Source organism: Lathyrus oleraceus, chromosome 6 (genome assembly GCF_024323335.1).
Source record: "Lathyrus oleraceus cultivar Zhongwan6 chromosome 6, CAAS_Psat_ZW6_1.0, whole genome shotgun sequence".
Classification (NCBI taxonomy): domain Eukaryota; kingdom Viridiplantae; phylum Streptophyta; class Magnoliopsida; order Fabales; family Fabaceae; genus Lathyrus; species Lathyrus oleraceus.
The window spans coordinates 252,493,741-252,565,829 of NC_066584.1; the positions used below are offsets into that span (position 1 = coordinate 252,493,741).

Sequence of the window (72,089 nt, forward strand, 5' to 3'; positions counted from 1 at the left end):
TATCTTCATTTCCCTCCATTTTCCATGTTATTTCAATTATTTTGTTCACTTTGTAAAATTCATAAAAAATACAAAAATTGTCCAAATGAGTCCCAATTTTTTTTCATAGTTTTGTATTGATGTCTACTTTTTTATGGCGCTGAATTCATGAATTTTTGATGCCTGGATTTTTATGTGGAAAATTTTGAATTGATGTTGTGCCAAATTGACCTAGTGCATTCAATGTATTGTGAAATCCTCATTTTTGAGCCATTTGATCCACTCTTTTGCATACATGACATTCATACATGACATGAATTATTGGTCACTGGTTTGGATTTTTTCTCACATGTTATCATCATTTTTGACATATAGAGAAAAGTGTGACAATTTGTGTCACATTTTTGACATTGAATTGGTGCATTTTTGTTCACATAGCATTTGCATCACTCTGGACTTGATTTTTTGCATGTTGAACATTCATGGAATGAGAAATTTATACAAAAAATCTCAAAGTCATTTCATGCATTTCTGATTTGGTATGAATTTTCTAAGTTGGAAGCTCATTTTGTGCATATTTTTTAGGCTTTTTTGAAGCATTTGAATGATATTTGGAGTATGGTGGATCTTTGGCCATGGTGATTGGTGTTTAGGGGTTCATATGGTTCTGTTTGGGGCTTGTGATTTGATTCATCTCATGCCATTGGTTGTTTATGCTTTATTGTGTTGATTGGATGTACATAAGCTAACTTTGTTGTTTTGTTTCAGGATTGGATACTTAACATTGGTAATTGGGTTTGTTCTCACTTTGTGAGATGCAAATACATTGAGTACTGACCTCCAAGAAGAGGCATGTGTTATATTTGATAAGACCTCCAAGAGAAGAGGCAATTGACGGATAAAATGGATTAGTAGCCAATCCCCCGTTACTCAGTGTGTCGTTCTTTATGCTCGCACTACGTGCTGATGCTTCTAAACATGTGCCCCAGATCTTTGTCCAAAGTCTATCAAGTGGAAAAGGATCCCACTTTCTGGATCCCCACGCTTTCTTTGTCATGAGCTCACCCTGGCCAGGGTTAAGAGCACGAGGTCTCATCCTCATTACCGATTTGATCAGTTTCACCCTAACGTTCAATGTTAGTGGTTAAGAGCTACAGATTACCCTTTACAGTTTGGCTTGTTTGTCGAGGTTGACATGACCCCTCTTGACTAAAGCCCACCCATTGTTTGAGCCTCTTGTATGGATATAGTGTGTGATGTTTGTTTACTTGTGAGTTAAGTTCTTATTAGAGACCTCAATTTAGGGATGTTGATTGCATGACAACTATTAGGCTCGAGTCTTAATCTCCCTATTAGTTTGTTGTGTCCCTGGTCTCTGGTTAGGAGAGTGTTTTACCCCATGGAACTTTTGATGTGTGTGCTCTTGAACTAGGAGTTTCCATTTGAGCTTAATTGGAGGATCATTACCATGTTCATCCAAGTGGAAGATACAAGATACATTGAGGATCTCTTATGAGACTTGTTTGATTGCTTATACTTTGTGCTTGCTTATTCCAAAGGATGGGGGCTACTTGGATCATCAATATGATCTCAAGAGAGGAACTCCTAGTGTGGTTTCATTTCTTATCCCTCATCTTTTTGTTTTCCTTAGGACTTAGCCCTTCTTCTTCATCTCTCCACTCTAACCCAAGCCAAAACCCTTTTTGTGCAAACATTTAACCTTTGTTTTCAACATTAGAAACCTAAGCCTTATGCTTTTGATTTTCAAACTTTCTTTTCATAACACTCATTTTGAATTGAATCTTTAAGTCAACTTTGACTACTTTTGTATATACTTGTAATTGGTAAATATAACCCATTCAAATTTCCATTTTGTGGTTCCAATGGCCACTTTCTTAATCAAAATTTTCCATAACCTTTAGCTATTAGGTTTGAGTTATCCTTGTGGTAGATGTAATACTCACCTATATCCTTAGTGATGGACAATGAGTCTTCCATGCTTATTATAGGGTTAACCCCTCACTAGCATGTTGAAGCTATCCTCACATGGTGGATTTGTGGTTTGGTTGAGTTTTCTCCCTTTGATAACAAAAGACCTTAAGGCTTTTGGACCAATCAATTCACCAATTTGTTTTGATATTTTTACCCCGAACTACGAGGTTTTGATCCTAATCTTTTTATAAGATGGTACGTAGGCAATGGGTTTATCCATCCAAACACAAAATGTAAATAACTTGTACATTCTCTTCTCATCTCTTCAATCATGTTTGCATAAATAAAATTTTCACAAGACAAACTACCTTACAACAAGTATGAAAAGGGCTCCCTAGGAGTACCTAGGATGTTTTGGGTGCCTAACACCTTCCCATTGCATAACCAACCCCCTTACCCAGATCTCTGTTTCTTTTATTAGTTTTGTTGAAACTATTAGGTTTTTGTTCGCTTTCTAACCATTCCTTTGGATAAATAGAAGTGTGGTGGAGACTCGACTTGTACGGTTTACCTTGGATTTAGTCAATATCTCTAATGGTAACGAATACCCCGCTACAGAAAAGTGGCGACTCTGCTTGGGATTTGCCTAGTGGGTTTTGCCAACTTTTCATGCTTGTTGTATTGTATTGTTTTGTGACATATTTTTATGCAATTTGGGATTACTGTATTGTATGTAATGATTGATTTGCTTGATATTAATTCCTTGTATGCTTGGTGATCTTTGTGAGATGAGTTCTATACCCAGACTCGAGTGCACTTAGGATAGGAGAATGGCGTAGTCTTGTTGACTTGTGTGGAGTTATTCCTTAGCAAGTTGACTTGCAAGTCCATTCACTTGGTGGAGGTCATGTTGGGATCAATAATGTCACACAAGTAAGTTGTGGTTAGACATTACTCTTTCCAATATGGACCTTAGAAGCCAAGGACCTTAGTTTACCAAGCCCATCTTGGCCTATTCTTAGGATGTAGTGCGAAAGTCGTTCAAGTGTAAGATTTGATACGATTGTTACGCGATACTACGCTCATAAGAGTCTCTCTTGAGAATATTTTTGGAATATGAGTAGTCGTTTCTCCGATAATATCCGAAAGATGGGATGATGACTATGGGAACCTCTTGTAGAACATGTCTGGCAGGTTTAAACCCTAGTACATTCCCTTTGGGTGGTTCTTAACCTAAACCCCATGCTCGTGACTTGCAACAAACCCTTGATTCATGGTTGATCCGTTCATGTATCCTTAATATCAATGGAACTTGGGTGTTGATAAGGTGTAAACCATAATCCACCAAAATGGATGATTGATATTAAGGATGATATGATTCATCCCATGACCTTTATTTGGTGTGCTTTGGTTGATCCTTGAGTGTGATTGTTGCATTCATGCATTCATGCACTCATTTGCATCCATATCATCAATAATAAAAGAAATTTTCAAGGAGCTTAAGGGGTTTATTTGCAAAATTTTCAGATATGGAAAGACAAAGAAGGAATACAAAGAAGTACAACTTCAGACAGCCAGATTTGAAAGAGTTAAGGAATCTGACATCCTATGTACTAGATCCCTTGGGTTTTAAGGCTCGCTTTGGGAAGCTTCTTCCTCTTCTGACTACTCAGGTGGATGAAGGGTTGATGGGCGTATTGGTGCAGTTTTATGATCCCTTGTACCGTTGCTTCACGTTTCAGGACTTCCAGCTTTTGCCTACCCTTGAGGAGTATGCTTATCTCGTGGGTATACCTATTCTAGACCAGTTATCATTCAATGGCTTGGAGAGTATTCCTACTTCTCAAGAGATAGTCGACATGTTGCACATAGATGAATCTCTGGTTGGTGCTCATATGACTACCAAAGGTGGAATTCAAGGTCTCCCTTCTGAGTTCCTCATTGCTCAAGCTACTGTTTATGGGAAGGCCATGAGTGAGGATGCCTTTGAAGCCATATTTATACTTCTCATCTATGGGCTAGTATTATTCCCCAACATCGACAAGTTTGTGGATGTGAACGCTATTAGGATCTTCTCCGCTCTTAATCCCGTTCCGACTCTGTTGGGTGATACCTATTTCTCTTTGCATATGAGGAATGCAAAGGGTGGTGGTGCCATTGTATGCTGTTTGCCTCTGTTGTATAAGTGGTTTATTTCTCACTTACCTCAGACAGTCGCTTTCAAGGAGAACAAGGGATGTCTACGGTGGTCCACGAGACTTATGTCTCTCACTAATGATGATAGCTCTTGGTATAACCGTGTATATGATGGTGTGCAGATTATTGACTCTTGTGATGAATTCTCCAATGTACCTCTTCTTGGTACATGTGGTGGGATTAACTACAACCCTGTTTTAGCACGTCGTCAGCTTGGGTTCCCCCTAAAGGATAAACCTAATAACGTTCTGTTAGAGGGTGTGTTCTTTCAGGAGGGTAAAGATCCCCAAGGCTTGAAGGGCAGAATGGTTCACGCTTGGCGCAAGGTTCATAAGAAAGGAAGGAAGGAGTTGGGTCCTAAGAATTGTGTTGCTTTGGAGCCTTACACTGCTTGGGTAAGGAAAAGAGCATCTGAGTATCTCATGCCTTACGAATATCCGAGACCTACACCTTTGGTTATGGCTGGACCTTCAACCCTCCCTAACCAAGGAGTAAAGGAGTTGAGAGACGAAGACCTATCACGTGCCTGGATCCGTGAAAGGGAAGAGTTGCTTCAGCAGATTAAGGAGAAAGATGCTTTGATAGAGTTCCTCGAGCATCAGGTTATTGATGATCCTAATGATGCATGGACTTCTCTATTTCCTCAGTCTTCCCGGTTTTGGAAGAGGAAGTACGATCGACTCGCCAAGGAAAAGGCAGATATGGAGGCAGCTTACGAGAAGGAGGTGAAGAGACTTCACGCATCCTATCTTCCTGTGTCCCGAGCTTTAGATGATTGTTCCTAGGGATCCATAGGATGATTATTTTCCTTTTCTCTTGTATATGATTGACAAATGCTGTATTTCTTTTCCCTGATATTATTTGATGAGATATTTCCATATGTGATACACAGTTAATATTGTCAAAATTTGCAAATAAAACCCTAGAGTTCCTTTGAAATAAAAACAAATCATATGCACAAGCATTGCATGCATCATATGCATAAGCAGGTTTTGGTTCCCGACTTCTGGTCTTGTGGTCTAACTCTGTGTTCTTCATTTATTTTGAAGACAAGCTGACTCACCGGTACTACACTAGAGCCAACTCTTCAAGACTGATGGATCATCTAGAGCAAGAGAATCGTGAACTCAAAGAAGAAGTCGCCAGACTGAGTGCTTTGATGGAATCATTCCTGGCTGCCCAGAGCCAGTCTTCTCCAACACCTTCAACTCTTCCCTAGAGGACAGTCATCTCTGAGATTGTTTCCTCAACTGTGCCTGCAGCCAGTGCATATTTTGCTCCAGCCTCTATGCCAACCGGATTCCCGTGGGGGATGCCTCCCAATTTCATGCCTGAGGGCCCTGCTCCAACTTTTGCTTCTATGCCGGCATCTAGCCCGGTCCTTGCTGTTCCTCCTCCTGTCGTGCATACCATGCCTAGGATAGACGACACCATCTATCATTCTGAGCCGTCTAAGGGCCCAGATGTCCATGAGAAGATGGACGCTATGAATGATCAATTTATTGGGCTTCGCAAGGAATTGAAGACTCTTAGAGGAAGGGGTCTCTTTGGCAAGTCTGCGGCCGAATTATGCTTGGTTCCCAATGTGAAGATCCCTGTGAAATTCAAGGTCCCTGACTTTGAAAAATACAAGGGGAACACCTGTCCTCTCAGCCACCTGGTCATGTATGCCAGGAAGATGTCAACTCAGACTGATAATGACCAATTGCTCATCCACTACTTTCAGGACAGTCTATCCGGTGCCGCTCTGCGCTGGTATATGGGGCTGGACAGTGCGAACATCCGATCCTTCAACGACCTTGGTGAGGCCTTCGTCAAGCAGTACAAGTATAATATGGATATGGCTCCTGATAGGGATCAGCTAAGGGCCATGTCCCAGAAGGACAAGGAAACATTCAAAAAGTACGCCCAGAGGTGGCGAGAGTTGGCAGCACAGATCGTGCCTCCGCTAGAAGAGAAGGAAATGACCAAGATTTTTCTGAAGACCTTGAGTTCATTCTATTACGAGCGGATGATCGCTAGCGCTCCTTCTGACTTCACCGAGATGGTGAATATGGGGATGCGGTTAGAAGAAGGGGTCAGAGAAGGACGTCTAACCCGAGAAGAAGGCTCTTCTGCCAAACGTTATGGGGCGTTTGCAAAGAAGAAAGATGGAGAGGCACATGCTGTGACATCCCATGTGAAACCTAGAAGACCCTCTGTGAGGAGGAAGACTGTGCGTCCCGCCGGTAACCAGCACCAGGTGGCTCACATAGCACCTATTATCAGAGACAATCAACAGTATCAACAACATAGCAACAATCAACAATCACCTCAGCAATATCAATAACAACAACACTGTCCGCAACAGCAGGCCTATTAACCTCGAAACAGTAATCAAACCAGCACGAGTTACTGTTGGTGTAAGCCCTAGAGGCCAATACTTTTTGGTACTTGTATCGAATTATTTATTAATAATAAAAGACATTTTCTTTATTATGGTTGATTAATAAAGTCCCTAGAATAGATAGTCCGTTTAATGTATTAAGTGTGACTTAATCATGAGAACACATTAAACATAAGGACACTATTCTTAAAGTATCCGTAGTCGAGCTTTAGTGTGAAGTGGGATAACATTAAAGCATTAAGACTATTATGTTTGTAGACTGATGATCACATCTCATGGATCATGGATAAAGAGTTATCAAGTCTTAAACATAGGTATGAATATTAGGAGTAATATTTATACCGGATTGACCCGCTATGAGAATACTATATAGAAAGGTATGCAAAATGTCATAAGTTATTCTCATGGTGATAATGGTGTATACCACTCTTCGACCTGAAACCACTATGGACCCTAGATGTGGAGTCGAGTGCTTTATTGCTGATCCAACGTTGTCCGTAACTGGATAACCATAAAGACAGTTGATGGGTACTCCACGAAGCATGCTGAGGGACATGAGTGACCTAGATGGAATTTGCCCATCCTGCATAACAGGATAAATGTCTATGGGCCCAATATTGAACTGGACAAGGATGACACGGTCTATGCCTTGTGTTCAATATAGACATAAGGGCAAAAGGGTAATTATACACATAAGTATTATCACAGAAGGAATTGTCAGATCACATGACATTTTCGTGTCTTGGGTAGCAGTGATGTGTTGCTAGATACCGCTCACTGTTTATTATGTTAAATGCGTGATTTAATATAATTGCCAACGTCACGAAAACCTACAGGGTCACACACAAAGGACGGATTGATGAGAAATAGAGTAACTAAGGAATATCGTAAGGTACGGTGCCCTTAAGTGAATTATAGAACATCGTAAGGTACGGTGTACTTGAGTAGAATACGAAATATGGTAAGGTACCATGAGCTTAAGTGATTTTGGGCATATTATAAGATATGGGTCAAAATACAGTTAAGTGGGCTTTTAGCTTGAAGCCCACACAAGTGGTTCTATAAATAGAACCCTTGTGCAGAAGCATTAATGGCGGTTGCATTATTTTCGTTTTCTCACTCTCTCTCTCTCACTCAAAACCTTCATTTGTACCAGCTAGCACTGTGATTGAAGGAATCCGTTCGTGTGGATTGAGTAGAGACGTTGTCATCATTCAACGTTCGTGATCGCTCCGTGGATCTGCATCAAAGATTTTGATCGTCACAAGAGATCTGCACCAAAGGTTTCAATCGTCATAAGAGGTAAATATTCTATCACTGATCATGACCATTCGTAAGGATCTCTAAAGGAGAAAATTTTAATTTCCGCTGCGTTTTGGACCGCAATTATCCTTCAGTTACGAGAGGAAAAAGGTCACTTTTGATCCGATTCCGATGACATACGCAGAACTATATCCCTCTTTGATAGAAAGGAAGTTGATTACTCCGAGAGACCCACCAGCTATATCTGCTAACCCTCAGTGGTGGTATAAGCCTGAATTGTATTGTGTATACCACTCTGGTGCTCCCGACCACGACGTGGAGAATTGGTATCCTCTGAAGACCAAGGTTCAAGACCTTGTGAGATATGGCATCCTGTGTTTTGAGGACGTAGGTCCTAATGTGAAGAAGAACCCATTGCCCGAGCATGGGAAATCTATCAACATGGTCCAGGGCTGCCCTGGCAAGTACAAAGTCAAATATGTCAGTCATATTCGACAATCGTTGGTTGAAATGCATCATTTTCTATGCGAGTATAGTCACTATGAACACGATCATGATAGATGCCGAGTCTGCTCTGTTAACCGATTAGGTTGTCGCCAGGTGCGCAAAGATCTTCAGGAAATGCTGGACGAAGGAGTTATCGAGATCCTTCAGAATAGGAATGTTGACGAAGATGAGCCAGAGGTCAACGTAATTTCCCCAGTATTCCGGATGCCCGAGTCTGTTATCTTAAGTATGATGGTAGCAAGCAGAAGGTCTCTCCTACCCTGATCATTAAGCCTGCCGGTCCAGTACCGTATTCTTCTGAAAAGGCAATTCCCTTTCGTTACAACGTTGTTGCTGTAGAAGATGGGAAAGAGATGACTTTGCCATCCTCCTCTGTTGTGAATATTGTTGACGTAAGTGGTTTGACCCGCAGCGGTCGTGTGTTTTCAGCACCACCAAAGCCCCAGGCTAAGGCTGATTTTGTTGAACACCCGATTGGGAATGCTGTAAGCACCCCGAATCCGGCACCTGCTGTTAAGCCCTCCTCTGTACTAAAAACTCCTACTTCTGTTGGCCCTAGCGGAAATGTGAAAGAAGACTGTGATGAGATGCTGAGGCTCATCAAGAAGAGTGAGTACAATGTTGTAGACCAACTTCTACAAACGCCATCCAAGATATCTGTGTTATCATTACTCCTGAATTCAGAACCACATAGGGAGGCTCTGCAGAAAGTTTTGGATGTGGCATATGTAAATCATGATGTCACAATAGAACAGTTTGATAGAATTGTTGCAAACATTACTGCTTATAACAATTTGAGTTTCTATGACTCTGATCTCCCTGAGGAGGGAAGAGACCACAACTTGGCTTTACACATATCCATGAATTGTAGAGACGACGCCATGTCCAATGTGCTGGTGGACACTGGGTCATCCCTGAATGTATTGCCAAAAACCACTCTCTCAAAACTGTCTTATCAAGGGCCTCCCATGAGGCAGAGTGGGGTAGTTGTGAAAGCTTTCGATGGGTCTCAAAAGATTGTGATTGGGGAAGTTGATCTCCCTATCAAGATTGGACCAAGTGATTTCCAAATTACCTTCCAGGTTATGGACATTCACCCATCGTACAACTGTCTCCTAGGCAGATCATGGATTCACGAGGCGGGCGCCGTGACATCCACTCTACACCAGAAGCTGAAATTTGTGAAGAATAAGAAACTGGTAGTGGTAGGGGGAGAAAAGGCTCTCATGGTTAGCCACTTGTTTTCCTTCTCGTACATAGATGCTGAGGATGAAGTTGGAACTCCTTTCCAAGCTTTATCTATAGCTGAGCCTATTGAGAAGAGAACTCCTTCATTTACTTCCTATAGAGATGCGAAATGGGCCATTGAGTGTGGTGCAATTGCTGGTCTAGGAAAAATGATTGAGCTGGAAGACAATAAGTCTCGGGCTGGCATAGGCTTTTCTTCTGGGGTTTTCAATGAGAAAGGGTTGTTCAAGAGTGGAGGTTTTATCCACACTGGTCAGGAGGAAGAAGCTGTTGCTGTTTTGGAAGAAGATACAGAGGATTCTGACAATTTCATCATCCCTGGAGGGGTCTGCAACAACTGGGTCGCTGTGGATATTCCTACAGTTATCCACAAGTCAACGTAATGATCACTTTGTTTAAACAACCCTTCTCCCGTGCCAAAAGGAGAAGTGATGACATTGTTGGCAACATAAATACAATGATATTTTCATTCAATAAATTCATGTTAAATGTTTGTTTTTCCAATTATTTTCCCTTTTCGTTTTTGCATGAAATTGGTGATCACATAAAACCCTAAAAATAGAATAAAATCAATCTTTTCATCTGCATAATGATTTGCCTTGTTTGATTTCTAAAAGCTTTTCATATCCAAAATCATTATGCAGGTTGATCAAACCCATTGAACATAATGATCTGACACCATCTCCCAATTTTGAGTTCCCTGTATTTGAGGCAGAGGAAGATGATGTTGAAGAGATTCCTGACGAGATTACCCTTCTACTTGAGCATGAAGAGAAGATCATTCAGCCGCATCTTGAGAATCTGGAAACAGTCAACTTGGGGTCTGAGGATTGTGTGCGAGAAGTGAAGATTGGGGCACTCCTGGAAGAATCTGTTAAGGAGGGGTTGATTGAATTGCTACGAGAATATGTCGATGTCTTTGCTTGGTCGTATGAAGACATGTCGGGTCTAGATACAGATATTGTGCAACATTTCCTACCCTTGAAGCCTGAGTGCGTGCCTGTGAAGCAGAAGCTCAGAAGAACTCATCCTGATATGGTAGTGAAGATCAAAGAAGAAGTTCAGAAGCAAATTGATGCGGGGTTTCTGGTGACTTCTACATATCCTCAATGGGTGGCCAATATTGTGCCCGTGCCTAAGAAAGACGGAAAAGTCCGGATGTGTGTGGATTATAGAGATTTGAATAAAGCTAATCCGAAAGATGATTTCCCCTTACCGCATATTGATATATTGGTAGATAATACAGCTAAATTCAAAGTCTTCTCATTTATGGATGGATTTTCCGGATATAATCAGATTAAGATGGCACCCGAGGATATGGAGAAGACAACATTCATCACACCTTGGGGAACATTCTGTTATCGAGTGATGCCCTTCGGTTTGAAGAACGCCGGAGCCACGTATCAACGAGCTATGACCACCTTGTTCCATGATATGATGCACAAGGAGATTGAGGTATATGTTGATGATATGATTGCTAAGTCGAGAACGGAAGTGGAACATGTAGAGCACTTGTTGAAGCTTTTTCAGCGTTTGAGGAAGTACAAGCTTCGTCTGAATCCCAACAAGTGTACATTTGGAGTCCGTTCTAGCAAGTTATTGGGCTTTATTGTCAGCGAAAGAGGTATTGAGGTTGATCCTGCAAAGGTCAAAGTAATACAAGAGATGCCTGCGCCCAAAACTGAGAAGCAAGTCCAAGGTTTTCTTGGCCGCTTGAATTACATTTCTAGATTCATATCCCACATGACTGCCACATGTGCGCCGATATTCAAGCTCCTCCGGAAAGATCAGTCCCATGATTGGACCAAGGATTGCCAAAAAGCCTTCGATAGTATCAAAGAGTATCTGTCTGAACCTCCAATCCTGTCTCCGCCTGTAGAAGGAAGACCATTGATCATGTATTTGACTGTTCTTGAAGATTCAATGGGTTGTGTCCTTGGTCAGCAAGACGAATCCGGGAAGAAAGAATATGCCATCTACTACCCGAGCAAGAAGTTCACCGATTATGAGTCTCGATACTCAATGCTTGAGAAGACATGATGTGCCTTAGCTTGGGCTGCTAAGCACCTACGCCAGTATATGATAAATCATATAACTTGGTTGACATCCAGAATGGATCCAATCAAGTACATATTTGAGAAGCCTGCTTTAACTGGGAGGATTGCCCGTTGGCAGATGTTGTTGTCTGAGTATGATATTGAGTATCGAGCTCAGAAGACGATAAAAGGTAGTATCTTGGCTGACCACTTGGCACATCAGCCTATTGAGGATTATCAGTCAGTTCAGTATGATTTCCCAAATGAGGAGATTCTGTATTTAAAGATGAAAGATTGTGATGAACCTACACTCGACGAAGGGCCAGAGCCTGGTTCCAGATGGAGTATGGTATTTGATGGCGCTGTAAATCAGTATGGAAATGGTATTGGGGCAGTAATTTTTACTCCTCAGGGCACACATATTCCTTTTACAGCAAGCCTAACTTTCAAATGCACGAATAATATGGCTGAGTACGAGGCCTGTATTATGGGATTGGAAGAATGCATTGATCTAAGGATCAAGCATCTTGATGTTTATGGTGATTCGGCCCTCGTTGTCAATCAGATCAAGGGTGAATGGGAGATGAATCAGCCTGGTCTTATTCCATATAGGGATTACGCGAGGAGGATTTCAACGTTCTTTACTGAGGTTGACTTTCACCATATTCCTTGAGATGAGAATCAGATGGCAGACGCTCTTGCTACGCTTGCTTTGATGATTGTGGTTAAACTGTGGAATGAAGTTCCTAATATCACCGTGATGCGCTTGGATAGACCAGCTCATGTATTTGCAGTTGAAGAAGTGAAGGATGATAAACCATGGTATTATGACATCAAGTGCTTCCTTCAGAACCAGGTTTATCCGCCTAGGGCATCTGTGAAAGATAGGAAGACTTTGAGAAGATTGTCAGGCAGTTTCTACCTCAATGGCGAAGTGCTTTATAAGAGAAATTTTGACATGGTTCTGCTCATATGCGTGGATAGACATGAAGCAGACCTGTTGATGACTGAGGTCCATGAAGGTTCATTTGGTACCCATTCCAATGGACATGCCATGGCTAGAAAGATGTTGAGAGCATGCTACTATTGGCTGACAATGGAGTCTGACTGCTGCAAATATGTAAAGAAATGCCATAAGTGTCAGATTTATGCGGATAAGATTCATATTCCCCCGACACTTCTGAATGTAATTTCATCACCATGGTCTTTCTCTATGTGGGGAATTGACATGATTGGCATGATTGAGCCGAAAGCGTCCAATGGACACAGGTTTATTCTCGTAGCAATTGATTACTTCACTAAGTGGGTTGAAGCGGCATCATATGCAAATGTGACCAGGCAGGTGGTCGTGAAGTTTATCAAGAATCAACTCATATGTCGTTATGGTGTGCCAGATAAGATCATTACTGATAATGGATCTAACTTGAATAACAAGATGATGAAAGAGTTGTGTAGTGAATTCAAGATTTCATACCATAATTCTTCTCCTTATAGACCCAAGATGAATGGGGCTGTTGAAGCTGCTAATAAGAATATCAAGAAGATTATCCAGAAGATGGTTGTCACGTATAAAGATTGGCATGAGATACTGCCATTTGCTTTACATGGATATCGTACATCTGTCCGCACTTCAACAGGGGCAACCCCTTTCTCTCTTGTTTATGGCATGGAGGCTGTACTCCCAGTAGAGGTGGAGATCCCATCAATGAGAGTCTTGATGGAGGCCAAGTTGACTGATGCTGAATGGGTTCAGAGTCGCTATGACCAGCTGAATTTGATTGAAGAGAAGAGATTGACTGCCATGTGTCATGGTCAGTTGTATCAGCAGTGAATGAAGAAGGCTTTTGATAAGAAGGTCAAGCCTCGCGTGTTCCGAGAGGGTGACCTCGTGCTCAAGAAGGTCTTGTCTTTCGCGCCCGATTCCAGGGGCAAGTGGAATCCAAACTATAAAGGTCCATATGTTGTTAAGAGAGCCTTTTCAGGCGGTGCTTTGATACTTACAACTATGAATGGGGAGGATTTCACTCATCCTGTGAATTCAGATGCAGTTAAGAAATACTTCGCCTAAAAATAAAAACAGAATAGCTCGCTAAGTTGAAAACCCAAAAGGGCGGCTTAGGCAAAAATGAGCGTCTCGGTGGATTGAAAACCCGAAAGGGCGATGGAGGAAAAAGTTAGAGACATAAAAATGAATATATGCATCCCGCTAGATTGAGTACCTCATCCTGGGGCAATCTGGGCAAAAATTAGGGGTTTGACAAGTAACTGCATCCTGACAAGACTGTGTTCTACAACTGTCATCCATCAGAGATTCTTGTTCATTCGTCGTCAACCAAAGCTTCGAATACATCGAATTCAGAATTGGTGGAGAAATGGTCATTATGTTCAATGTAGCCCTTTTCCAATATATATCACCAATTTCAAACTTGTAAAAAATATATGGGGTCTTGCCATTTGCAGGCTACCATTCCATCAAACGAATTTGAGCCTTTTATCCAATTATTTGCACTCTTATTTGCTTCTATTTCAACAAATGTTTTGCATTTTTTAATTGAGAAAATATCATTGTTTTAAATAAATGAATTTTTCATAACTTGTTTTTTAAACAAAGTGAACATTCACAATGACAAAAGGATACTTAGGAGATCCTCAGTGCTCTCCCAAGGGTGGTATGATCCCCAACAGGGTAATACATTTGTTCATATCCCTGGCATGACTGTATCTTCTTCCTCCGGAGCCCCTTTTATGGTTCATCCCCGAGTGGTATGCTTGTTGAGATATTCATCACTCTCCCCTTCAGCGGAAGAGCGATCTTTTCTCCTCAGCAGGTGTGATCTCCTTGGTGAGTTTGGTACTTGGTGTCGGATCACCAGATTCCTCTTATATCCCTCAGATGGATTCCCCAGTAGAGTTGCTTTTGTGGCAGTTTCTGCTTGTGCAATGAACTTTTTTCCCCATCCGGATTGACTGATGATTCATCCCCCAGAGATTTTGTGATTTCCTGGTATCTCTGATTCCCCGGCAGATTGGATACTCTCCATTGGAATTTTGGGTTTCCTCCCTTGAGATGTAGTACCGGACGGCTGTGTGCCTTTTCCTTTGGAGCTATTTGTGTTAGAATGTATGTTTGTCAGCATTCATCATACATAAATCACGCATATGTGCATATAACCTTCAAACATTTGGATATTCATATTGCATTTTTTGCCATATATCTATTGTTTGTTATCCTCTGCTAGTTAGTAATACATTTCCCAAGCAGATGTCGGTGTCTGATCCCTCAATATAGAGTCAGCCCCTTTAAGCAGAAAGTGTTTATCTTTCCTTCCATATTCCCCATTGAGTTATATCCTCGTGGACGACGGTTGTTTCTGCTTCCTCCCAACACATATATTGGGATGGGTTCCCCTATTGAGTTATATCCTCATTAGGATGAGTCTCGATTCAATTTGCCTTTTTGGTTTGATCCTAAATTGGCCTCTTGTGACTGTCTCTGGTGTTTCCCTGTGGTAAATGATAATTGCTCAATAATCAATAATTATTCACCTTATCCTCAGTGGAGTTTGTGGTTTTCTACCCTTATACAGGTAGTTGTAAACCCTATTTTCCCCCCTTTGCAGAGTTAACCATTGTTGTTCATCCTAGTTGATGACGGTTACTCTTCCGTGGTTTTCTACCCAATATCCGGTAGATGTAATCCCCTCTTTGACGGTTATCATTATCCAATATTCGGTATTGATATTCCCTCCTTCTTTTGGATAATTGCTCTGATTAAGCAATTTTATCCCCAGCGGGTCCTCTTTCATTTACCGTTTGCCGGTGATGTTTGTTGCTCCCCTTGTTTGGTCATCATTATATACCTAGTTTTGGTATCCCGATGCCTTTCTCTGTCGGTCGATTTATCCTTTATTAACCCAGTAACCGGTTGTGGATAATCTTCCATGCGAGTATATTATCTACGTTCCGACGGTAATAGATAATATATCTCATGCACTCTTTGGTCGAAGCCTTTTGTTCTTCCCCAGTCGAGTAAGATTCGTATCCCTGTTTTGGAATCGAATGTCCATCCCATAATCGAGTTTGCGTTCTGCCCTCTTTTTGGATGATGAGTGTTTTGGGAATATTCCCCAATTCATGCTTTGGTTGGTCACCTATTATATGCCCAGTAACCGGTATCCCTAGTGTTCCTTCCTTCTGCTCCCTATTATGACTTTGGTCCCCTGTGGAGTCAGATTTTCCTGAGTTGAGATATACCTTTTAGGTCTTCCTCAGATGATTTGGTTGATTGATATCTCTCACCCTTATACCGGTCTTAGATATTCATTCTTCCCGAGCTTGTTGTTCTCTTACCCTTATATCGGTGATCAGATCACATGTCTCATTGAGCTTGTTACCCAGTAACCGGTAACACCTCATCCCGCTGCTTCCCTAGGAGAGTCTTTTTAAGACATCCCCAGCGAGGTATCTGATGTGGATCGCCTTTTGCTGTGTTGGCATATTCCCTAACACATGCACCTTCGAGTCAGCTCGATGTCCTTCCATTAGGTTTACTCCCTTTGTGATTCTGTTCCCCAAGTTTCAAGTCGTGACCTGCTCACGCATTTTTTTTTATTCTTCTTCTTATCCCTATGAGGGTCCCCAGAGTCTCTATCCCTAGTGAGTGTATTACTCCTATGGATTGTCAATTTCTCCGTATGTCTTTTCTTCTTTGTGGACACATATCCCCACAAAGTTTGTTTGTTTTGCATACATATATTTGCATTATGAGGTCTCTTAGGGACCAAAATTTGTCTCTTTGTTATTATTTAAGCCCATTCTACCTCGTCGAGACGAAGATTTTAACCTTCACTTCTCCGGCTAGAATGACCTTAAATAGGGGCATCTGTAAGACCCCAACTTTGTCCCTAAGATCCCTCATGGCATCATAACATTGCATTGCATAGCCTCAAGGATCATTGAGCATCTTGGCTCCCTTTCCCTTTAGGTAGGGATCTCTTGTGAGTGGTTTGAGATCACCAAGCATGCTTGAATTGTATATCATTGCTTTTCTTGTTTTATTTACTAACCAAAAGCACAAAAATATGTCACTAACATCTTTTGTTTGTAGCTTAAACAATCACCAGGTCAAGAGCTTCAAGAAGATCCTTTGTGCAAGAGATGAGGTATTTTCTTGGGATGAGGATCACATGATTATTATAAGGAGATTACATGAGCTAGGGTTTCATTTTGAAGCAATTTCACCAAGTGGTAGAGGCTCAAGTTAATCAAGACATTTCAAGGTCATCTGAGGACCAAAAGTCAATTGTGCAGTCAACTGAGGGCTATGAGGTGGGGAAATGAGTTGAGACACCTCAATCATGTTCAAATGGGGTCTATTCATAATTCTAAACATCCATCTTGAAGATTCAAAGGTCATGGCAAAAGTTACTAAAAATGGAAAATGACCTATAATTCAAAGTTTCTAAATTTGGCAAGTTTTGGTCCACTTTCAACTTAATTTGTCAATGTCAAAGAAGTTTCAAATGGATTTTTGGTGAACATGAAAGTTGTAGATTTTTGTTTCCCCTTTCCAAAAAGTCCTAATTCATGTCCATATGATGAATGGTTGAGAAGTGATGGTCATTTGATCACAAAGTGTGCATGGAAATTCAAAATGGCATAACTTTTGATGTAATGCTTCAAATTGGTTCATTCTTTTTGCAAAGTGCTTCTCATGTTCAAGGCATCTCAAAGTAACATCATTTGGCTCAATTGTGCAAAGGAATCATGGTCAAATGTTCATTATTTCACACATGTTCATTTTGAAGTAAATCTTCACCATTCATTTTTGGCTTAAGATGCAAGCAAATTGATCTTCAAATCCTAGCCCTTGGTTGTTCATGAGTGAATTGAAGCCCTAGCATGGAGATGAACACGTGTATTATGGGCATGTGAGCTCATTTTGCATTTTTGCAAGTTGCATCATATCTCACTAATCATGATTAGTAAATGGAAAAGAGGATTAGCATTGTCATTAGCAAGGAGTATAAGTACCAAAACCCTAATCATAACTGCCATAACAAACAATTTCAGATCAAAATTCAAGAACTCTCTCAAATTTTCTCTCTCTTCGAATTTCCATTTTCTCCATACAAACCTCAAAGATCCTTGCATATTCTTGATCCTCATGCTTCACTGAGCAAGAATCATCCACTGTTTGGAGCAATTCAGCCAGAATTCGAGCAGATCAAGAGCATTCTCATGGCAATGGAATTTGGAAATTGAAGCATATTCAAGAGGTTTCAACCGTTTCTTTTTGCACAAAGCTTCAAAGGGAGTTCAAGGAGGTTGATCTGGAGTAGTAGAGCTTGAGAGAACGCGTGCACAGAAAGCTTCAAGTTCAAGGTGACTCAATTTTCGATCTCTCCTTTTGCTGTGTTTATGTTATAGAACTGTAGAGATTGATGAGTAGATCACGAATATATGATTAGATTTGAGTTTGAGTGAGAATTGAGGATGTAACTGTGACTGGAAGTTTGGATCTAGAAACTTTCTCTCTTCGATTTGAAAAACCTAGGAGGAATTAGGAGAAACTAAGTGGAGATTTGGAACCAGCGTGGAAAACCGAGTGGAATGATGTAAGCCTGGGGAAATTCTGGAAAATTTTGTGGAGGCGCCACCGTAGGGCTCGCCGGAGAAGACGACCGGAGCGGAGCTCCGGCGTCTGCGTGTTGTTAGGGTTTTGATGATGTGGAGGCCATGTGTTCCATTGCGTGGACGTTTGATTGGATAGGATGCTTTTGACCATGGCCACGCGTGCTTTGACCAATGACTGGGATGCTGAGTCGTTTAATGAAACGGCGTGTTTCACTGTTTGAATGTGAGCCATTTATCTAAGGAGCGCGTCATATCAGATGGTTGTGGTTTTTTCTGGATTTTATTCAAATATCTTCATTTCCCTCCATTTTCCATGTTATTTCAATTATTTTATTCACTTTGTAAAACTCATAAAAAATACAAAAATTGTCCAAATGAGTCCCAATTTTTTTTCATAGTTTTGTATTGATGTCTACTTTTTTATGGTGCTGAATTCATGAAATTTTTGTGCCTGGATATTTATGTGAAATTTTTTGAATTGATGTTGTGCCAAATTGACCTAGTGCATTCAATGTATTGTGAAATCCTCATTTTTGAGCCATTTGATCCACTCTTTTGCATACATGACATTCATACATGACATGAATTATTGGTCACTGGTTTGGATTTTTTCTCACATGTTATCATCATTTTTGACACATAGAGAAAAGTGTGACAATTTGTGTCACATTTTTGACATTGAATTGGTGCATTTTTGTTCACATAGCATTTGCATCATTCTGGACTTGATTTTTTGCATGTTGAACATTCATGGCATGAGAAACTTATACAAAATATCTCAAAGTCATTGCATGCATTTCTGATTTGGTATGAATTTTCTAAGTTGGAAGCTCATTTTGTGCATATTTTTTAGGCTTTTTTGAAGCATTTGAATGATATTTGGAGTATGGTGGATCTTTGGCCATGGTGATTGGTGTTTAGGGGTTCATATGGTTCTGTTTGGGGCTTGTGATTTGATTCATCTTATGCCATTGGTTGTTTATGCTTTGTTGTGTTGATTGGATGTACATAAGCTAACTTTGTTGTTTTGTTTCAGGATTGGATACTTAGCATTGGTAATTGGGTTTGTTCTCACTTTGTGAGATGCAAATACATTGAGTACTGACCTGTTATTGTTTTGTAGGGTTTTAATCGATGTGGTGAGCTCATGAGCTCATTTGAATGCAAGGGAACTTATGCACTGAATTGTGTAACTGTTAGAGGGTTTCACTGCTTGTTTTCTGGTTTTATGACTGAAGTACTGACTGTTTAGTCTTTGTACAGGTACCTTAGTTGCTTGCTTGCTTTAGCTCTTGCTTAAGCTTTGTATTATGGTTGACACACCACTCAGGTAGTTAGCTTCTTACTTCATGTAGTCTGAAGTCCTGTCACCTTTTTGGCAGGCATTTTGCTGGCAAGTCCTCCTTCAGAGGCTCTGTTTGTGTTTGTTTAAAATTATGCTCAAAGACCTCCAAGAAGAGGCATGTGTTATATTTGATAAGACCTCCAAGAGAAGAGGCAATTGACGGATAAAAGGGATTAGTAGCCAATCCCCCGTTACTCAGTGTGTCGTTCTTTATGCTCGCACTTCGTGCTGATGCTTCTGAACATGTGCCCCAGATCTTTGCCAAGAGTCTGTCAAGTGGAAAAGGATCCCACTTTCTGGATCCCCATGCTTTCTTTGTCATGAGCTCACCCTGGCCAGGGTTAAGAGCACGAGGTCTCATCCTCATTACCGATTTGATCAGCTTCACCCTAACGTTCAATGTTAGTGGTTAAGAGCTACAGATTACCCTTTACAGTTTGGCTTGTTTGTCGAGGTTGACATGACCACTCTTGACTAAAGCCCACCCATTGTTTGAGCCTCTTGTATGGATATAGTGTGTGATGTTTGTTTACTTGTGAGTTAAGTTCTTGTTAGAGACCTCAATTTAGGGATGTTGATTGCATGACAACTATTAGGCTCGAGTCTTAATCTCCCTATTAGTTTGTTGTTTCCCTGGTCTCTGGTTAGGAGAGTGTTTTACCCCATGGAACTTTTGATGTGTGTTCTCTTGAACTAGGAGTTTCCATTTGAGCTTAATTGGAGGATCATTACCATGTTCATCCAAGTGGAAGATACAAGATACATTGAGGATCTCTTATGAGACTTGTTTGATTGCTTATACTTTGTGCTTGCTTATTCCAAAGGATGGGAGCTACTTGGATCATCAATATGATCTCAAGAGAGGAACTCCTAGTGTGGTTTCATTTCTTATCCCTCATCTTTTTGTTTTCCTTAGGACTTAGCCCTTCTTCTTCATCTCTCCACTCTAACCCAAGCCAAAACCCTTTTTGTGCAAACATTTAACCTTTGTTTTCAACATTAGAAACCTAAGCCTTATGCTTTTGATTTTCAAACTTTCTTTTCATAATACTCATTTTGAATTGAATCTTTAAGTCAACTTTGACTACTTTTGTATATACTTCTAATTGGTAAATATAACCCATTCAAATTTCCCTTTTGTGGTTCCAATGACCACTTTCTTAATCAAAATTTTCCATAACCTTTAGCTATTAGGTTTGAGTTATCCTTGTGGTAGATGTAATACTCACCTATATCCTTAGTGATGGACAATGAGTCTTCCATGCTTATTATAGGGTTAACCCCTCACTAGCATGTTGAAGCTATCCTCACATGGTGGATTTGTGGTTTGGTTGAGTTTTCACCCTTTGATAACAAAAGACCTTAAGGCTTTTGGACCAATCAATTCACCAATTTGTTTTGAGATTTTTACCCCGAACTACGATGTTTTGATCCTAATCTTTTTATAAGATGGTATGTAGGCAATGGGTTTATCCATCCAAACACAAAATGTAAATAACTTGTACATTCTCTTCTCATCTCTTCAATCATGTTTGCACAAATAAAATTTTCAAGAGACAAACTACCTTACAACAAGTATTAAAAAGGCTCCCTAGGAGTACCTAGGATGTTTTGGGTGCCTAACACCTTCCCATTGCATAACCAACCCCCTTACCCAGATCTCTGTTTCTTTTATTAGTTTTGTTAAAACTATTAGGTTTTTGTTCGCTTTCTAACCATTCCTTTGGATAAATAGAAGTGCGGTGGCGACTCGACTTGTATGGTTTACCTTGGATTTAGTCAATATCTCTAATGGTAACGAATACCCCGCTACAGATTGTGCTACTGAATTGCTAAGTCTTAAATTGAATTTCTTGTATCCAACGACATTGATTAAAGTTTGAGAATCTTCAACTGGTGCATAAAAATGTTGCCTTTCAAGTTGAAGAACCATGGAAAATATTCTATTCATTTCAGGTAGAGCATCCATGAGCAAGATTTGAGATTTCACCACTACAAAATTCTCATTTAACCCAGTGAGGAATCTTTTGACATTAAGCATCTTGTGATTCTTCATGGCTTTTCTCATGGCCTCGTAAGAACACCGATTTCTCCACGTGCACGTTCAAATTGGCATGTAAATCTCCAACTCTTCCCAAAGAACTTTCAAAGTGGAATAAAATTCAGTAACAGGCTTTGAGTCTTGCTTAAGAGAATAAACTTCTTGTTGCAATTCTACAATATGAACTAAATAACCTTGAGAAAGTGTCTTTTTGAGATCATTCCAGACATCAATGGTGTTTTCCATGAACACTATCAATTGAGCTATCGATTCAGAAATTGAGTTAAGTAACCAAGAATGAACAAGCATTTTGCACATGATCCATGCATAAAATGAAGGATCAAAATCATCAGTTGGGACTTGAATGGAGCCATCAACAAAATCGAGCTTCATCTTTCCACCAAGATCTCGTCACATGGATCTCACCCGAGAATGATAGTTGTAGCCTTCAAGAATAGGTGTAACTTTTATACATGAAGGTAAATCACTAGGATGAACATAGTAAGGGTTATTAGGATCAGAAGATGGTTCTGGTGGTGTAACTCGCGGTTGAGCCATAATGGAAAAACAGAAAGAACGAAGGAAGCAATAGGTTAATGGAAAAGGTAGATCGATGAAGGAGTTGGTACCATCTTAAGAATACAAAACTTCCATGAAAGAAACTTAAACGAGCATGATGAATGAAGAAAACTCCATGAGTGGAGAATGAAGTAAGAAGAAAAAGATGATGTAGTGAAGCATGCAATATTGTTATTGAACTTAGAAGCAACCAAGAGCGCAAACAAGTATATATAAAGAGGTAACTTGTAACTGAAAAAACAGTTTCCCTAACTACTCAATAACCACCCTAACAACTTTCTATATCCAGAAACCAATATAACAAACTTATGAAAAAAGATAAAAAAAGGAAAACTTCTATCACAAGCTAAACTATTAATATATTGATCTATTATCAATAATGATCAATATTTTAACATTTTGGACCTTAATTTTATATTATCATTTAAAAGAACTAGACAATTAACTAAAACATTCATGTTCACATATTTGCCATATGATGTGTACATTCACTAAGAGTTTTACATACATTATTATTTATCTTCATACCATTTTGCTGAGGGATGTATTTAGAGTTCAACTGAATATGTGTGAGACATCTCTCTCTCTCTCTCTCTCCCCCCCCCCCCCCCCCCCCCCCCCCGCTTTTTTAATTTCGTAGAAATTTCATGTTAGGTGTTATTTATGGCTTTCATAGAATCGTATGATGTTAGGTTCCTCCTTGGGTGAGATTAGGTTTTGTTAGAATCAATAATTCCAATTTTTCTTGTTAAAGATTAAGTTGGAATTTGTTATTGAAGAATCCTCACTGTATTAAAATTGTACAAATACACATCTAGTATACACACAACATTGCTTTGTATATTTTGGAAAATTCTAAGATTCGATCTTGATTTCTTTGTGTGTTGTTTAAGGCGTTATGTGCAAATTCCAATTGGTAAGAATAACCTCTTTATACGCCAAAATTTTCTTAAATTGCGCAAATCATTTCGTTTTTCAAACTCTAGCAAAAACTTTTTCAAAACTATCTAAAACTTAGTTTTTTAAGTGGGAGGTGTAAGACCCCAATTTTTACCCTAAGATCCTTCATGCTATCTCATCATATGCATTAGCTTTAGAATCACACATTGGCATCCTCCTCGCCCCTCATTCATTGGGTTTGCATTGGGAGAGATCACCAAACATATTTGATTGTATCGTACTTTGTTTTTCTTTGTTTACTAACCAAAATACCAAAATATGTCTAAGTATAGTTTTGTTTCTTTTGTAGGTAATGTGTGCATCCACCAATGCCTCATCAAGCTCATATATAGGGTTTGAGACCCTCAATGCAAGGATATCAATCAAGAGATGGTTCACATGATTCTAGACATCATATATGGGTCCCCATGTTCTTCATGCCAAATCCAAATGAGATCAAATTTGTGACTAAATTAAATAGGTTTTAAAGAGATAAAACTTTTATGAAGGAACTCTTTCTATTTGAATCCCATAGAAAAAGTTATTCAAGGTGGAAGAAGTGAACATTTGACTTAGAGAAATTTCAATTATGTTTGATTTCCCAAACTTCCACCTCAAAATTCATCATGATCAATGCTTTAAATGAAAAAGTGTTCAACACGAAAGTTGTTCCCCTTGATCTCACCTTTCTAAAAAGTCCAAAATCACTTCATTTGGACAAGGATTGAGTGACTTGCACATGGATTTTCTTCAAGGTTCCATTTGGATGAATCTCATTACCTTTTCCTAATTCCAATTGCATGACTTCATGGCACACTTTCAGCATTGCTCATGATCAATTTTGGACCTTTTGACATCACTTCATGGGCCTATCACACGCCCACGCATCAATGCAAGTGAGAATTGCTATTTTTGGCATTTTGATGGAAGTGTGTGGAAATCAATTGCCTAGCCTATAAATACATTGCCTCATGCTCAGAATTATGGACACCTTGCCCAAGCTTTAATCTTACAACCCTACCCTTCACCATTAGAGGGTAAACATGAAGGTTTTCAATTCAAAATCTAGTTTCAATTTCAATTTTGTTTTAAAGTTGAAACTCCAAGAATCCAAGCCATTCTTTGATCCAATTCACTTCCTGCAAGCTTCTGAAGTCAATCCAAGGACAATTGGAAGCAAGATTCAAGCTCCTCGAAGGTGATTTTTCATAAAATTTATCTCTTTGATTCTCTCTCAATTATTCACCATTCTCTTTGATTTTTGGTTGGCTGAAGTCCTACCAATGTAGGCAACAAGATTGAGTTGTTTTGAGGTCAAATCGAAGCAATTCAGTTGATGATCCTCAAAATTCAAATCCCTGTATCTTTTAATATACTTGGAATTGGAGAAAATTGAGGCCAGATTCGAGCCCCTGAGCATTTTCTCTTTGAAATAGTGTCCTTGTTTTTCATTTTCCATTAAGTTGAAGGTGGACCAGTCCGGCGAGGTCCACCGGAGAAGATGACCGGAGCCCTAGCTCCAGTGGTGTGTTAGCGTGTCCAGAACCATTTGATCATCATGTCATGTTTTAATCTCAGTCTTTCCTTTTGATTACCAAGTGTGTGGCGCAATTGACTGAGGTGATTGTGGAACACGCGCGCTTGCCCATCAGTTCTGCCACCTCAATTGACAAAGAAATAGTGTATTTGGCTCAAAAATAACTGATATATCACATGGAGTGAGTGATTGTAGATTATGAATGTATCATGGAGATGAATGGAGTGAAGTGACCAAAGTCACAGAATCGAAGGTTTGGTAACAAGTAACCCAAGAAGTATGATTTGAAACCAAAGGTCAGATATACATTGGAATCCATAAGAGAAATGGAATTTGTACCATATAGGGAAGGTGGAACGAACCACAAGTGAGGGCCTACAGCGCAGTGTCACTATATGGTTGAGCCAAAAAAGAAGGAATTAAATGTCTGGGGACAATCCAAACAACTCTAGGTACAAATGCGGATTCTTCACTATATGGTCCTAAAAGGGTATATATGGAATCCCAAAGAAAGTGTATTTCGGTTTCAAGGAAACAATGCGTCACTAGGTGAACGGTTTATGATTGAAGGTAGATAATGGATCATGAAAGGTATGAATGGTGCCACAAGGCGGGAGAGAGAATAATAAATAAGTATGCTCGCGAAGGATTCAGACCCTCGTGCTTACTATTCTCATCGTGCAATGAGAAAATCAGAGCAATTGTAGTTCAGCCCATGACGGCTGAAAGAAAAGGGAATGAGATTGATTTTCCAGGGTTTAATACCCTTCAAGGTTGAAAAGGAATGCCAAGGTTCATGACCTTCAAGGTAAGGTATAACTATAAAATTCTATAACTGATGATGTCAAAGAATTGAATTGCCAAGGTTTAACACCTTACATGGCGAAGAGAATCAAGTGCCAGCGTCTATGACTCTCAGGGATGAGAATTGAATCAAATAACCATGGTTTAACACCACAAAAGGTAAAAGAGATAGATATGCCAGAGTCCATGACTCTCAAGAAGAAGACGAAATCGAATATCCAAGGTTTAAAACCTCTCAAGGAAAAGAAAGTCAGATACCAAAGTCTATGAATCTCAAGGCAAAGATCAAAATTGAATAGCCAAGGTTTAACACCTTACAGGGAAAAGAAAGGTTAGATGCCAGAGTCTATAACTCTCAAGGCAAAGATCAAAATCGAATAGCCAAGGTTTAACACCTCACAAGGCAAAGAATGGTGTCAAGGTTTAACACCTTACAAGGCAAAGAATTGGATTAGAAGAGGGTGTACAACCACAAGTTGATGATAGCCAAAGATGTTCCACTTTTTGGGGTGTTGAAAGATTGATCGATAAATAGGGTAGATTGATAAATAAGGTAGCTCGCGAAGAATCTGAATTCTCTTACCTACGTATCCTTATAGTGCAATAAAAAATCAGAGCTTTCGTAGTTCAGCCTGCTAGGGCTGAAAACAAGGTGATTAAGGAGGCAAAAGAATGATTGAATGATTAAATGGAATGATTAGAATGGAGAATAAATCAATAAGATACTTGACAGTCGACTAATAGGAATCACACTAAAGTCTATGAATTAGGGTGAATGTCCTAAATAGATGGGGCTTGTGCCCCATACGCAGAGTCACTCTAGACAAAGATAGGAGAAACTCTGTCTCATCATTCCTTACTACTTAAGGCTCGTGGCACGTGATACTTCTCTTAACTGACAAGTTGTTGGAGAAGGGTCTTCATCGTTGCTCTTTGTGTTGATGTTGTCTTGCGTGAAGAAGACTTGGTAGTTTATTCGATTCGTATTGCACTCAAGTCTATGAATAAGGGAGAACGCTTTGAATAGCTGGGGCCTACGCCCTGTACGCAAAGTCGCTCTAGACAAGGATAGGAGAAACTCCGTCTCATCATTCCTTATTACTTAAGACTCGTTTCATACAATTTGAATCTTATTTACCAAGTGTTGACCTTTGTTATGCTTGAGAATGTAGCCCACTTTGCTAGCTATACTCGATTGATGTTGACTTGAAGTCTTAACCTTACATTTGAACCTTGAGATTTTGAGCTCCTGAGATTAAGCATATCCACAATAGCTTGAGCGTAATGAACTTGCCATATCAAGTGATCAAGGGTCTTTTGATCACTTGAATTGGGGCTTACAACATGATTACAAAGGATTTGGTTGACCAAAGTGTCCTTTGATCAATGCTAATCGGTGGGAAAATAATAATCGAAACATATACAATAGTATTATTAAATTAATTAAATAACATTAGATAATTCTAATTAAAGGCCTAAACTAGGGGAGCATGTATTAAAATCAATATTTTTCTACCTAGGGGCAAAACGATCATATCCAAAAAATAGATTAGTTAAAAAAATATTGATTAAAATTTTAATTCAAAATTAACTATCCTAAAGTCGTGAGTTGAAAACAAATTAATCTAAAAGAATAGTCTAATATAAAATCTATTTACGCACCATTAATCAATCAAAACTTAATCAAAATTAATTAGAACTTAATCCTAATTATATTATGTATGCTAAAAATAAAAATTAAGTCTTCTAATGGCCTAATAAATTAAGACCTAAATTTCTAATTATCCTAAAAAACACTTTAATTAAATTAATTTTAATTATTCTAATCAAAACGTTAACTGATAATTAACAGCAAGAATAGGCCCATGCAGAATCTAGGCCTAGGAATATGTAGTAGGCAGCAAAAAATGATAATTTCGCATGGGCCCGGGAATCCTGGCCCATAACGAAATCCATGCCAGCAGAGAGGGGTGAAAACCGCGAATGGGTGTGTAAGAGAAAAAAGGAACAAGAAGAAATACATTAGGGCTTTAAGCCCAAACTGAATAATTCAAGGATCCAACATCTTAATGGAGCGATCCAGTATCCTAATGGAGCAATTCACCCTTTTGAACAACACCAAAATTGTGTCGCTGAATCTCCTATCTTCAACCCTAACATTCATACAGATAACTAACATTCATACAGATAAGTATGCTCTCGCGTGCAATCACATTCGACGAATCTTTCTCATCGTCCTCACTCCTCACCATTTCTCCATACGAGCGGCCATGATTCCGGCTCAGTCATCTGGATATACTCGACTTCCTCTTCATCCTCGTTGATCCCAAGCTTTCAACATCAACACCGATAATTAAATCGCAGCAACAAGGAGCGTCTGATTCACGTCTTCCTATGGTCCTACGGATTGCGTTGCAGATCGCGAAACAGAACTGAAATCGGGACAAAAGTAAAACGGAGCAAGGGAATAACTCGAAGTGATTTCGACGCGGTTGCTCCATCGATGATGATAAACCGAAAAGCATGGGCTTGAATTAGGTGATAACTCCTCTTCTTTTCATTGCGCCTAAACTCCGCCGCTAAATCCAAATCGGAGCTCGAATGCACTCAGCGACGCGTATGGATTCCGAAATCATTCGCTCCTCATCACAGCTCCACGGTTCGGCCACGATTTGCAAAGCTCTGAGGTTCGGTTTGATAGCAAACAGGTATGAGTCTCTACTTCTCACCGATTCAGATCTTTCCCTTCTTATTCTTCTTCGCATCACCTTCCTCTTCTTTCTATGATATTGTACCCGTTATTGTTGGTTCGAAGCGTGAGCGCAGAGAGGGATTGTTGAGAGAAAATTGAAGCCACCATGACCCTGCAGCGAAACGTAGTTATATATGACTCACAATTCTGTTATGAAATGCAACTCATATTGCAATGAAATTCATTTGAAATTCATAAATTAGTTAGAAAATGAAATGTTTTATTAGCATGTTAGTTGTGAAATTTAAGTTAGTTGGTGAGTTTTTATTCTCCGTCCTGCATTTATGTGTTATAGTTGATTGCTTATTTTGCTCTGGTTTGAAAAAATGCAGGTGGTCGATTTCTGTTGTTAAACCTGCGTTGGCGTTTCGTGCTGCTATGCGTTTCATGCTTTGGAGTTCTCCATTTGGCATTCCCACTTATGTTGTACTGCAGATTATTTTGGCCTGCAACTTAGTTAAACCACCTGCATTTTGTCGCTGCATTCTGTGTCTTGCCATTTCGTTAGGACGTTGCACTGCCAGACATGTGATGTGCTAACTTGTGAAACATGGATATGGATACTGGTTGTAGGTTAAGGGTGAATGGATGCTTAAAATGGATATTGGTTATTAGCATGGTAATTGGTTATTTACATGATAATTGGTTATTTACATGGTAAATGGATTTGGATATAGGTTATTAAAATGGACATTGGGTTACTAAATGGATATGGTGATTGAATATCTAAAATAATTCCTAAAACTAATATAAAAATAAACATTTTAAAAATCCAATAAAAAAACTCCATAAAAATCAAATTGAAAGTTCAATTAGAATCAAATTAATTTAAAAATTATAATTAATTTGATATTAGGTCACTTAAAAAAATCTAAAGTTCACTAGTTTAAAATTAGCACCAATTTGAGATTTAAAATCAATTTAAAGAATCTAAAATTTATTAAAATCAATTATTTTAAAGTTCGAATCATTGAAATCAGTTTAGAAATCAATTTAAAAATTAAATTAAAGTTCCATAATTAATTTGGAATTAGACTTGATTTGAAATTAATTAATTAAACTCGAATTAAAAATTTAAAAGTCAATTAACTTAAATTAGAATGAATTTCGAAATTAAAAGTACCATGATCGAAAAGGCATAGATAATGACCAATGTTTACCAAAATCGAGAGAATGTGGATTTGGGAATGGGTGGTTGACTTTGGTCAACTAGTTGACTAGAAAGTCAACGATTGACCTCAGACGTGAATTAGAGTTTACATTAAAATGAAAACATGATGCATAGTGGATGAATGTTGGTGAATCTTAAGTCATGGGTCGGATGAAAGGTGAAAAGGGGAGGGCAAATTTTGGGGTACGACAACATCCCCCAAGGGAATCCAGCAGGCATATCAGGAATGGGTTGGCTGACAGCAGCAATAGGAACAATTGATGAAACAATCTCAGAAATGACAGTCCTCTGAGGACGAGGAGTTGTGGGAGACGGTGATGACAAATTTTGAGCAGCAATCACGGATTCCATCAGTGTCGTAAGTCTGGCGATCTCATCCTTCAACTCTCTGTTCTCTTGCTCTAGATGCTCCATTCTCTTTGGTTGATTATCATGAGTATTGTAGCGGTGAGTCATCTTGGTTGATGCATAGAAGAAGAACCAATAAGTCATCTGGCGGAAGAAAACCTGTTATGCAAATGATGCATGAAATACAATGCTTTTTTTATTGTTTTTAATTTCAAGGAATATATGAAGTCTCATTTGCAAATATATACATTCAAATAATAACAATTAATAATAATAATTCGATTGACCATAAAATCTCTTTTTACTCATAAAAATTGAAAGGATTACACTGAGTATGATTTCAAAAACCAAAATACAAATACAGAAGAAAAGGAAACTATCATCCTAAGGATCCCTAGCAACTGCATCAGACGATATGGCTATGGGTGCATACTTCCTTCGGATGCATTGAATCTCGGACTCAAAGGATGTCTTCATCTGAGCCTTTTCAAGAACTAGTTGTTCAACAATCTTCTTCCGAACACCGGAAGGTTGAGGCTTGCTAAAGGAAGATAAACCCTCTGGCTCTCTCTGTCTCTTCACTGCATGGTTTTCAAGAATCTCAATAAGCGCATCCTTGTCTTTAGACTCAAGCTGCAAGTCCTCATGCTTTCAGCTCAAAGCATGGAACCACTCTTCCCACATGTCTCTCTCTTGCTTCATTTTGGCAAGTGCGTCTTCCAACACCTCAACATATTGGTTAGGGAGAGTTGATGGCTCAGCCACAACCACAAATATAGGTCTTTCACAAGCGTATGGCATCTTGAGCTCCAAAGATCTCTTCTTCACCCAAATGGTGTAAGCTTCCAAAGCTACACAGTTGCATGGACCAAGCTCGGATCTTCCTTTCCTATGCATATTATGCCAAGCATGTATCATCCTTTTCTTCAAAAGTTGGGGATCTTTACCCTCTTAATAAAATAGACCTTCTAACTGAGTGTTATTAGGTTTATCTCTCAAGGGGAACCCAAGTTGACGATGGGTCATTGCTGGGTTGTAGTTGATTCCTCCTTGTGTACCAATGAGAGGCACATTAGAGAACTCTCCACAACTATCTATAATGTCCAAGCTACCTAATATAGAATTATACCAAACAATATCATCATTAGTGAGAGACATAAGTCTCTGAGACCTCCGTAGACATTGTCGGTTCTCCATGAAAACAGGCGTCTGAGGCAAGTGCGAAATAAACCACTTGTATAGAAGAGGAACACAACATAAAATAGTCCCACCACCTTTAGAATTCCTCAAATGCAAATAGAAATACATGTCACCCAACAGAGTCAGAACAGGATTCCCAATCAAGCAAATTATAATGGCATTAACATCAAGAAAATCGTCAATGTTAGGGAACAAAGCCAGACCATGGATGAGCAAAACGAAGATAGCCTCAAAAGCATCCATGCTACCGGCCTGAGCAAAAATAGTAGCTCTACCAATGAGGAACTCAGAAGTCAACCCAAGAATACCTCCTTTCTTCACCAAATGAGCAGCAATCTCAGCCTTCTTCAGATGAAGAGCTTCATCTATGACATGAGATCTCGGGACCTCCTCCAATCCGCTAAAAGGCATCTTGTCAGGTACGGGTATACCCAAGAGATGGGCATACTCTTCAACGTGGATACAAGATGATAATCTGGAAAAGTGAAGCACCGATAGAGAGGATCATATAACTGAACCAAAACACTCAGGAGTACTTCAATTATATCAGTAGATAATACAGAAAAAATCTTCCCATGATGTTGCTTGAAGTCCAAGGGATCTAGTACAAAGGATGACAATTTCCTTAATTCCTTCAAATCAGGACATTTGAAACTGTACTTCTTAGAGTTCCTTCGTCCACAATCGATGGTCTGAAAATATTTGCAAAAAAGACCTTAGTTCCTTGAATTTTTTTTGTGATGGATGTTATGATGTGCATGTATGCATGAATGCAACAATCACAAACAAGGGATCACACACAAGGCGAACACAAACAAAGGTCAGGGGATGGTCAAGTCATCATCAAGTTCAATCATCCATTTTGGTGGATTACGGGTTTCACCTTATTGTAGCACCTCAAATTTGCACCTACCTTTTTGTACATACATTTTCATATTAGGTCATTAACATAACATTGTCCACTTCATAACATTGCATTGTCCATTGCCCAAGTGTAAGTCATCAGACAAGATTAGGTCAACTGGTCAGGAGATCTAGTCAAGCAAGCAAGCAAGTGCACTTTTCAAGGAAGCAAAGCCCTAAGGTTGGTTCAACATGTTCACATGACCTAGGGATCATTTTGAAGTGATTTGGCCAAAGATTGGATGATCAAAGCTCAACAGTCAAGTTGAATTTCATCTGAAACCCTAGAAAGTCAACTGTGGTCAACTGTGCCTGAATTCATGGATTTGAAGGTGGGAGATGGTTTGAGAGGCCTCATTCATGTCCATACAAGTCTCATTTGACATTGCAAAGATCAACATTGAAGAATTTGAGGTCAGATGAAAAGTTTCCAAAAATAGTAAGTGACCTATAATTTCAAACTGCCAAAAATGGAAAGGTCTTCTCCTCAAATTTACATCATCATACAAGCTTCAAATGAAATTTTGTCCAACATGAAAGTTGAAGATCTTGCTCTCACCTTTCCAAAAAGTCCAAGAACATCCATTTCTCATTTGTGGTTAGCAAGTTATGATCAAATCATTGTCAAGACAATTTGAAGTTCAAGCTTGCATAACTTTCACACCAATTGGCCAAATGGAGTGGGGTTTTTTGCTACAATCTTGGTTTAACATGCTCTATCATAATCATTCATTATATTTCATCAAAAATCATCACAAAAATTTGGCATTTTTCATTGGAATTGGATTTGAATTTTGGAGGGAAAAGTTCACTTTCAAAAATAAGCATTTTTCACACTTCCTATCAATTGCATTTGATTAAAAATGATATTTGGAGCGTGTTTGGACAGATTTTCGTGCACTGTAGCAAGAGTTTCATGCACATGAGGGGTGAATGGCAAATTGGACATAACACTTGATTTCCCTAATTACTTTGCATTTGGCTTAATCCTGATTAGCATCTTCTTTAATCCACCATATATAATCATAATTCTAACAGAATTTCGGATTAACATTCATTCATCTCAGATCTAGATCAAAAATTGCAAATTCTCTCAAAACTTTTTCTCTCATTTTTCTGCGAATTCTCCAAAAACCTTGCCTAGTTCTTCATTGTGCCATCATCCACAAGCAATATTGAAGGTTTTGCAAGCAAGGATTCATCAATTTCGTGCTGTTTCTTGGAACTATTACATCAAGCATCTTCCATGGCAGTTGCATTTTTGAGCTACATCAAGCATCATTGAGCATTGGATCTTCACTCATTCATCTACTGGAGCATCAAAGAAGTTCTGTTTGCATACTACAAGGCCAAACAACCACGATTCCAGTTCTGCACCTTCATAAAGGTTAGAATTCGATCATTGCAATTGCTGAAATCATGATGTGCATTCTATAGATCTTTGATTGTAGAGTAATTTGCGCTTTGAACCATCGAATTTCATCAAGAATTGGTTGAGTTATGCTGATTTTAAAATTGATGTGTGAAACTTCTTTGATTCGATCCGTCCATATTAGTTAGAATTAAGCTTAATGGATGTTAGCATGTTGTTGTGCTTGGAAAGATGAAGCTATTGATGTGTTCATTTTTGATTTTGGTGATGTTTCGTTCTTGAGCTGGAAAATGGATGATGAACATGATGAATGTCACATGAACCCTAAGAATTTGATTCCAGAAACTCGTTTGATCCGCCTGGCCGTGTGTGTGCATGTTTTCTTTGTTTCTCGCCCATGCAGCCAATAGCAGCGCGCCACCTCCTTTAATGAAACGCATAGTTTCATTAGGCGCGCGCTCATTTTAAACTCGCCAGTGGATCGATTCCGGGCGATAGCATTTTCAATTTTGGCTTAGGATTTTATTACATTGCCTTCATCCATGTTCACATGTCTCCATTCATCATTTTTAAATTTTTCTCCATGTTAAAAAATTCATATCTCACAAAATAATGATCCAATTTGCATGAGATTTTTTGTGCCATGATCCTTGCCATGCCTACTATTTTATGGTGATTTTTGAAAAAATTGTGCACGCCTGGATTTTCATTTTGCCTAGAGAATGTTCATACATGTCATTTGATGCACCTTGCTTGCTATTTTGATTGTGAAATGATGATGCTTAATTCAATGAAGCTGAAATTTTGTATGCATAAACTAGACACCTTTAGGAGCATTTTGGTATAGAGTTTGTGATTTTTGCATTTCTGGTTTGTGAAATATGACCTGATCATTGGAGGTGTGACAATGTGTGTCACACCATTTCTTGTCCAATTTGTGGAATTTCTTTACCATGCCATATGAACTTGAAATGATCTGAATTTTGGCATGTTGATTTTTCTGGATGTTAAGTTTGAGTGTGAATATTTGTGGATTTTTGAGGGCATTTCCAATTTGTTTGAGAATTTCCTTTCTGTTTAACCAATGGTGGACTTTTTGTGAGTCATGATCTTATTTGATTTGTGAAATTCTTGTTGTTTATTGGATGGACTTGAAATTTTGCACATGTATTCTAGACACATTGAAGTTTGTCATGGCTTTGATTTGGTCCATTTATCTTATGCCAATTCTGTTTTATGCTTGCTTGAAGTTGATGCATGATTTGGTGCCTTGTATGAGCTTGTTTGAATATGCTTTGACTTATGGATTTTAATTGACTTGCTTCCCTTTGTCCAAATGACTTGAAATTTGGTGTGTAGATCATGTTATGAATTCTGTTTAGCCATGAAGTTTTTGGGGATTTATTGAAATGTTTGTGAGTTGATTTGATTTGAATCATTCTGTTTGGTTCTATGAGCTTCAAATTGCATGCTTTGCCTTCTTTGCCTCATGAAAGGATCTTGGTGAATGATATGAACATGAGACCACTTGGATTTGTTTCTTATTTGATTGATCTTGTTTTTTTGATAATTTTCATGTTCTGTTTTGGTTTATTGCTCCCATTTTGACCCTAGGCCTTGTCCTAGTGGTTAGTGCTTAATGTTTGAGCTTTGTTTCAGGTCAAAGAGCACAATTGCTTATACTTGATGATGTGCACTCAATTGGAGTTGGTTTATTGCTTGTTTATGACTAACTTTGAGCTTGTTTTGTAGGCATTGAGACTTATGCTTAGGCCTTGTGGCTTGAACCTTTGTGCATTGATGCTTGTTATCTGTTTGGGCTGTGGACTTGTAATTGTCTGTTTGCTTTTGTTTGAGTTGAATACTGATTATGTTGGATTGTTTTCAGGTACCTTAGTTGCTATAGTTCCTTTGTGAACTTGCTTTTGCTTTGCTTGATAGCTTGAGCATTGAGGTATAATGATCTCTTCTCCATGTAGTCTGGAAGACCTGGCCTGTTACTTGGCCAGGCACCTGTCTGAAGTCCTCCTTAAGAGGCAATGCTTGTGCTTGTTTATTTTTGTCCCCAAGCAGGAAAAGACCTTCGACAAGGCAATTGGCAGATACAAGAGATGTGCAGTCCATCTCCTGCTATTCTTGTTGAGTCATCCCTTTGCTCACACAACTGGTGTTGATGCATTGTGGACATTAACCCAAGATCCCTGTACAGTTGTACAGTTGAGTCAGTGTCATAAGTGTAGAAGGGTTCCCACTTTCTGAACCCACACTTCATTGTATGAAGCTCTCCCAGACCAGGGATAAGAGCTGTGAAGTCTTATCTTCACTTCCTATTTCATCTGCTTCACCCTAACTCTCAATGTTAGGGTTAAGAGCTAACATCACCTGATTACAGTTGGCTTGCTTTTGCAGCCTAACCCTTGTTTGAGCCCCACTTTGTGTGTATATAGTGTGTGCTATTTGTGATTGTTTGCTTCTGCCTGTGCTGTATAGGATAGCTTGCTCCCTGTGCAAGTTAGATAACAACCTTGACTTAGGGATGATTGGCATGATAACATCTAGGCTCGAGTCTTAGTCTCCCTAGTTGTGTCTCCCTTTGTTATCTGGTTAGGCTAGTCCTTTGTCCCTGCGTAGGGGAACTACGTCGCCCTGATCCTCATACCAGATGAGGTACGTAGGCAGGAGATGAGCTGATCTCTCCGGGCGCCCTTTTTGTTTTGTCTTTGTGTGTGTCAGGAGATGGATGTAAGCCCAGCGATTGGCATTCCGTATCCTCTTGTTGTGTGCTTGGAGTCTGATATAAGTCCATCAAGTGGCATTTGGTTTCCAGTGTGGGTGTGTTTGGTTCGGAGTCTGATGTAAGTCCAGCGATTGGCATTCGGATTCCATGTTCGCCTGTGTGGTTTTGTTTGTGTGCGTGAGCCGAGCTACGAATGCTCTGATTCTTCTTAGTCCGAGAAGATACGTATGCATAGGATGCGACATCCTAGCGAGCATGTTTTCCCCTAGTCCGAACTACGTCGACTCTGATGTCTGTGCCTGACAGACTACGTAGGCCCAGGATGCGATATCCTGCCGAGTTAGTTTTGTTTGTTTTCTTGTGTCTCTTTCAGCCAGTGTGTTTGTTTGTGAGCAGTGTTTTAGCAACCATTTCCTTTCCTTTTGTGCGTGGATCCCGTCGAGTACGACGGATGCGTAGGGGTGCTAATACCTTCCCTTCGCATAACCGACTCCCGATCCCATTCTCTTTGGTCGCGAGACCATGTCTTTTCCAGGTTTACTTCGAGCGTTTCCTTTCCCTATTTTGGGATAAATAACGCACGGTGGCGGCTCTGTTGTTTTCGTTTCCCGCCGGTTTTTCGCGTAATGCGACACTTATCAACACCCAAGTTCCATTGATATTGATGAGACTTCATCGGATCAACCGAGAATCAAGGTGTTGGTTGCAAGTCACGAGCATGGAGTCGGGTTAAGAACCATCCCAAAGGAGTGTACTAAGGATAAAACTTGTAGATCATGTTCTAAAAAAGTTCCTAGAATCTTAATCCCATATACCGGATATTATAGGTTAGGATGACTGACTCATCAACCCATAATATTCTCAAGAGAAACTCGTCTGAGTGTAGTATCATGTAACAACTATTATCAGGTCTACACCTGGACAGTCTCCGCATTACGTCCTAAATAAGCCAGGTAGGGTTAAATGTTCTACGGTCCTCAGCTTCTCGGACCTTAAATCAGAGAAAGTAATGCCTAACCACAAATGACTTGTGTGACATTGGTAACTCCAAAAGGGTCTCCACTGAGTAGATGGGTCTCAAGCCAACTTGTTAAGGACTACTCCATATAAGTTGAACATGACTATACCATCCTCATATATTAATTTCACTCAAGTCCGGGTTAGAACTTATCTCACCACTCAGAGATCACCAAGCACAACAGACAGATTATATCACACAAACAAATATACAAACATCAAATATACAAATATATACACATAAAAAGGATGTCCTGGAAAATACCGAGTTTTTGATGTCAATATGATCTGAAGATCCTTGGTCGAAATGCACACAACTTTGTGCGAGTTAAGCTATTATGAGCATGACCATGCCTCTTGCCATATTTGTTCCAGAAACCCTTGAGGATGTGCTGTGGTGAAAATAGACTTACAAGAAATGTTGGATCAAAATCTTATTCAGATCATGAGGGATAAGGATGAATATGAGCATGAGGTGAACGTTATAGTTCCCCATTTTAATATCCCATAACCAGTTGTGATTGCATATAATGGTCAGAAGTCTATTGTTTCTCAGTTGGTCATCCGTTTGGGGTCTCCAATGCCCTATGAGTCTGCTAAAGTCGTTCCTTATAAGTACAATGCTACCATGGTGGAAGATGGTAAAGAGGTTCCTATTCCTCCTTTTCCGTCTCTTGTGAACATTGTCGATGTATGTGGTGTGACCCAAAATTGTCGGGTATTTACTATTGCAACTCCTCAAAGAACCGAAGATGTGGTGATAGAAAAACCAACTCAAGATAAAACTCATGTTATGCAAACCAACCAATCCATCATTGTGAATCAGAGTTCTGATCAAGATGAAGTGCTGGAATTGATTAAGAAGAGTGATTTAAATATGGTGGACTAGTTGTTGTATACCCCGTCCAAGATATTCGTATTATCTTTATTGATGAGTTTAGAAGCTCACTGATAGGCTTTGCATAAGGTCCTAGAGCAAGCCTATATGGATCACGACGTAATGATTGATCAATTTGATAACATTGTGGCTAATATTATCGCATGTAACAATTTGAGCTTCAATGATGAAGAGTTTCCAGGGCAGGGAAGGAACCATAATTTGAGTTTGCATATCTCTATGAATTGTCAAGAAGATGTCATATTCAATATGCTGGTGACACTGGTTCTTCTATGAATGTTTTTCCTAAGTCCACTCTGTCCAAGCATTCTTATCAAGGTGCTCCGATGAGATTCAGTGTGATTATTACGAAGGCCATCGTTGGCTCGAGGAAGACTGTAATTGAGGAGGTTGATATCCCAATGAAGATAGGTCCATGCTTATTTCATATCACCTTTTATGTGATGGATATTCATCCTGCCTACGGTTATCTCTTAGGACGTCAGTGGATTCATGAGGCTGGGGCAGCGACGTCAACTCTCCATCAGAAGTTGAAGTTTATGAAGAATGGGAAGTTAGTGACCGTGGGTGGTGAGCGGGCCATGTTGGTGAGTCACCTCTCTTCATTTTCATATACTTATGCCGATGAAGCTGAAGGAACGCCATTTCAAGCTCTTTTTGTTGATGATATTGCCGCAAGAAAGAATGGAGAATCCATGACATCTTTGAAAGATGCCCAACAAGTGTTGGAGAATGGTCAATCTGCTATATAGGGACAAGTTGTTGAGCTTGCCAAGAAAAAGAACAAAGTTGGTTTGGGCTTTTCACCTGGTTCAACCCGAAGGTATTTGAAGTGAATTCAGGAAGTATTTCACAATGCTGGCTTTATTCATTCCAAAGATCAGTTTGATGCCACAATCTTGGAAGATGATGAAGAGCAAGAAACACCAAACTTTGTGACGCATGGATTGATATGCCAAAATTGGATTATCGTCGATGTTCCTTATGTTATTCACTTATTGAAGTATTTTTTTTTGTTATTTTCAAAAATCCTTTCACTATGCCCAAGGTGAAAGTGAATCTATGTGGGCTTTGTTTTAGATTTTTATCATCATTAATAAAATGTTATTTCGTTCATCAATATTATGTTTTCTGTTTTTACTTCTTCTAAAAAATGGTGACATAAAAAACCAAAAGATAATAATCACTTTTATATCTGCATAACAATGTGTGATTATTTGTTCATATTCTAAAATCAATCATAAAATTATTGTGCAGATTAATTGATAAACCCATTGAAAAAAATGACCATATGTTATCTCCCAACATTGAATTCCCCGTGTTTGAAATGGAAGAAGAGGATGATGAAGAGATTCCTGATGAGATTTCTCGGTTGCTTTAGCACGAGGAGAAGACCATTCAACCTCTTAAAGAGTCGTTGGAAGTGATTAACATGGGTTCTGAAGATAACAAGAAAGAAGAGGATTGTCGAGCTTCTTAAAGAATATGTGGATGTGTTTGCTTGGTCTTATCAAGATATGCCAGGACTTGCTACTGATATTGTGGAGCATCAATTACCGTTAAATCCAGAATGTCCGACAGTTAAATAGAAGTTGAGAAGAACTCACCCTGATATGGATGTCAAGATCAAAGAGGAGGTGGACAAGAAGATTGATGCAGGGTTCCTTGTTACTTCTGAGTATCCTCAATGGGTTGCCAACATTGTGTCTGTTATAAAGAAAGATGGAAAAGTTCGGATGTGTGTTAATTATAGAGACTTGAACAACGCAAGTCTGAAAGATGATTTTCCTCTACCACACATTGACATGTTGGTAGATAATACAACTAAGTTAAATGTATTCTCCTTTATGGATGGGTTCCCCGGTTATAATCAGATCAAAATGGCACCCGAGGATATGTAAAAGACAATGTTGACTACACCCTAGGGAACATTCTGCTATAGAGTTATGCCTTTTAGTTTAAAGAATGCTGGTGCAACGTACCAAAGAGCTATGACTACCCTTTTCCATGACATGATGCATAAAGAGATATAAGTCTATGTCGACGATATGATTGCTAAGTCAAATACTGAAGAAGATCATGTTGAGTATTTATTGAAGTTGTTTCAATGTTTGAGAAAGTTTAAACTCCGCTTAAATCCGAATAAATGTACTTTTGGTGTCCGTTCAGGAAAGTTGTTGGGTTTCATTGTCATCCAGAAAGGTATTAAAGTAGATCCTGATAAATTCAAAGCTATTTGAGAGATGCTTGCACCAAATATAGAAAATCAAGTTAGAGGATTCCTCGGGCGTCTGAATTACATATCCAGATTTATATCTCACATGATTTCCGCGTGTGGGCCAATCTTCAAGCTTCTCCATAAAAATCAAGGTTGTGTTTGGACAGAGGACTCGCAGAAAGCCATTGACAATATCAAGGAGTATCTGCTTGAGCCTCTTATCTTGTCTCTTCAAGTGGAAGGAAGACCAATGATTATGTATTTGATTGTGTTAGAGGAGTCCATGGGTTGTGTGCTTGGACAACAAGATGAAACTGGTATAAAGGAGCATTCCATATACTACCTGAGTAAGAAATTTATAGATTGAGAGTCTCGGTATTCCATGCTTGAGAAGACTTATTGTGGTTTATCCTGGGCTTCCAAACGTTTATGCTAGTATATGATCAATCATACCACTTGGTTGAAATCCAAAATAGACCCAATCAAGTATATTTTTTGAAAAGTCTGCTTTGACTAGAAGGATAACTCGTTGGCAGATGCTATTGTCTAAATATGATATTGAGTACTGTACTCAAAAAGTGGTTAAAGGAAGTATTCTTGTAGATCATTTGGCTCACCAGCCAATTAATGATTATCAATCCATCGGGTTTGACTTCCCTGATAAAGACGTCATGTGTAACACCCCGAATAAAATAAGAGAATTATTTAAATTAAGTTAATAATATATTTATTAATTTAATTAAATAAATTGAATTATTGGATTATTATTATTATTATTATTTGGAATAATAATTAGTGGAAAATATATAAGTTGGAATAAGAGAAAAGGGTTTTCATTTTTGGTAAAGAGTTTTCACGTGAAACAGAGAAGCGGCTGAAAAGTGGAAAGTGGAGAAAGGGCAAAGAGGAAGAGCTAGAGAGCAAAGGTTGAAGAACGGAAAAGCTTGAAGCTTAGAGATTGCCGGATTATCTCAGGTAAGGGGGGTTTATCGTCGTTTACTGGGTATTATAGATTAACATGTCATGGGTAGTGATAAACCGTTGAAGTGACCCTAATTGGGATGTTGAATGCTGAAATATTGTGATGAATAAGTTGTATTAAAGCTGTAATTGAGTCCGTAATTGTGTGAGTCGTGTTCCCCCGAACGTATAGCTTTTTACGGAAATTGAATCGGAGGTCCGGAAGTCCTCCAACGGCGGAAAATGCGGAGAACTCTGCATTCTGCCTTGTGTTAGCGCAGGAACTGCTGTTTTGTCCGCGTTAACCGGTTAACCCAGGGCGTTAACCGGTTAACACTGTTATATTTTATGGAAATGTGCTGTTTTGCCTGCGTTAACCGGTTAACCCAGGGCGTTAACCGGTTAACACTGTTGCGTTTTGCCAGAAAGTGTGTTTTGTCCTGCGTTAACCGGTTAACCCAGGGCGTTAACCGGTTAACACTGTTGGAAATTTGAAAAATTGATATTTTTAATGTTGTGAACCTAATTGGTGATTGGCCTATTATCGTTAATTGTGATGAGTAATTTTGTTGGATTTATGTTATGAAGTGTTGATACAAGTATGTTGCTGAGTTGTTCCGTGTATGGAAAGTTGTTGAAAATACTGAGTTGTAGGCTTGGTGAGCCAAAGTTGATTATAAGTTGATGTGTTGAAAACATTGTTGTATTGCTATTATTATTATGTTGTCGACAGTTTAAAGTCGTGTATGCCATGTACATTCATATGCATTAAGTCGGAGCTTTGCTCACACCACGTTGGCCTGGATTGGCAAATTTTAAGTTGAAAGTTGAAGGCTTATGCCTTGATGCCCAATAAAATGGCAATGATTTTAAGTTGGGAGTTTTACTCCGAATGGTACCACATGCATGACGAGTCGAGTCTCATTAGAGTTGCATTTTGTTGGCTTGTTGTATGGATATTTAATTTAATTGAGGAGTGGAATTGTGTTGATATTAAGTATGATGTTTGAGTTGATGTGCCGTTACTGGATGTATGTTACGATTAGGGTGATGAAATGTGTGAATTTACTTAGCATTACATGATGATTTATAATGCTTATTGTATCGATTGAGGAACTCACCCTTACAACTATTTTTCAGGTAACGAACAAATGAGTTGAGTGGAAGCTTATGCTTGGAGTCTAGTGTGGTCTCCTAAGTGGGTCATGCTCTGATAGATGTAACATCGGGAGGGAACATTTTAATATTGTTGTTGATGATTGTTGAACCAGTTTACATGTAGCATGTTGCATGTTTTGAATGATCGATTTGATCTCTATCCGCTGCGTATTGTGCAAATGTTTTATGTTTTGAGTTAATGAAAGAGCATGACAGTTATTATGGTATGAAATGCTGTGTGACACCCTTGATTGCATATTTACTCTGATTGATATGTGTTATTTTAATTATATACTCGGGGTATTTTAGAAGGGTGTTACATCATGTACTTAAAAGCTAAAGATTGTGATGAACTGTTTCCTGAAGAAGGACCAAAGCCTGGATCCCGGTGGGGCTTGGTGTTTGATGGAGTTGTTAATGCTTATGGTAATGGAATTGGAACAATCATCATTACTCCTAAGGGTTCTCATATCCCTTTTACTGCAAGATTGATGTTTGATTGTACGAATAATATGGAAGAATATGAAGCTTGTGTCATGGATTTGGAAAAAGCCATTGATTTGAGAATTAAAATCCTTGATGTATATGGAGATTCGGCCTTGGTAGTTAATCAAATTAAAAGAGAATGGGAGACTCGTCATCCTGGCTTGATTCCTTACAAAGATTTTGCAATTGACCTTCTTCAACAAAGTTTAGTTTCATCATATACCTCGTGAAGAGAATTAGATGGCGGATGCTTTGGCTAATTTGTCTTCTATGTATAAAGTAAATCGTTGGAATGATGCACCTAATATCATAATTATGCACCTTGATAGACCTGCTCGTATGTTTGGAGCAAAAAAAGTTACGGATGATAAGCCTTGGTATCATGATTTTAAATGTTTCCTCCAAAGTCAGGAGTACCCGTTTGGGGAATCCAACAAAGATAAGAAGACTTTGAGAAGACTGGATATAAATTTCTTTCTAAATGAAGATGTGATGTACAAGAGAAACTTTGACATGGTTTTTCTCAGATGTGTGGATAGACACGAAGTATACATGTTAATGCAAGAAGTTCATGAAGGATCCTTTGGTATGCATGCCAATGGACATGTGATGGATAAAAAGATGTTAAGGGCGGGTTACTATTGATTGACAATGGAATCTGATTATTGTAAATATATGGAGAAGTTCCATAAATGTCATATTTATGCTGATAAGATTCATGTGCCTCCAACACTTCTCAATGTTATTTCATCCCCATGGCCTTTCTCTTTGTGGGGGATCAGTATGATTGGTATGATTGAACCCAAAGCTTCAAATGGACATCGTTTCATCCTGGTAGCCATTGATTACTTCACCAAATAGTTCGAAGCAACATATTTTGCCAATGTTACCAAGCAAGTTATGGGCATATTTATCAAGAATTAGATTATTTATCGATATGGTGTTCCAAGTAAGATCATTACCGATAATGGGTCGAATTTGAACAACAAGATGATGAAAGAGCTTTGTAACGACTTCAAGATTGAAAACCATAACTCTTCTCCTTACATACCTAAGATGAATGGGATTGTAGAAGATTTGAATAAGAACATTAAGAAGATTATCCAGAAGATGGTTGTGACATATAAGGATTGGCATAAGATCTCCCTTTCGCTTTGCATGGATACTGTACATCCGTCCGCACTTCAACAGGGGCAACCCATTTCTCTCTTGTGTATGGCATGGAAGGAGTTCTCTCTGTAGAGGTTGAGATCCCATCAATGTGAGTCTTGATGGAAACCAAATTGTCAGAGGCTGAATGGTGTCAAAACATATATGATCAGTTGAATTTAATTGAAGAGAAAAGAATGACGGGTTTGTACCAAGCATGTTATGGTCATATTTAATTGAAAAGAGTTACAACTATGGATGGTAATGAGCTCCCTCATCCTGTGAATGTCGATGTAGTCAAGAAATACTTAGCCTAAAATAATAAAAAGAAGAACTCACTAAGTTGAAAACCCGAAAGGGCGACTTAGGCAAAATTGAGCGTCTCGGTGGATTAAAAACCCGAAAGGGAGGTTCAGGAAAAAAATAGAGACATAAACAGAAAGTAATCATCCCGGTAGATTGAACCCGAAAGGGAAGTCTAGGAAAAAGTTAGGGATTAGGGCAAGTAACTGCATCAGGTCGGACTTGATCGTTTGAAGCAACAATGCCTTTCAAAGATTCCCATTTAGTCGTCCTCGACTGAAGTTCAAAACATAGAAGAATTCAAAGTTGTTAGGGAGAATAGTGGTCATTATATTCCAATGTAGCCCTTTCCATGTATTTACCATTTTACAACTTTGTAATAATCCATGGAGTCATGCCATTTGCAGACTATCATTCTATCAATAAATTTTAGTCTTTTGCCCATTTGTTTGCTACTCTTATTTTGTTTCAGTTTATGAAATTTCATTTATTTTTTATAATAATTTTTGAAATAAAATATATATATATATATATATATATATATATATATATATATATATATATATATATATATATATATATATATATATAAACAATCATGTTTTAGATATTTACAAAAAAAAATATTCTTCCTCGACTTGTGAATACGAAAGAGAAATGTTAATAGCAATCTCAAAGATGGTAAGATCTTGAAGAATGGAATTTAGCGCCTTCCCCATATAGGATTTCCCTTTTGTTACATGTATTCAAGAATAATAGTTTCCCCAACATAAGATTACAGGAGTGGTAGAATCCCTAGCAAGATCTCCGCCAACATCTCCGCTTTGTTGAAATTAGCCGAGTATCCGGTTGTACTGTGTTGCCAGTCTAATCCTGTTGCACCTACTTTGTCAGCATATTCATACGCATATGCATAATATCATGATGTTTAGTGGTGCATCTTGCACTTTCTTGGTGTTTCCTCACTCTCTGGTGTTTTTACTCCCCGTAAAGTGTGTGTGTGTGTGTGTCATATCTCCAATAGAGTGTCGACCTTAAGTGTCGCATTACGCAAAAAACCGGCGGGAAAACGAAAAAACAGAGCCGCCACCGTGCGTTATTTATCCCAAAGGAGGGAAAGGAAACGCTCGAAGTAAACCTGGAAAAGACATGGTCTCGCGACCAGAGAAAGATGGGATCGGGAGTCGGTTATGCGAAGGGAAGGTATTAGCACCCCTACGCATCCGTCGTACTCGACGGGATCCACGCACAAAAGAAAGGATAAGGTTGCTAAAAGACTGCTCAAACACTGCACAAGGCTGGAAGGAAACACAGAAAGACGGAAGAAACGGGACTCGGTAGGATATCGCATCCCAGGCCTACGTAGTCTGTCAAGCACAGACATCAGAGTCGACGTAGTTCGGGACAGGGGAAACATGCTCGCTAGGATGTCGCATCCTATGCATACGTATCTTCTCTGACCGGAGAAGAATCAGAGCACTCGTAGCTCGGCTAACGCACGCCAAACAAAACCACACAGGAAACTGACTGCCAATCGCTGGACTTACGTCAAACTCCAAACACACACAAAGGGGTTGAAAAAGAAAAAGGGCGCCCGGAGAGATCAGCTCATCTCCTGCCTACGTACCTCATCTGGTATGAGGATCAGGGCGACGTAGTTCCCCTACACAGGGAAAGAACTTCTAACCTAACCAGAGACTGGGAAATGACAAACTAGAAGGGAGCCTGACTCGAGCCTAATAGTTATCATGTAATCCATAATGCTCCTAGGTTGAGGTTTCTACCCTAACTTGCACAGGGAGCAAGCTATCCTAAACAGCACAATCAAACAAACACAAGCACAATAAACAAGCACACACACTATATGCAAACAGTTTGGGCTCATACAAGGCTAGGCTGCAAAAACAAGTCAACTGGAATGGGGTGTTTTTAGCTCTTAACCCTAACATTGAGAGTTAGGGTGAAGCAGATGAAATGGGAAGTGAGGGTAAGACCTCACAGCTCTTATCCCTGGCCTGGGAGAGCTTGACTCAAATAGAAAGTGTGGGAGTTCAGAATGTAGGAACTCTTCTCCGCAGATGACTGACACTACAAGAGTTTGGGTTTTTATTCACAATGCATCAACACATGGTGTGTGAGCAAAGTGAATGACACACTGAGTAGCAGGAGATGGATTACACATCTCTTTTATCTGCCAATTGCCTCTTAAGAGGTCTTTACCTGCTTGGCACAAAATTAAACATTCACAAGCATTGCCTCTTAAGGAGGGCTTCAGACAGGTGCCTGCCCACATAACAAGACAGGTCTTCCAGACTACATGAAGTCAGAAGAATTATACCTCAGTGGTAAGCAAACCACAAGCTAGCAAAGCAAGTTCAAAATGAACTCAAAGCCACTTAGGTACCTGTGAAAAAATCTAAACCAATCAGTTTAACTGTACAGACAAACAAACAACAGTTAATATCAAACAGACAGACAAATCCAATCAGGCAACAATGGTGCATGGCATTAGGCAAACACAAATGAATTGTCCTTAAAGCCCTACAAAACACACAATGTTAGCCAACAACAACCAATAATCAAGATCAAAAGAAGGAGCATCCTCACTCATGGGGATGTACTTGAACCTGAAATCACAATCCAAATGGTAAGTCCAAACCACTAGGTCAAAGCCTAGGGTCAAAAGAGGATCAAAAATCCAAAACAGGACTTCAAACTTGACACAAAGCAACTTCAAACACTTATTGACATATCCTAAAAAGGCTCACATCAAGATCATAAACCAAATGCATTTCATGATCAAGTGAAATTAAAGGCAATTTCAAAGTTCATATGTGATCATCATGAATGAAAAATTCAAATCAAAACAGAAATGATTCAAAAAAATCTGGAAAAATTCATGAGCAATCAAGACATCCTTAACATTCATCACACAAAAAATCAGGAGCATTGGAGATCAATTGGCATGGCAATCATATTGCACAAATCAGACAACCAATTGTGTGACACAAATTGTCACACCAAGTTAGCATGAGCATAAAACAGAATTGGTGCATGGGAAAAATGTCAAATCAAAGCCAAAATGTTCATCAACATGTTAAGAAACTACACACAAAATTTCAAAGCCATTGGATAAGAAACAAGCATTTCACAATAAGATAAGCAAGGCAAGGTCACACATGCATATGTATCCAATCATCCTAGCACAAATTATTTTTCAGCCAAGCACAACTTTCCAATTTATGCTCATAAAAAACTATACAGGATAAGGAGCATCATGCAAAAAATTGGGATGAAATTGATGCATTTTTCTATTTTATATGATTTTTTGAAGGTGATGGAAAAATTAAAAATCAAAATGGACAAATGGTATGAAATAAGGAGGGAAAGTGAAAAATAGCAAGGCATTTGAAAAAGTTCACTCGGCCAGGATCGAACCTGGCACACATTTGAAATTGGAGCGCGCCGAACCCAAAACGACCACGTTTTGACTTAACCCTAAGCCTGGCAGCGCATTTTCCAAAAATCGTAGCTAATTCATGAACTCGTAGCTAATGCATGGCAATTTCGTAGCAAAAACTGGAAACATGATGATCTTCAAAGGTTGAAGATGAAGATGAAGATGATCTTCATCTGAATTTCCAGATTTTCAAAAAAAGTGTCCAGAAATTAACAAAACCTATACCAATCGATTCGTCATTCCATGTACATTCAAGATCAAACAACACTTAAACATGAATCATCATAACAAAGCCAAATCGAAGAAAAAACTTAAATGACATCAAAACTTTAAACATGCATAACTTCATCAATAATGCATCATTTCACTTCATTTTTTCACCAGCATTCTCTACAACACGAGATCTACATGAATATCCTAATGAATTCAAGAATTATTGAGATCGAATCCTGACCTCTTTGAAGAGCAGAAACTGGAATCGCGTGATACAAGGCTTGTAATGGCTCAAAGTTCCTCTATGATGCTTGTGGAGATGAATGCTAGTGAGATTGAAGCTCAATTGCACGTGAATCCAGTAGATTTTGAGAATTCCATGGATGCTTCAAGCTTCGAGTATGAACAAATATGACACGATTCCTTCCAATTCCACGTTCAAATCTCCTCAAAAACACATCCTGAGCATGAATCAATCAATAGAGAATGCTCTTGTGTGAAGAAATTGGAAAATATTTTGAGAGAAAATTTTTGATGATTTTCAAGATTCAGATCTGAAATGGATGCTAATGCTGAAAACAGTTGTGATTAACAATATATACCACTTGCTAATGATGCTGAAAATCTGTTTTAACCAAAATTAATCAAGATTAACAAGTTATAAGGTGTATGTGCAAAATGGTATTTCACCCCCATGCATGGAATGCATGCGTGAACAGTACATAAATCTGATCCAAATCCTCTTAAGCAAGGCCCATGCACACTTTTGAGTTGATTTTTTATGCACATAATCATCCAAAATGATTTTAGAAATTTTTCTTCCAAAAACTTCACTTGTGAGCACATGATCATGCAAAGGAAATTCAAGCCATGTAATGAGATGTTTGGAAACTACAAGTCATGAGGAGAGTATTGCAAAAAGAACCACTCATTTTGGAGCTTTGGTTCAAAAGTTATGCCCATTTGAATCTTCAAGCACACTTTGCCATGATTGGATCATATCTCCTCAACCACACATTAGAAATTCATGATCTTGGACTTTTTGGAAATGGGAGAGAAAGATCTTCAACTTCCATGTTGGACAAAATTTCATTTGAAGACTTCTTGATGATGTAAACGTAAGTTGAAGTTGGTCCAAAACCTTGCCATTTTGGGAAACTTCAAATTATGGGTCACCTGCTATTTTGGGAAAGTCTTGACCTGACTTCAAATTCTTCAATGTGAGTGTTTGAAATGTCAAATGAGACTTGTTTGAACATGAATGAAGCATCTCTAACCACTTCCCACCTCCAAATCCACAGTTGACTTTGCAGTTGACTTCTGTTGACTTCTATGGGCCTCAGATGACTTGCACACGCACTGATGAGTTCTGAGCCTTCAACACTTGGCCAAATTGCTTCCAAATGATCCTTGGGTCATGTAAGCTCAATGGAACCACCCTAGGGCTTTGATCACATGGAGAATGCTCTTGTTGCCTTGCACAGTTGAATCTCCTGATCAGTCTTGCCTGATGAGATGTATCATGCTATGCAATGCTAATGACCTAAAAAATGAAATGAATGTACAAATGGGAGGTGCAAATTTGAGGTGCTACAGCTGCCCCTATTCAATCAACTGGGAACCTGAACGGATGAGAGCAACGACTGTCAGACCTTCAAGGTAAACAGGGATTGAATACCAAAGAACCGTAGAAATTTGCACTCTGCGGGAGATGATACAAAAGGAAAGCGAGGCCATTTACCGATGACGGCTGCACAATAACTTCAGGAAAGCAAAACCATTTACCGATGGTTACCTAGCTGGGAACTGGATATTTGATATTTACCGATATCAACTTCAGCAAGACCATTTACCGATGGCTGCTGGGAAACAACTTTCAAAGGAAGCAAGACCATTTACCGATGGTGGCTTCAACTGGGAATTTGATATTAAAAGGAAGCAAGACCATTTATAGATGGTGGCTTTAAAACAACTTGATATTTACCGATATCAACTTCAGCAAGACCATTTACCGATGGCTGCTCCGACTGGGGATTCGATATTTACTGATATCGAAGAAAGCGAGGCCATTTACCGATGGCGGCTAAACTGGGCACTCGATATTTACCGATATCGAAGCAAGACGAGGCCATTTACCGATGGCATCTCCAATTGGGGAGGAAAAAGGTTTTGCAACTGGAACCAGACAAGACGTTTACCGATGACTCTACTGGGGAACTTTGATTTTTATCAAAGGAAGGACGCACGACCAGACATTTACCGATGACTGGGATGAGACTCGATGTTTACCGACATCGAAATATGATGTTTACTGACATCAAAGAGGAGTGACCAGACATTTACCGATGATTGGGAAACAAGATATGCAACCAGATGTCAACGGACAACTGGGAAAAACTCGACATTTATCGACACCAACAGAGAGGTGACCAGACATCAACGGACGACCTGGGGAAAAGGATACAACTAGACGTCAACGGACAAATAGGCAAAACTCAACGTTTATTGACACCAACGGAGAGGTGACCAGACATCAACGGATGAATGGGAAAGGACAAGATGTTACAAACATCGGAAAATGATGTTTACCGACATCAAAAGGGACGACCAGACATTTACCGATGACTGGAGTGAGACTCGATGTTTACCGACACCGAAACAATGGTGTTTACTGACACCAAGGAAAGAACGCACACGGGTGCAGACATGACACTTACCAGTATCACAGGGATGACATCTTCAATATGTCAAGGCAAGGCTAAACACTTGCTGGGGATCTCACTGGGGAGAATCAAGCTTTCCTTTCACGGGCGAGTGAAGGAATAAACCTCTCTGGGGAATTATCAATCCTGAGTGCTGTAAGGAGCAATTGTAGCACACGTGTCGTACAGATACTGAACAACGATCCGCCTCTGCCGGGGATACGGTCTGATTAGGTTTAACACATGAATGCATATGTTTGAATTTTTCTATGGCGTAATGCTCCATATTGAATGGAAATGCTACGCGTTTTGAGGATGCCATGATTACTACATGCAAGATGCAAAATGATGAAAAACTCCTACTGGGGAGCCAACGGATTGCTCTACTGAGCACACAAATCTGAATAGATTCTCCAACTCTGCGGGGAGACGCACTGCTGGGAGTGCTCTGCGGGGGAATAACACCAACTTCTCGAACGTGCTGGGGAATAACATTGCTGCTGGAGAAAGAATAGATCCCACCGGGGACAACCTTCAACGGATCCAATCCACTTGGGGACTCCGCCAGGGGACACAACCAATGCTCACCTCTGCTGAGGATAGCTGCCAATCCACAGGTAGGATAAACTCTACTGGGGATAACTTTCACCGGACCTGATCCACTCGCGGAACTTGCTGGGGAAAACCATCAACACAAACCTCTGCTGGGGATAACTTTCACCGAACCTGATCCACTCGGGGAGCTTGCTGGGGAAAACCATCAACACAAACCTCTGCTGGGGATCTGCTAAGGGAAATCATTCACAACCCTGATGGGGAAAAGCATTCACAACCCTGACGAGGATTACAGTACTTCAAACCCGACTGCTGGGGAATGAACCACTCACTGAAACATCTGCTGGGGATACAACATCCTTCCGACTCGGTGGGAATTAATCTTCAGACTAGCTGGGGAAACAATAGCCTTTATACCTGCTGCTGAGGAACACACTACCCACAGACGCCTTTGCCGGGGAAGAACAGTTATAATAGCTTTCAGACTTGCTTGGGGAAACAGCCCCTTTCAAGCCTGCTGGGGAAACATCCTCAACCTTGCTGAGGAATTCCTGATCTTGACTATGCTGGGTAGACAAGTCCTAAACTTGCTTCATCTGCTGGGGAAGATCCCCACCCTCTCACACTACTGGACAGTGCTGACAACATCCCTGATCACACCGTGGCTTATCTGCTTCAGCCAGGAATCAAAGTCGATAACCTGCAACCACAAGACAAACATGCCCCAGGGGATTGCATGGACAAGATACACCCAAGTGTACTCAACATTCAAAATGATTTTCAAATGTTTTATCTTTCTGCACGTTATTGTCTAGCCTTCATGTTTTTATATGCAATGTTTATCAAAAATTCGGACGTTTTTGCAAACAAAACAGTAAAAATAAGAACAAGAGAGCAATTTATCTGAATAACGACTTTTATTGATTGAAAATGGGCCTAAAAAGGCAAATACATCAGGAAGCAATTCCTAGGAAGAGGTAATTGCGCACAAAAGGAAAAATCTATCCTAATGGCAATGTGAACACGACATCCACTATTTCCCAATTCTGTTATGACTCACAGATCATCAATTTCTCCTCAAATTCCTTGCTTTCTGAGAAGAATGACTGGATCGATCATATCCTTCGAGATGGTAGACAATGAAGCGCGATGAAGTACAGATAACTCAGACTGTAGTCTTCGCTTTAATCACTCTTTTGGCTGGATCGCCCTTTCGGGTTTTCAATCCATCGGGATACCCATTTTTGCCTAAGCCGCCCTTGCGGGTTTTCGACTTACCGGGTGTACATATTCTTTTCATTTTTTATCCTTAACTTTTGCCCGAACCTTTTCTTTTTTTTTTGGTTCGTCGGGATGCCCTTTTTTGCCTGGACTCTTTTGTTCTTTTCGTCCAGTGGGTCAATTTATGCGAAGTATTTTTTGACTACATCTGAGTTAACAGGGGACGGAAAATCTTCACCATCCATAGTTGTAAGCATCAAGGCTCCACCGGAGAAAACCTTCTTAACAACATATGGACCTTCGTAATTAGGAGTCCACTTGCCCCTGTTGTCTGTACCGAGAGGAAGGATCCTCTTCAAAACTAAATCACCTGGCTGATAGCTTCGGGGATGCACTTTCTGATCAAAGGCTCATTTAATCCTTCTCTGATACAACTGCCCATGGCACACAGCTGCTAACCGCCTCTCTTCGATAAGGCTCAACTCATTAAACCTTGTTCGAATCCATTTGGCTTCGTCTAGCTTGACATCCAGCAAGACCCTCAGAGAAGGAATCTCCACTTCCACAGGTAGGACTGCTTCCATACCATACACAAGGGAGTACGGGGTTGCCCCGGTCGACGTACGTACTGAAGTACGGTACCCATGCAAAGCGAAAGGCAGCATCTCATGGCAATCCTTGTACGTCACAACCATCTTCTGCACAATCTTCTTGATATTCTTGTTTGCCGCCTCTATAGAACCATTCATCTTTGGTCTGTAAGAAGAAGAATTGTGATGTTCAATCTTGAAATCTTTACAAAGCTCTTTCATCATCTTATTATTGAGATTCGAACCATTATCAGTGATGATTCTCTCAGGAACCCCATAACGACAGATGATTTCCTTCTTGATGAACCGGGCAACCACTTGTTTGGTAACATTAGCATAGGAAGCTGCTTCCACCCACTTGGTGAAGTAGTCAATCGCAACCAGGATGAAGCGATGTCCATTGGAAGCAGTAGGCTCAATCTTCCCAATCATATCAATGCCCCACATCGCGAATGGCCAAGGCGAATTCATGACATTCAGAGGGCTTGGTGGCACATGCACCTTATCAGCATAGATCTGGCATTTATGGCACTTCCAAGCGTACTTGAAACAATCGGATTCCATAGTCATCCAGTAATAACCGGCTCTCAACAATTTCTTGGACATTGCATGACCACCAGCATGGGTACCAAAAGATCCTTCATGCACTTCTTGCATCAACATGTCTGCTTCGTGTCTATCCACACATCTGAGCAGAACCATGTCAAAGTTTCTCTTGTACAACACATCATCCTGATTCAAATAAAAGCTTCCAGCTAGCCTTCTCAGGGTTTTCTTGTCATTCTTTGACGCTCCTTCAGGATACTCCTGGCTCTTGAGGAAGTTCTTGATATCATAGTACCACGGCTTCTCATCAACAACAGACTCGGCTGCAAACACATATGCAGGCCTCTCGAGTCGATTCACCGCAACATGTGGCACATGATTCCACCAATGAACTTTAATCATAGAAGACAAAGTAGCCAAGGCATCAGCCATATGATTCTCATCTCGGGGGACGTGATACAACTTCACTTTCTTGAAGAAAGTCAGAATCCTTCTGGTGTAATCTCTATAAGGAATCAAATGCGGCTGATTGGTATTCCAATATCCATTGACCTGGTTAATCACTAGAGCGGAATCCCCATATATGTCCAGAGTTTTGATCCTCAAATCAATGGCTTCTTCTATCCCCATGATACAAGCCTCGTACTCAGCCTCATTGTTGGTCACGTCAAAATCAATCTGGCAGAAAAGGGTATGTGTGCACCCTTAGGATTGATCAACACTGCCCCAACACCGTTGCCATTCATATTCACAGCCCCATCAAACATCAATGTCCACTTGTCATCAGGATCCGGTCCTTCCTCAACAAGAGGCTCTCCACAATCCTTCATCTTAAGATACATGATGTCTTCATCAGGGAATTCAAACATCATCGGCTGATAATCATCAATCGGTTGCTCGGCAAGGTAGTCTGACAGAATACTACCTTTGATGGCCTTCTGCGACGTGTACTGGATATCATACTCTGTTAGAATCATCTGCCAACGGGCAACACGTCCGGTGAGAGCCGGCTTCTCAAAGATGTACTTCACTGGATCCATCTTAGAAATCAATAAGGTAGTATGGTTCAACATATACTGCCTCAGTCGGCGAGCAGCCCAGGCCAAAGCACAACAAGTTTTCTCGATCTGCGAATATTTGATTTCATAGTCGGTAAACTTTTTGCTAAGGTAGTATATGGCATGCTCTTTTCGACCAGACTCATCATGCTGTCCCAATACACACCCCATCGAGTTCTCAGTCACTGACAGGTACATTATCAGAGGCCTCCCAGGAACTGGAGGGATAAGGATTGGAGGTTTATGCAAATACTCTTTTATCTTGTCAAAAGCTTTCTGACAGTCATCATTCCACCTGATTGCTTGATTCTTTCTTAGCAATTTGAATATCGGTTCACACGTGGCAGTTAGGTGAGATACAAACCGTGCAATGTAGTTCAATCTCCCTAAAAACCCACGAACCTGCTTTTCTGTTTTCGGTTCAGGCATTTCTTGTATAGCTTTTACTTTTGCTGGATCAACCTCAATCCCTTTCTCACTGACAATGAAGCCTAACAGCTTACCAGATCTCACCCCAAACGTACACTTGTTTGGATTCAGCCTCAGTTTGAACTTTCTCAACCTTTCAAACAACTTCTGCAAGTTTACCAGGTGCTCCTCTTCCGTCTGCGACTTCGCAATCATATCATCCACGTACACTTCAATCTCTTTGTGCATTATGTCATGAAAGAGAGTCGTCATAACCCTCTGATAGGTAGCACCGGCATTCTTCAGCCCAAATGGCATCACCTTATAGCAGAACGTGCCCCAAGGTGTAATGAATGTCGTCTTTTCCATGTCCTCTGGCGCCATCTTAATATGATTATAACCAGAGAAACCGTCCATGAAAGAGAAAACCGAGGATTGAGCCGTGTTATCAACCAATACATCAATGTGAGGTAATGGGAAGTCATCTTTCGGACTCGCTCTATTCAAATCCCGGTAATCGACACACATCCTGACTTTGCCATCCTTCTTCGGCACGGGAACGATGTTGGCCACCCACGGGGGATAAGTGGTAACTGACAGAAAACCCGCATCCAATTGCTTCTGAACCTCTTCCTTGATTTTGACAGCCATATCAGGACTAGTTCTGCGAAGTTTCTGCTTGACTGAAGGACAATCTTCTCTGAGAGGTAGTCTATGCACCACAATATCAGTATCCAACCCAGGCATATCTTGATACGACCAGGCGAATATCTCCACATATTCTCTCAGCATCTCAATCAACCTTCTCTTGACGTCTTCCTTCAAAGCAGCCCCGATCTTGATCTCTTTTCTGGCGTCCTCAGTACCAAGATTAATAATCTCCAACTCCTCCTGATGAGGTTGGATGACCCTTTCCTCTTGCTTCAATAATCTGACCAGTTCTTTAGGGAGTTCACAGTCTTCCTCACTCTCCTCTTCAGCTTGGTAGATGGGATTATTGAAATCACACTGAGCCATAACAGAACTGTTCATAATGGAGTCCGTAAGATCACTTCTGCATGTTTAATGCTTTATTTTAGAAAAAAGAGTTCAAGAAAGTCACGAAAACAAAAACATTGCCATTTTTATTGTTTTGAAAAAATGAAAAATAAAACAGAAAGACAGGGATCACAAAATTGTTTGCAAAACGTCCTTTATTAATGATATCATTGAAAAACATGATGAGGCCTTACAATGAACCACTACGCCTTGGGCAGAACGTAGGGTTTTGTGCAAAATGAAAAACAAAAGAAAATTACTCTGTTTGAAGAGTAACTTGGACCACTTCTTCAGCTGTCCAATTGTTGATCGTCTCCCCTGGTGCACACGGGCGAACCCAGTTGTTTAGATCACAATCACTGTCCCCGTCTTCACTACCGGCTGCAAAGACGTCTCCATGATTCATCAGCCCAGCGCTGGTGAAGGTACTCGGCCCTTTCTGCTCACCCTGCTCCGCCTGCAGAGGTAGATAACCAATGCCGAACTTGTCTTCTTTGACGGGCAGGTCCACCATCTTGCCCCAACCTTCTGCATTGCCCGAGTTGACAACCTCCATAGCCTGTTTGTAGGATGCAATTGAGGCACTTGGCTTCTTCTGCTCAGCAAAAGCCACCCTCTCAAGAGCAACGGTCTCAAACGCCTGGCATAGAGTCTCATGGATCTCGCCATCCACCTCCACATACTTGAAAGAGGATAAATGACTCACCAGAATGTCCTCCTCGCCACACACAGTCACAATCTGACCGTTCCAAACATACTTCAGCTTCTGATGGAGAGTTGACGACACTGCTCCTGCCCCATGTATCCAGGTACGCCCCAATAAGCAACTATATGCTGGCTGAATATCCATCACATAGAAGACAATACTGAACACCTCCGGGCCAATCTTCACTGGCAAGGTGACTTCTCCAAAAACAGACCGTTTGGATCCATCAAATGCACGAACGATAAGATCGCTTGGAGTGAGGACAACTCCTTCAACATCTATCTTGCTCAAGGTCTTCTTGGGCAGCACATTCAAAGACGAGCCAGTATCCACCAACACATGTGACAATACTGCGCCTTTGCACTCCATGGTGATATGCAGGGCTTTGTTATGGTTACGGCCTTCCGGTGTCAGATCCAAGTCCGTGAACCCCAAACCGTGCCTTGTACTGACATTAGCAATAACACCCTCCAACTGATTGACAGAGATCTCCTGAGGCACGTAAGCCAGATTCAACATTTTCAACAAGGCATTACGGTGTGCCTCAGAGCACAACAACAGGGACAGAATAGAGATTTTGGACAAAGTTTGATTCAGCTGATCTACAATCTTGTAGTCACTCTTCTTAATAATCTTCATAAACTCCTCCACATCTTTCTCAAACGAGCCCTCAGGCGCCTCCTTCTGAACAGGTTCTTTATCAACCACAACTTGTTTACCTTTTGCTTTGGCGAGAGCCTTAGCATTATTGTCTCTCAAAGACTGCGGAGCGAACAGACGACCACTCCTTGTAAACCCTCCTGGTCCTCCTACATTGTCCACAACTGGACCAACAGTTGTAGGAGTTCTACTCGGCAAACCAATAGTCACTGGAGATTGATTCACTGGCCTGATCTGACTTTCTGCCCTTCGGTTGTTTCGGTAAGCATTATCATACTTCCACGGCACAACCCTACTGTTCTCAACAGCCCTTCTACCAGACACAACAATAGTAGTGGGAGCACTGACGGTTACAGGAGCAGAAATGGTAACAGGAGTACCAACAGTTGTAGAAGCACTAACAGTTCTCTGACCACGGCCCTCGGACGGCTTGAAATAAATGGTGACAGTTGACACCACCCCACGATCTTTCACGGCCCTAGCAAACTGCAGGCATCCCTCATCAATCAAATTCTGGATACCAGCCCTCAACTTATCACATCCATTCTCTGAATGAACACAATCTGAACAGCCCTGGTCACAGCCCGGGAACACTCCCCCATTCAACAGAGGATCCTTCACAATAAACAACAGAGTCTGAATCTCATCAACATTAACCACCAAGTCCACAGCTTCTCCATCTTCCACATTGTTCACTCAATGCGCACCATGCTGAGGCATATGATTGTTCACAACATTAGGCACAGGAGCAAAATTGATTTTTTTGGCGTCAATTAAGTCCTGGACCTTATGATGAAAAGCCCGACAGTTTTCAATATGGTGCCCCAGCGCACCAGAATGGAAGTCACAACGAACGTTGGCATCATACCCAGGTGGTATCTTCGTCACCGGACCCATAGTGCGTAACTCGACAAATCTCAACCTGAGCAATTCGGGCAACAACTCAGCATATGTCATCGGCAACGGGTCGAAACGACGATCCGGAATTCTCTATCTCGACTGATATGGGCGTTGCTGTTGTTGTTGTTGTTGTTGTGGTGGTGCTCTCTGTTGTTGCTGTTGTCACGGTTGAGGTGCTAGAATAGTTACTGCAGCGACCTGGCGATATTGCCCTCTGTTCACATTTCTTCTACTGTGCACAGCATTTGTCTCTCCCTCTCTTCTTCTGGGTGCCCCAGCAAATGGCTTCTTTGAAGATGAAGAACCAGCATCCTGAATCTTTCCGGCTTTAATGAGACTCTCTGTCCTCTCTCCACAAATCACTACATCAGAAAAGCTACCGAACGGGCAACTCCCCATCCGGTCCATGAACACTCCTTGCAAAGTCTCGATGAACATATCGGTCAACTCCTTCTCCAGCATAGAAGGTTGCACCCTCGCAGCTAATTCACGCCATCTCTGGGCGTACTCTTTGAAACTCTCTCCAGACTTTTGACATAGGCTCTGTAACTGCGTTCGGCTCGGAGCCATATCCATATTGTGTTTGTATTGCCTCAAAAAGGCTTCACCCAAATCCCTCCAACTTCGAGTGGATTCTCTTTTCAGCTCCATGTACCAATCCAAGGAAGCTCCAGACAAGCTATCCTGGAAGAAGTACATCCACATCTTCTCATCATCTGTGTAGGCAGAGATCTTCCTGAAATAGGCCTGCACATGGGTGCGAGGACAAGAAGTACCGTTGTATTTGTCAAAGGAAGGCGCTTTGAACTTATAAGGAATCCTCAATCCTTCCACCAAACCCATATTTGTAACGTCAAACCCCAAAGAGTTCTGACACTCCATGGCTCTGATCTTTTCAGCTAAGGCATCAACCCTCCTATCTCTTTCGTCAGTTCTTCCCACAACTTCATCATCCTCACTGAGGAGAGTAAACATATGTTCCTGTCTATCAACCCATGGAGCAGGATGGCAAACTGGAGCACGGGTTGCTCTGACATTAGCAGTCTCTAGAGCAATAGGCTGACCGTTAATTCTGATACCCCTCAACTCATCACCCACGGTGTAATCATTGACGGGAACAGCAGCAGCAACATTATCATTCACAAGAACGCCCACTGGAGAAGCACAACTGGGCGGTGGGAGCACAACTTCCTGTCTCTGGGCTAAGGCGCGCAGCTCCTCTTGCCCTTGCGCAACCCCTTGCATCATATGCCTGATCTGGGCCATGTTAGCCCTCATCTTTGCTAACTCAGCTTGCACTTGATCCATATTCCTCTGTTGATTCAGTCTCGTAGAGTAGCGGTGCGGACGTTGATCAGCAATCCTGCCTAACACAGGAACCAGAGTGAGAAGTCTCGATCAAGAACACCTGTAATGCAAAATGATATGTGTATGATGCTAATGATGCGTATGATGCACATGATATGTTCATTTCTCAGGCATTCAAGAGCCTAGTTCGTCTTTCAAGAAATGGCAACCTGCAATAAACAACAAAGAAGCAACATACACAGGATAATGAGCACAAGGTGAAACACCCACAATCTCATCTATAGACATGAGCAACAAAGGTCATACAACATTATTCAGACAAAGATCCACACGATCACAGTACAACAATGAATCCCATCCAACAATCCTGGAGGTGATTCTCAACATAAACAACAGATACAAGCTAAGACAGATGTCCTCCAGGAATGAGCGTCTTCAGGTACTGGCACTGGTCTATCAACAGGTCGCATTCTGAACACTCTGGCAGAGGAGTGAGCTTCTCCTTCAGTTGTCTTCTGAGCTCCCCAACTTCTCCTCCAAGCTGGCTCTCTGATGCATGTCTCAAGTCTACCTCCTTCTTCGACTGAACATCTTTGTCCCTAAGTTGCTTTTCCAAGTCTCGTATCTTCTTCTGATAACTAGCTTCAACTCTCTGCAACCTCAAGCACTCACGGTGTTCTTCATTCAACAAGGTCTCCATCTCCTCATAGGACCTCTTCTTGCCCTTCAATCTACTAGCATCCTCACCCTGCATGCCTTTGAGTTGATGAGCCAAGTTCAACCTATCAGCTTTGGCTTTGTAAAGCTCCATCTGAGTATCTTGTTCCTTCTCTTTCAACCGCCGATTCTCCATCAAGGCTTGCTTGTAGTGCTCAGCAGGCACATTCTCAGCAAGGATCAAAGGTGGTTGCTCTTGCAAAGACTCCATCCTATCATAGGGCAATAGCAAAGTCTCCACTCTCTTCTTGACCCACTCGATGTAGTCAGGCATAGCAACTGCAAACTTCTTCCCTAACACAGCTCCATCCTTGACACCAATGGCCTTCCAAGCTCTCCCCACTTGCTCCAATCTAGCAGGGTCACTTCGCTTCTCAAAATACACACTTTCAACTATCTCAGCATCAAGTGGTCTTCTATTCATCACAAACCCCAACTGGCGAAGAGAAAGAACCGTGTTGTAATTGATGCAACCCTTAGTCCCTATAAGTGGCACATTACGAAACTCTCCACAACTCATGATAACATTGCGCACATCCATCCGGTAAGATTGCCACCTGATGTCATAGGAGGTAAGAGACATAATCCTCTGCGTCCACTTACGAGTGCTCTGAGTATCTACAAAAGGTCAACTGACTGGCAGGAGAGACAAAAACCATCTGAGTAGCAACGGAAGACAACATCTAATAGCTCCACCCTTACCATGCCTACTGTGAATAACATCGTAAGTGTCAGCTAACAAAGTAGGAACCGGGTTTCCTCCAAGGAAGATAGTGATAGCAGCATAGTCCACAAAGTCAGGCATACTCGGAAACAACACAATCCCATAGATCATGATAGCTAACTGGGCATGAAAAGCTTCCCAATTTTCCTTCTTTGCTTCTTCTTTAGCCATCCTCACCAGGTACTTCAAAGGCAACCCCACCACATCACCACTCAACTTCCAATTGTCACTCACTTCCTTGATACTCAAATAAAGAGCTCTGGCAACAACTTTGAAATCAACCTCCTTTGGAACATCCAAGAAAGGAACCTGATATTTGATCGAGACATTCATCAGGATAGAATACTCTTCAAGAGTGGGCGCTAACTGATAATCCTGGAAAGTGAAACAATGGAGCTCTGGGTCATAGAACTGTAGAAGAGTCTGCAACGGTACTGGATCTACCACCATCTTCAACAGTGTCAACACATCCCCATACTGATCAACAAACACCTTCTGATTACCGCCGGCCACAAAGTTGCTCAACTCTACCAAAGACGTCAATGGCTCACGGTGAAAACTGTAGGTGCACGTCTTCCTCTTCAACTCTGGAACGGATGCCATCTCTCACAGTGAATAGACTCCTGAATGAACCTGAGAAATGATATGCATGAGGAGATTAGCTTTTTTCTTTTCTTTTTTCATTTTTTTTTGCATTATTTTTTTGAAAATAAATATGCTATGATGCAAATGATGCAAACACGACTGGTCGGCTGTGTGTTACGGAGCATAGGTTCAAAGCTTCGGCTTGAATTCGGAACCACAAAGTCATCTGGAACCCATTCTGTAGAACCAATTCACCAACAGGAACCAAGAGTCACCAACAAGTCACCAACAAGTCACCAACGGTACCTGTAAAATGATTCATTCCCTCCCCACTCACGGGTGTCATCTAGGCCAGGGTAAGGTCGAGAGAAACGCAGGATAAACAACCCTTTCATAGAATATCATCATGTGCACACCCGATGTATGCACCGATAATACCCCATCAGGATCTGAACTGCTCGTGATATCAAGTTCCGCTAAGTGGCGCAATACCACCCGCTTCCCAAGAATCACTCTATTCGTAGGTGTCCTAGAATTCACTCATAGCATGGGTATTAGGCCTTTTACCTTTTGTAACTCCCATCCCACAGAGAGACAAACACACAGCCAACACAGATGAAAATATGATGAATGCAAACATAAATGCAAACATAAATAAAAACATAAATGCAAACATAAATAAATGAATGCAATAAATGAAACAGTAAAGCAACCAAACCCTATCCTAAAGAGCGCTAGGACTGACTCGCTTAGGGAAGATGGACCAGCAAGAGGTCGACTTCTCTAGAATGTCCCCAACAGAGTCGCCAGTTGTCGCATTACGCGAAAAACCGGCGGGAAAACGAAACAACAGAGCCGCCACCGTGCGTTATTTATCCCAAAGGAGGGAAAGGAAACGCTCGAAGTAAACCTGGAAAAGACATGGTCTCGCGACCAGAGAAAGATGGGATCGGGAGTCGGTTATGCGAAGGGAAGGTATTAGCACCCCTACGCATCCGTCGTACTCGACGGGATCCACGCACAAAAGAAAGGATAAGGTTGCTAAAAGACTGCTCAAACACTGCACAAGGCTGGAAGGAAACACAGAAAGACGGAAGAAACGGGACTCGGCAGGATATCGCATCCCAGGCCTACGTAGTCTGTCAAGCACAGACATCAGAGTCGACGTAGTTCGGGACAGGGGAAACATGCTCGCTAGGATGTCGCATCCTATGCATACGTATCTTCTCTGACCGGAGAAGAATCAGAGCACTCGTAGCTCGACTAACGCACGCCAAACAAAACCACACAGGAAACTGACTGCCAATCGCTGGACTTACGTCAGACTCCACACAAACAGGCAAACATGGAAACCGAATGCCAATCGCTGGACTTACATCAGACTCCGAACCAACAAACACACACAGGAAACCAACTGCCAATCGCTGGACTTACGTCAGACTCCAACAAGCAAACAAGACATAGGAAACCAACTGCCAATCGCTGGACTTACGTCAGACTCCAAACACACACAAAGGGGTTGAAAAAGAAAAAGGGCGCCCGGAGAGATCAGCTCATCTCCTGCCTACGTACCTCATCTGGTATGAGGATCAGGGCGACGTAGTTCCCCTACACAGGGAAAGAACTTCTAACCTAACCAGAGACTGGGAAATGACAAACTAGAAGGGAGCCTGACTCGAGCCTAATAGTTATCATGTAATCCACAATGGTCCTAGGTTGAGGTTTCTACCCTAACTTGCACAGGGAGCAAGCTATCCTAAACAGCACAATCAAACAAACACACGCACAATAAACAAGCACACACACTATATGCAAATAGTTTGGGCTCATACAAGGCTAGGCTGCAAAAACAAGCCAACTAGAATGGGGTGTTTTTAGCTCTTAACCCTAACATTGAGAGTTAGGGTAAAGCAGATGAAATGGGAAGTGAGGGTAAGACCTCACAACTCTTATCCCTGGCCTGGGAGAGCTTGACTCAAATAGAAAGTGTGGGAGTTCAGAATGTAGGAACTCTTCTCCACAGATGACTGACACTACAAGAGTTTGGGTTTTTATTCACAATGCATCAACACATGGTGTGTGAGCAAAGTGAATGACACACTGAGTAGCAGGAGATGGATTACACATCTCTTTTATCTGCCAATTGCCTCTTAAGAGGTCTTTACCTGCTTGGCACAAAATTAAACATTCACAAGCATTGCCTCTTAAGGAGGGCTTCAGACAGGTGCCTGCCCACATAACAGGACAGGTCTTCCAGACTACATGAAGTCAGAAGAATTATACCTCAGTGGTAAGCAAACCACAAGCTAGCAAAGCAAGTTCAAAATGAACTCAAAGCCACTTAGGTACCTGTGAAGAAATCTAAACCAATCAGTTCAACTGTACAGACAAACAAACAACAGTTAATATCAAACAGACAGACAAATCCAATCAGGCAACAATGGTGCATGGCATTAGGCAAACACAAATGAATTGTCCTCAAAGCCCTACAAAACACACAATGTTATCCAACAACAACCAATAATCAAGCTCAAAAGAAGGAGCATCCTCACTCATGGGGATGTACTTGAACCTGAAATCACAATCCAAATGGTAAGTCCAAACCACTAGGTCAAAGCCTAGGGTCAAAAGAGGATCAAAAATCCAAAACAGAACTTCAAACTTGACACAAAGCAACTTCAAATACTTATTGACATATCCTAAAAAGGCTCACATCAAGATCATTAACCAAATGCATTTCATGATCAAGTGAAGTTAAAGGCAATTTCAAAGTTCATATGTGATCATCATGAATGAAAAATTCAAATCAAAATAGAAATGATTCAAAAAAATCTGGAAAAATTCATGAGCAATCAAGACATCCATAACATTCATCACACAAAAAATCAGGAGCATTGGAGATCAATTGGCATGGAAATCACATTGCACAAATCAGACAACCAATTATGTGACACAAATTGTCACACCAAGTTAGCATGAGCATAAAACAGAATTGTTGCATGGGAAAAATGTCAAATTAAAGCCAAAATGTTCATCAACATGTTAAGAAACTACACACAAAATTTCAAAGCCATTGGATAAGAAACAAGCATTTCACAATAAGATAAGCAAGGCAAGGTCACACATGCATATGTATCCAATCATCCTAGCACAAATTATTTTTTAGCCAAGCATAACTTTCCAATTTATGCTCATAAAAAACTAGCCAGGATAAGGAGCATCATGCAAAAAATTGGGATGAAATTGATGCATTTTTCTATTTTATATGATTTTTTGAAGTTTATGGAAAAATTAAAAATCAAAATGGACAAATGGTATGAAATAAGGAGGGAAAGTGAAAAATAGCAAGGCATTTGAAAAAGTTCACTCGGCCAGGATCGAACCTGGCACACATTTGAAATTGGAGCGCGCCGAACCCAAAACGACCACGTTTTGACTTAACCCTAAGCCTGGCAGCGCATTTTCCAGAAATCGTAGCTAATTCATGAACTCGTAGCTAATGCATGGCAATTTCGTAGCAAAAACTGGAAACATGATGATCTTCAAAGGTTGAAGATGAAGATGAAGATGATCTTCATCTGAATTTCCAGATTTTCAAAAAAAGTGTCCAGAAATTAACAAAACCTATACCAATCGATTCGTCATTCCATGTACATTCAAGATCAAACAACACTTAAACATGAATCATCATAACAAAGCCAAATCGAAGAAAAAACTTAAATGACATCAAAACTTTAAACATGCATAACTTCACCAATAATGCATCATTTCACTTCATTTTTTCACCAGCATTCTCTACAACACGAGATCTACATGAATATCCTAATGAATTCAAGAATTATTGAGATCGAATCCTGACCTCTTTGAAGAGCAGAAACTCGAATCGCGTGATACAAGGCTTGTAATGGCTCAAAGTTCCTCTATGATGCTTGTGGAGATGAATGCTAGTGAGATTGAAGCTCAATTGCACGTGAATCCAGTAGATTTTGAGAATTCCATGGATGCTTCAAGCTTCGAGTATGAACAAATATGGCACGATTCCTTCCAATTCCACGTTCAAATCTCCTCAAAAACACATCCTGAGCATGAATCAATCAATAGAGAATGCTCTTGTGTGAAGAAATTGGAAAATATTTTGAGAGAAAAAATTTGATGATTTTCAAGATTCAGATCTGAAATGGATGCTAATGCTGAAAACATATGTGATTAACAATATATACCACTTGCTAATGATGCTGAAAATCTGTTTTAACCAAAATTAATCAAGATTAACAAGTTATAAGGTATATGTGCAAAATGGTATTTCACCCCCATGCATGGAATTCACGCGTGAACAATACATAAATCTGATCCAAATCCTCTTAAGCAAGGCCCATGCACACTTTTGAGTTGATTTTTTATGCACATAATCATCCAAAATGATTTTAGAAATTTTTCTTCCAAAAACTTCACTAGTGAGCACATGATCATGTAAAGGAAATTCAAGCCATGTAATGAGATGCTTGGAAACTACAAGTCATGAGGAGAATATTGCAAAAAGAATCACTCATTTTGGAGCTTTGGTTCAAAAGTTATGCCCATTTGAATCTTCAAGCACACTTTGCCATGATCGGATCATATCTCCTCAACCACACATTAGAAATTCATGATCGTGGACTTTTTGGAAATGGGAGAGAAAGATCTTCAACTTCCATGTTGGACAAAATTTCATTTGAAGCCTTCTTGATGATGTAAACGTGAGTTGAAGTTGGTCTAAAACCTTGCCATTTTGGGAAACTTCAAATTATGGGTCACCTGCTATTTTGGGAAAGTCTTGACCTGACTTCAAATTCTTCAATGTGAGTGTTTGAAATGTCAAATGAGACTTGTTTGAACATGAATGAAGCATATCTAACCACTTCCCACCTCCAAATCCACAGTTGACTTTGCAGTTGACTTTTGTTGACTTCTATGGGCCTCAGATGACTTGCACATGCACTAATGAGTTCTGAGCCTTCAACACTTGGCCAAATTGCTTCCAAATGATCCTTGGGTCATGTAAGCTCAATGGAACCACCCTAGGGCTTTGATCACATGGAGAATTCTCTTGTTGCCTTGCACAGTTGAATCTCCTAATCAGTCTTGCCTGATGAGATGTATCATGCTATGCAATGCTAATAACCTAAAAAATGAAATGAATGTACAAATGGGAGGTGCAAATTTGAGGTGCTACATTAAGCAGAACACACTTATCCTTTCTAATTACCCATGGAGTTTGATCCTCGTGGAAATTTTGTTTCATTTTTCCTTTACAAATCATTATCTGGATGGAATTAATCTCCAATTGAGTTCATTTCCTCATTGGATTGAGTCTTCTTTGACCATTTCTCTCCAGTTCATTCCTGGGTTGAACTTTGGTTCCTTTTGAGCTTATTACCTTTGTTAAGCTATCACTTGGATGAGATTAGGTAATAGTTCCTCTTACCTTTAATTGGTTGTGTTTGTTAAGCTATAACCCGAATGGTAGTTGCTAATCATTCTTTTGGGTTTATTACCTTTGTTAAGCTATCATTTGGCTGATAGTAGGTAATAGTTCCTCTTACCTTTGATTGGTTGTGTTTGTTAAGCTATCACTCGAATGGTAGTTGGTAATCATTCTTTTGGGTTTATTACCTTTGTTAAGCTATCATTTGACTGATAGTAGGTAATAGTTCCTATTACCTTTGATTAGTTACATTTGTTAAGCTATCACTCAACTGGTAGTTGATAATCATTATGTTTAGTTTATTACCTTTGTTAAGCTATCACTTGGCTGATAGTAGGTAATAGTTCCTCTTACCCTTGATTGGTTACCTTTGTTAAGCTATCACTCGACTGGTAGTTGGTAATCATTTTATTTGGTTTATTACCTTTGTTAAGCTATCACTTGGGTGATAGTAGGTAATAGTTCCTTTTGCCTTTGGCTGGTTATCTTTGTTTAGTTACCACTTGGATGATAATGGGTGATCATTCCTTTTAGCTTAAGATCCCACATACCATTACCATCCTTGCATACAAACAAGATCACCTCTTGGTCCTTCTCCCTCTCATGTTTGGATTTTGATTTTGCAGGGATAATCAAACACATCTTTGTTAGTCTTTTATTTTGTGTTTATATGTTCATTAATTCTCTAATCACTAATCAAAATAGAAAAAATATGTCTTGTTGTCTTTAAGTTTCCCATCAAGAACATCAAGCATGGCTCCTCAGCTAGGGTTTCTTTTGATTCCTCGACAAAGTGTGGCACACCATAGATTCTCAAGAGGCTATCTTTCAAGAATGATCTCCAAGGTCACCAAGTGCCTTTCAATCTTATTTTGATCAAGGGTATCTCAAATTTTTGTTGCTAACTTCTCAAAGAAAGTCAAAGGTTCATGTGTTTACTTCCATGCCTTCTTAAACAAGCAACTTTAAACTTTGAGCAAATTAAATAAGAAACATTCAGGGACACATTATTTTCAGTTCATATGATCATCCATGTGTTAGAACAAGATTTTGGTTATGCAATATATCTCTTAAGTTTTGATGATAATAAAGAATGAAAAAATTTGGTACCCTAATCAATTCTCTAAGTGTGCAGGTCTCTAAGGTAAACTGAATCTGATGGAACACTATCTGACTTCAAACCAAGTCCGGAACAGCTGAGTCATAAATATTATTTGATGTTGACCAAAGCATGACGAAAAGAATTACACACAGAATATGTCATTGAAGTACATCTGAAGACTCTTCAGACTCTATATCTGAAGACTCTAGACTCTAAAGATCCTCACATCAGAAGACGCTCTATCTGAAGATCAGTCAAGATGACTCTGAAGATCATCAACAGACAAAACTATCTGAAGAATACAAGTGCTACCTAGAGGATCTGAAGTCCGCTCACTCTGATTCACGCTCAACAAATCATCTGTTTAATCAAAATCAGAAACTTAGCAAAGAATAAATCTAAGTATGGTATGGATCTATATATGGACAATATTGATTACACTCCAAGACTGCTATGGAAAGGGACAAGAAACTTAAAGTTATTAAGGTCCATAAATTGAAAAGATATCATCATCAATGCTCTCTCCAACGGTATCATCTCCAAACACTATTAAAAGGTCTCACTATCATCATACCAAGACACGAAGCTATTACACAAGAATTATGCATATCCAATTCAAATAATATACCAAATTCTTGTTATTTTATATTTTAGTTATCACACATGAGTTGTTGTTCTAAGTGTGATCATTGATCATTGTTTTTAACTATGTTGTTATTGCTTATCTAGAAGCATCAAACACATTCTTGTAATTCTCAATAGTTGTTGTAAAATTCCTCAAGTGACTTTTGAAGTCTGTAGACTTGAGAGGGCTAAGAGATTGTTGTACTCTTAGATGTTTGTTGTAATCTTTCTAGATTATTGGATTAAGTCCTTGTTGAAGGCGAAATCACCTTGGCCGGGTGGACTGGAGTAGCTTTGATTTTCAAGTGAACCAAGATAAACTTCTGTGTTGTTTGCTATTATCTTTGTGCTTTCTAGCATTGCTAAAAGTTTCTATTGTTAGTGAAAACAATTCAACCCCCCCTGTAGCGGTGTATTCGTCGCTATATGATTTATTGAGTAAACCATAAGCAAAGCATACAATGAATCGAGTCGCCACCGCACTTTTATTTATCCTAAGGACTGGTTAAAAAGCGAACAAAAACCTAAGAAGTTTTACACATAGAAAACTAATGAAAAGATCAGAGAATCTGGGTAAGGGGTAAATTATGCAATGGGAAGGTGTTAGGCACCCATCGCGTCCTAGGTACTCCTAGGGAGCCCTTTTCACACTTGTTGTATAAAATGTTTATTTGTTTTGACATATTGTGCAAACATGAATGGGATGATGAGAAAAGAATGTACAAGTTAGTTATTTTTGTGTTCGAACGGATGAACCCGTTGCCTACGTACCTTCCATCAAAGGTAAGGATCAAAACGCCGTAGTTCGGCTAAAAGATTTCCAAAAATTAGTGAGTTCATTTTAAAACACAAGCACTAAGGCTTTTCATTACCAATGGGAGAAAACTCAACCCGAATCAACAATCCACCATGCGAGGACGACTTCAACATACTAGTGAGGGGTTAACCCTATAATAAGTATGGAAGACTTACAATCAACTCACTAAGGATAAGGTAAGATTTACATCAACCACTATGGTAATTAAAACCTACGGCTAATGTATGAAAACATATTAACAATGGACAAAGCCAAAACAATTGAATGGGTGAAGTTAATTGATTATGATTATTCACAAAATATGATCAAGGTATGATTAAGGTGGATTCAAAGAAGTGTTATGAAAAGGAGTTTGAAAAGTCAAGGACTTATGGTCCAAGTTTCTAATTTGAAAAGGCATGAAGATGTTTGCACAACAAGTCAAAGTTTTTGAAAGCAAAGTGTGAAAAGGTTTAGGACAAAGAGGGTATGGATGATGGATTATAAAACTTCTTAAAAAGGTTCACCTCTTGAAATCATATAGAAGATGATTCAAGTGTGTCCTTAGGAATAGGCAACAAAGCAAGCAAACGAATAAAAGCAAGGTGATACCGGATGCCATCAATGGTCTTATACCAATCCCACAAACAAAAGCGGATATCGGATACCAATAAATGGGTTTACACCAATCTCCTAAAACAAAACAATGATACCGGATGCCATCAATGGTCTTATACCAATCTCACAAAGGAAAAGCGGATATCGGATACCAATAAATGGGTTTATACCAATCTCCTAAGGTAAAACAAAACTTGGATGTCGGATGCCAATCTATCTGGACTTATACCAACCTCCAAAGGATGATCATAGGAATACAAATGCCAACAATATGGACTTAAAATTGCATCCTCACATACAGCAAACAAACAATGCACTAAGCAATGGATATGAGTGACCAAGTGAAATGGTCTTACACTCTATCCCTTCCAAATCCTAGGAACAAAGGCCAAAGAACATGGTCTTACAATTGTCCTCAATGGGTAAACTCAAGCAAACCACAAGAGGTATGCAATGATGGTCATGCAATAATGAACAATCAATGATGATAAGTGCACAAAGGCAAGCATGCAAACATGTACAAATGCAACAAGCAATCAATTAAACAAAGTTATTTAGCACCCACTATAACCAAACAATTAGGCTCAATTAAAGGGTTAGACTTAAAAGTCCACTGGAATAGGGTAAATGGTGCTCTTAACCTTGACATTGAGAGCCAAGGTGAAGCAGATGAAAGGATATGAGGGGTGTGCCTCATCACTCTTATCCCTGGTCAGGGAGAGCATTGAATATCAGAAGGTGTGGGAGTTCAGAAAATGGAACTCTCTCCACAAGTTAGACTCGATTGATCTTGGGTTTTTACTCACTATGCATCAACACTTGTGGTGTGAGCAAGGTGAGTGACTCACAGAATAGTAGGAGATAGGCTACATATCTCTTTTGTCTACCAATTGCCTCACATGAGGTCTTTACCTGCTTCGGGACAAAGTTAAACAATCACAAATATTGCCTCTTAAGGAGGACTTCAGACAGTTGCCTGGCTAAATAACAAGCCAGGTCTTCCAGACTACATGGAGATAAGAGAGTCTACCTCAATGCTTAAGCAAAGCAAAGCAATAGCAAGTTCTCAAAGGAACTAAAGCGACTATGGTACCTGAAATCAATCAAATATAATCAGTATACCAATCACAAAATCAAAACAGACAATACAAGAACCAACAGTTAACACAATTATTCGCATGTGTAAAGCACAAAGCTCAAAGCAAATGAGCTAAGCATCCTACAAAACAAACAAGTTAGTTCACAATAATCACATAAACCAACATCAATCAACTTGAATTGAACTCCTTAAAGCAATTGCTTCTATAACCTGAAAAGTCAAACTCAAACATGAGAAATAAGACCACTAGGACAAGCCTAGGGTCAAAAGGAGGGGAAAAATTCAAAACAGCAAGTAAAAATTAACCAAAACCAAGATTTATCAAATAAGAACAAAGTCTAATTGGTCCCATGTCAAAACTATACACCAAATCCATTTCATACACAAAACATGTCAAACTATATATTTTGGAATCACATTGGAGCAAACAAAATGATCACAATCAAACCAATATCAAAATAGCTCAATAAATTCCAGAAAAATTCAAGCTTAAACAGGACACATTCAATGAGAAGAATTTCAAATTTCATGGCATTTGGATAACGGGAAGTAAGGAAATTAAAATCAGGAAGTCAAAGCATATAGAAACAAGCTCATACATGGTATCAAATTGAGAATCAACTTCAATCAAGTGTAAAACAGAAATGACATAAGATAAATGAGTCACTCCAAAGCCAAAATGAAGTTAAACATGTTAAGAATCAATCCACAAAATTTCAGCTTCATATGATAAGGCATGAGGATTTCACAAGTCATGGAAGTTCAGCACTCAACAAAAGTTCACAAATGATCTAGCAGCAAAGAAAAATATCAAACAAATAGGAAATTGATCAACAAATCCTACAAAAAATCATGCTCAAACTAGACATAAAGGAGTAAACACATGCAAAAATCC

At 39.9% G+C, this 72,089-nt stretch overlaps 1 long non-coding RNA gene across 1 annotated transcript; it reads left to right on the forward strand.

Moving 5' to 3' along the window:
• The first annotated feature begins 27,362 nt into the window (after positions 1–27,362).
• Positions 27,363–28,842, forward strand: LOC127096884 (uncharacterized). The gene is made up of 2 exons (XR_007792850.1): positions 27,363–28,136; positions 28,513–28,842. It is a non-coding gene; the product is annotated as an uncharacterized LOC127096884 (long non-coding RNA).
• Positions 28,843–72,089: the final 43,247 nt, after the last annotated feature.